The 60,000-nt window shown below is 42.7% G+C and overlaps 5 protein-coding genes across 5 annotated transcripts; 2 read left to right on the plus strand and 3 right to left on the minus strand.

The window, feature by feature from the left end:
• Positions 1–16,565: 16,565 nt before the first annotated feature.
• On the minus strand, positions 16,566–20,202 carry pafah1b3 (platelet-activating factor acetylhydrolase, isoform Ib, gamma subunit). The gene is made up of 6 exons (XM_080541345.1): positions 20,155–20,202; positions 19,737–19,832; positions 19,373–19,462; positions 19,074–19,190; positions 18,692–18,814; positions 16,566–17,817 (listed from the first exon to the last, which is right to left on the minus strand). Exons 2-6 carry the CDS (start codon positions 19,815–19,817, stop codon positions 17,566–17,568), a joined length of 663 nt encoding a protein of 220 aa, XP_080397471.1. The 5' UTR covers positions 19,818–19,832; positions 20,155–20,202; the 3' UTR covers positions 16,566–17,565.
• Positions 20,203–23,685: 3,483 nt separating this feature from the next.
• Positions 23,686–30,399, minus strand: tlr21 (toll-like receptor 21; the record flags this gene model as incomplete). Its single annotated transcript, XM_080540518.1, has 3 exons — positions 23,686–23,690; positions 24,719–25,184; positions 27,559–30,399. 3 exons carry the CDS (start codon positions 30,397–30,399, stop codon positions 23,686–23,688), a joined length of 3,312 nt encoding a protein of 1,103 aa, XP_080396644.1.
• A 2,486-nt stretch (positions 30,400–32,885) lies between these two features.
• Positions 32,886–35,182, minus strand: LOC308167049 (cornifelin homolog; the record flags this gene model as incomplete). Its single annotated transcript, XM_080541400.1, has 3 exons — positions 32,886–32,993; positions 34,534–34,670; positions 35,050–35,182. 3 exons carry the CDS (start codon positions 35,180–35,182, stop codon positions 32,904–32,906), a joined length of 360 nt encoding a protein of 119 aa, XP_080397526.1. The 3' UTR covers positions 32,886–32,903.
• A 5,235-nt stretch (positions 35,183–40,417) lies between these two features.
• On the plus strand, positions 40,418–47,429 carry cxcr3.2 (chemokine (C-X-C motif) receptor 3, tandem duplicate 2; the record flags this gene model as incomplete). Its single annotated transcript, XM_080540523.1, has 2 exons — positions 40,418–40,486; positions 46,326–47,429. The coding sequence occupies 2 exons, from the start codon at positions 40,418–40,420 to the stop codon at positions 47,427–47,429; spliced, it is 1,173 nt and encodes a 390-aa protein (XP_080396649.1).
• A 5,786-nt stretch (positions 47,430–53,215) lies between these two features.
• LOC308166256 (C-X-C chemokine receptor type 3-like) lies at positions 53,216–56,018 on the plus strand (the record flags this gene model as incomplete). Its single annotated transcript, XM_080540524.1, has 2 exons — positions 53,216–53,563; positions 55,209–56,018. The coding sequence occupies 2 exons, from the start codon at positions 53,216–53,218 to the stop codon at positions 56,016–56,018; spliced, it is 1,158 nt and encodes a 385-aa protein (XP_080396650.1).
• Positions 56,019–60,000: the final 3,982 nt, after the last annotated feature.

The following is a 60,000-nucleotide window of genomic DNA, read 5'->3' on the forward strand; positions in this document are numbered from 1 at the left end:
GAAGCAAGGGTTGACGACCAAATACTAAACGTGAGTGCTTGATTTGGACATGAATGAATCTGTCCCATTACTTTTGGGAACCCTGAAATATAACCCTAACCCTAACCCTAACCATAACCCATAGGGTCCCTAACCCTAACCCTAAACCTAACCCATAGGGTTCCTAACCCTAACCCTAACCCAGGGCACTGTATTTCCATTAGTGTTACCTGTTGTCTAATTGCTCTGATCACAAAACCTTTCCTGAAACCTGTCACACCAATTCTGTTTCCTGACAGAATAATCATGCCACCCTTAAAAGCATTATTTACAAACTGACCATGTGGTCATTATTTACAACAAAACATAAATTCCCTCTGTCACAGTAATGTGAGAAGAGGCAGACAGGTTCTCTGGTCAGCGAGTTTGAATAACAGTGGAAACAGACAGACAGGCGTGTCTCTATTAGATCCTGTCAATATCGCAGTAGATGAAGCAGCCCAGAGCAAGTAGACACATAATATTATTCTTACAAGACAGAAATCCATGCACTAGGAATAAAGTGGTGCTAGTTGTAGATGACATTGACTTCATTCAGAGTTTTTAAATAGTGCATGGTATTGTACTGCATTTATGTGTGGTTCTAGACATCCCATCAGTGTGATGTGTGTCTCGTGAGCTTACACTGACCACCCTTGACTCTAAAACACCCTACAGGAATACCTGGTACATAAGTTTCAATGGGGCCGGAGTAGCTACGTTATCCTTTAGCCTGACTCGCCATTCACCATCAAGGCTTCTCTATGGGGCCCCTATGGGAAAACATGAACATGAACCTATGAAATAGGTTTACAGGAAAACATAACCACCCCTGAAACACACCCTCATGTGTCAACCACAAACACAGGTAGGAATAGGAAAGGGACCTGGCCGAAACAGGGTGTGGAAAGAGGTGTGTGAGTGTGCATGGTGGCAGCAGGGTGGGTGGGTACATTTGCATCATCATCCTAGCCAAAGCACGCATGATCCTGAATAAATATTTGCAGATCAAAAGGAGACTATGACTATTCAGTATCGACATATCTGGATTTGCAACAGGACGTCCATTTGGTGTCCCGCTCATTCCTCCTAGTGGGTCCTGATCTGTGGCAGCACCATGGAGTATCCTATGGTGTATGTTTTTGTTCTGGTCCTGCTGAACTTCACAACAGGTAATGTCGTGACGTTAGAATTATAAGGTTCTATCTCCATTTTTGTCCAAATTTAGTTTTTGACATAATCTGATCCATTAGGTGTTTATTAATGCCTGTGTGGTGTTATTTTTTAAATGTTGACATTTTTGAGTTAGTAATTCATAAAATACAAAGGTTCCATCTCACAGAACATAATGGAATGTAAAAACGTTGACGCTCAATATCTCTGAACTACCCTAAACGGCGATAGAACCTTATCATTCTAAGCTCACCATGTGGCAATATAAGGCAAATTGATGTTTTTTCTATGAAGTGTGAAAATGCATGTATCAAAATAACTTAACTGATATTCCATCCTAAAAAGTGTAGGCTGTTGACTTTAAATGTCTTGAGAAAATAGTCACCTTACAAATTCTGATTTAATCACAAAAAATGTAAACACAAAACCTTTTAAAACAAAAGCTGGAATAACTTAAGCTTTGATTTACCTCGCTAAAATGCCTTTTTTAGAATATGTAGTTCAGGATCTCCATCATTTCAAAATATTGGAAATCAAAAGAACAACCCTCCCCCCCCCCCCCAAAAAAAAATCATTAAAAAAATCTAAATTGATATTCTTCTTTTCCTAGATGTCCATGCAGAAGTGCTGGTTGCCTCTTTGAACCCCTTAGCTGTGGGCAGTAACGTCACACTAGAGCTGTCCTCTCCGACCGAGATCGAGGTGGGGACCTGGTCACACAAAGGGACAATCATCGTATTGATGTATCCAGGAGGCCAAACTATTAGTTCAACTTGGGAAGACAGGATCACGTTCAACCGCACCTCCTCAGAGCTGTCTTTACGTTCGGTCACAGTGGAAGACTCTGGACTGTATATTCTGCAGGGATTGTTATCGCCAGTTCTATACGCTGCGATGAATTTATCTGTCGAGGGTAAGCTCTCTACTCTACTGAACACAGCCTCTTTGTTTCTACCTTGTACACTCACTCACTCACTCACTCACTCACTCACACACTCACTCACTCACTCACTCACTCACTCACTCCCTCACTCACTCACTCACACACTCACTCACTCACTCACTCACTCACTCACTCACTCACTCACACACTCACTCACTCACTCACTCACACACTCACTCACTCACTCACTCACTCACACACACACTCACTCACTTGCTCACTCACTAGATCATAGTTTTCACAGTCATTATAATACAAGGAAATAAAAATAAACGTCTGAGCAAACATCAACTTCCTTTCAATTTCCTCCAAGAGATTAATCATTGTTGGTGTGCAAACAACACTAACCAGGAACGTATTTCATCACACCCACACATCTGTACTCAACACAAACATCTTGACAAGTGCTTTTCTTTTTCTCTCTCGCCTACAGAGCCCATTTCAAATGTTAGTCTAAAGGCCAACGCCACAGATCTGATAGAGCTGAACAATACCGCAACTCTCACCTGCTCAGTCTCCTCTGGCACCTCCCTCTCCTACCTCTGGCTGAACGGCAGCTCTGAGGTCACAGCCAGTGAGGGAGTTCAGCTTAGTAATGGAAACAGCACTCTCACCCTAACCGGAGTGACCCGGTACGATGAGGGACCGTTCAAGTGTGAGGTCATCAACGGCATTAGTAACGGAACCAGCGAGCCTGTTCTCCTCAATATCAGATGTGAGTGTATCAGAAGAACACACAAAGAACCCATACATACACATAAATGGATGTCACCTTGTTAGCAGGAGCAGACATGCCACACTTTGCAAACGAACTCTGACAATGGTTTTTATCCCCCCATAGATGGTCCAAGTAACCTCACCATGATGACGGTCCCTGAGAAGGCAGCCTACAAGACAGGAAGCGACATCACCTTGTCATGCTTTGCTGAGTCCAAACCCCCTGCGTCTATCATGTGGAGCTTGGACGGGATGTACCTCGACCAGAGTGGTCCCCAGCTTAGCCTAGAGAACACCAAGGAGAACCAGACAGGAAGTTACACGTGCTTGGCCTACAACAACGTCACGCTTAGGTTCGCCAGTGTGACGACAATTATCAAGATTGTGGGTAAGGTAACATCCAGAGTTATGACATTTCATATATATATATATATAATATTTATTAATTATATTTGATTATAGAGAGTGATATATTTTATATTCTATATTATATGTGACACGGTCTGGTGAAAAGGTCTGCATGTCGGCAATTCTCAAGTCGCGCAAATAACCAAACCTAACTCGATATAACAAACAACAGATTTAGGATCCCTAAATACTTTAGAATTTGTGAATTAGATTCACTGTATCGTCTGCCGTAGGCTACTGGCTAAGTGATACATGGCTTGTAAACAAACGTACGTTTTAGGACGTGTTCAAAAGCAAGGACTGCTTTAACTCTAATTATGTGTAGTTATGTGTTTTGAGCATGTTGATGTTCTATCAGCATGTTGTGATGTGCTAAACATGCAGTTATATGTTCATAGCGATGTACCTTCTTAGCTGATAGCTACTAGCAGCTGTTTCGCGTGTTTTGATTCAGAGCGAGATTTTCCGGTATTTGGTTTCAGGTGTACCAACATTCAACATTTCAACCTTCAGTTTTCAATATATGACACATCAATTGAAAGCTTACAATTTGCACTTTCATAATCTGGAAAAAAAACAAAAAATGACCTTGCCCTACTTGAGGACTTTTTCACCAGACCATGTCATACATATTCTAAAACAAATGGAGCTCAGTTCATGTCATTAAAATACTACTCCCATTACCTACCCTAGAGCCGATATCAGCAGTTGGGCTAAACCGTGTCGGTAAACTACCGATACTAAATGAGTCCTTCACTCTGAGCTGTGAGGTGACAGGACCTGTGGACGACATCAATTGGTACAGGAACGAACTGCTCCTGTCTCCTTACAACGGGACAACCTTCTCTGTGGACAACACAACCATGACTCTCAGCCCTGTGCAGCATTACGACAATGGCGACTATCACTGCGAGGCCTTCAACGCAGTGAGCAACCTGACCAGCCTAACATACACACTCGTAGTGAACTGTAAGTATTCAAAGTGGTGGTAATCGGAGTTGCTGTAACTCTGAAAAAGGGTTTTATTGGAAAGATTGACCCCCAAAACTTACACCAAATATAGGTATACTTGTATAATATAGGTATACATAGGCCCTCCAATATTAACACCATTTTACCCAGATGGCGTCACTCTAAACCATTGTTTAACCTCTTTTGACCTTGAGGAAGTATAAAGTATGATCCAATAAATTAATTAAGTAAGACTCAATATACAGTATGATGCAGGAGGGTATTAGGAACAATAAAAACTATGAAACATTACTATTGCAATTTCTCCTGGGTTGGGCCTTTTTTTGAGTTAGATTGACTGGACTAAACAGTGTAAAATCTTCTTATTTACCATCCTATATTGTGTTTAACAGATGGACCAGATGAACTTGTTATCATGGGTAAAACGATGGTGATGACAGGATACAACGTGGTTTTCAACTGCTCGGCCTCCTCTCAGCCTCCCAGTCACTTCATCTGGTACTTCAATGACACTCAGGTGGCCACTGGCTCAGTGTATGAGACTGGCCCACTGACCTTAAACAGCAGTGGAGAGTACACCTGTATGGCCTTCAACAACGTCACTGACAGAAACAGCACTGCCACCAAGATGCTGACCGTTGTTGGTGAGAAGAAGAGAAAACCTTGTTGTTGAATTGGATATCTAATGTCAGGGATAAGAAAATCACATCAGCGATGGAGGATCTTTCATTTTGTACTACTACTACCATCATTAGATTCAATTAAATTCAACGTTATTGTCATTGCAGAGTACAAGTACCAGACAACGGAATGCAGTTTAGCATATAACCAGAAGTGCAAATGGTGATAAAGTGAAATAAACTATATTGTAGACAAAAATAGGATATGTACAGTTATGAAGTGATAAGTACAGTATGATCATGTGTAGACAATGTGTACATAAACATTTCTGCATGAATTGAAATGGTGAATAAACCTATTATAAACATATATAAACAACAACAAACAGTATACACATATTGATATGGAGGGTAGAGGACAGAGTTTGTCATCAGGTGAGAAAAAAACGAAAGCCCAAGTGCCTAATGAGCAGAAATTGACGAAGGTTTAAATGCTGATTCCCTCTCCACAGCTCCAGTGACCATGGCCAAAGTCATGGAAGCCATGGGCGGCCAGCCAATAGCAGACCAGAACTTCACTCTGACCTGTGAGACCTCTGGAAGCATCTACTCCATCTACTGGAAGAGGGACGGCTGGCCTCTGTCTGCTGACAACAGAACAGTCTTCTCTACGGATAACACCACTCTCACCTTCAGCCCTGTCCTGGACTCTGACAGCGGAGACATTCAGTGTGCTGCTTCCAACCCTTTCAGCAATATGACCAGCATAGACTACAGACTGGTGGTGAACTGTGAGTACTTAGTAATACTACTACTACTACTACTACTACTACTACTACTACTACTACTACTACTACTACTACTACTACTACTACTACTACTACTACTACTACTACTACTACTACTACTACTAATAATAATAATAATAATAATAATAATCATAATAATCATAATAATCATAATAATAATACATTCATTTTATAAGGCGCCTTTCAAGGCACTCAAGGTCGCCGTACAACAAATTTTAAAAACTGTTGCAAAATTCAAATACAGAGAAATATACAGTATAAACATAGCTAGCAGCAGAGCAACACGGGAACAGTAAATCAACGGGCATACGCCTGGGTGAACAAGTGAGTTTGGAGGTGAGTTTTGAATGTGGAGATTGAATCAATGTTCCTGATGTCGGGGGGGAGGGAGTTCCAGAGGCGAGGGGCGGAGCGGCTGAAGGCTCTAAATCCCCTCTAGTAAACTAATAACGACGGCTGCAAGTTTCACCTTTGACCCCATAATCGACAATGGAGGAAACATGTACATTTAGAGAAAATTACCTTCTTCGATATTGTAGTAAAGTCAGTGAGAAGGTTTGAATCCCACTGCTGACACCATTAACTGTTGATTAATCATTATTTGACCGTGTGACAGTCAAGAGATTCTATATACTATGGGGATACTATGCTCAGAATGTAAAGCTTGTCAGATGTTTTCTCGCAGCATAAGTGGTCTAATGGAGAGATAAAACTACATCCTTGTTGCATATCCAGCTATTTGCAAAAAAAAAAAAACGAAAATCAATGGAGAAGATGTGCCATTGAGTTTGGGTTTAATCATAGCCTAATGCTGATTCAACACATAGGACGTTGATTTCTCTCCCTCACATTTGATCTATTTTGAGATCTAATACATGTTAAGCGACTTTGATTTCAGAGTGGACTATCCCTTTAAGGTGTCAAACTAATAGTTGTCTTTTTTTTATTTTTTAGATGGACCAGGGAAGCCTATGATTTACGGACCATCCATGGCCAAGGCAGGATACAACGTGACATTCAACTGCTCGGCCTCCTCTCAGCCTCCCAGTCACTTCACCTGGTACTTCAATGGCTCCCAGGTGGCCACTGGCTCAGTGTATGAGACTGGCCCACTGACCTTAAACAGTAGTGGAGAGTACACCTGTATGGCCTTCAACAACGTCACTGACAGAAACAGCACTGCCACCAAGATGCTCACCGTTGTTGGTAAGTGTGAACCTGGGCTGGCCTATATTTCTTATCTACTGTACATTTCTCAGGAAGGGACAAGGTGCTACTACTATTTGTGTAGATAGAGAGAGATCAATGATGGTGACAGTGGCTAGACACACAGAACCAATGCATGGATTGTTGTCTGTCATACTTTCAAGGAAATGAAGCAAATATGTGACTTCGTCATTTGGGTGAACTCTCCCTTTAATTATTACCCACAATTCATAAATCTTGTAGTTCAGATTACAGCAGTTATCATGACACTTGATTCTAGTGGATGATACCTGTTCTCTCCTTGTTCACAGTCCCTGTAACGGAGGCACGCATACAAACACCTTTAAAATCCGCCATCGCCGGTCAATCATTTACTCTGAGCTGTGACGCGACTGGACCTGCAGACTCCTTTTACTGGATGAGGACAGGGATGCTCCTGTATCCTGACAACACAACAACCTTCTCTCTCGACAACAGAACCATGACTCTCGACCCGGTCCAGCATTCTGATCAGGGAGACTATAGCTGTGAGGCTGGCAATGCTGTGAGCCTCGTGAAAAGCCCTGCATACAGACTCTATGTGAACTGTGAGTATTACAATAGATAACAGTGCAGTTCTCTCTTTGAGAACAAACAAGTTGCCCAGTAACGTTGAATTATTTGTACAATTGTGTAGTAACACTATTAATACTCTAAAGGACACTATTACATTTAACTTTCACATGAATAAATACACATACGTGTCTGCTTCATGGCTAAAATGTAAATACTATGAATGTCTAGCTAGATAGTATATACCGCAGGCTGTAGCCTATTAACATCTCTGTGTCACAGATGGACCAGGGAAGCCTATGATTTACGGACCATCCATGGCCAAGACAGGATACAACGTGACGTTCAACTGCTCGGCCTCCTCTCAGCCTCCCAGTCACTTCATCTGGTACTTCAATGGCACCCAGGTGGCCACTGGCTCAGTGTATGAGACTGGCCCACTGACCTTAAACAGTAGTGGAGAGTACACCTGTATGGCCTTCAACAACGTCACTGACAGAAACAGCACTGCCACCAAGATGCTGACCGTTGAAGGTGAGCCCATGCCTTGCCTCACGTTTGTGGTGTAAAAAACATCAGACAAACTTGAATTGTAGGGTGAACTATCCCTTTAACAAAGTGAATTCATCTGCTTTCTTGACAGCAGAAATATTTGCTTTGCAGCTGATAAATCTACTACTCGCTACATCAACTCACTACTAACACATTTTCACGTTTCATGTCTCCACGCAGATCCAATCACCTCAGTCTCCATAAGCACCAGTGGAAAACCGGCCATTTTGAATGACTCCCTGACGATGACCTGTAGTGTCGTTGGTGAGCCAGACTCCATACACTGGTGGAGGAACTGGATGCCCCTGTATCCTGGCAACAGAACAGTCTTCTCTATGGACAACAGAATCCTGACTCTCGACCCAGTCCAGCGTTCTGATCAGGGAGACTATCGCTGTGAGGCCAGAAATGACGTGAGCAACGTGACTAGCCCTGCATTCACACTGGTGGTGAACTGTGAGTATTTCAATCCTATACTTCTCAAAGGTAATGCATGTGTTTAGTATTCACCATGAAGGTAGAAGATGGCAGATCGTGAGTTTAGAATTATAAGGTTCTATCTCCTTTTAGGGTAGTTCAGAGATATTGAGCGTCAACGTTTTTTTTACATTCCATTATGTTTTGTGAGATGGAACCTTTGTAATTTATTAATTACTAACTCGAAAATGTCAACATTTAAAAAATAACACCACACATGCATTAATAAACACCTAATGGATCAGATTATGTAAAAAACTAAATTTTGACAAAAATGTAGATAGAACCTTATAATTCTAACGTCACGAGATTGTATCAATTTGTGTGTTTGTTTCTTCCACAGATGGACCAGATCAACCTATGATCACAGGCCCGGCTGTTGCAGAGATAGCAGAGAACGTGATGTTCTTTCTCTATCTTTACTGCTCGGCCTCCTCTCAGCCTCCAAGTCACTTCAGCTGGTACTTCAATGGCACCCAAGTGGCCACTGGCGCGATATATCAGGCTGGCGCAGTGACCTTTGACAGTACTGGAGAGTACACCTGTATGGCCTTCAACAACGTCACTGGCAGAAACAGCACTGCCACCAAGATGTTCACAGTCATTGGTAAGTCTTATAACTTTTAACCAAGTTTCAGACTACTATACAGCCATCATTCTTTCAGTGATTGTAATAGCCTACCGGTGTGTCATATACGGTATCATTCTTGTAACATGATATAAAGAGAGACCAGATGCACTTACTTTCAGCCATTCACTGTACCTCCTCCTCTCTCTCCACAGAGGCTATAACGTCAGTGATGGTGAAACCTAACACACCAACACCAATAGCTGCTGACAATTTCACCCTGACATGTGACGTCACCGGGCCCTACGACACAATCTATTGGACGAGGAACGGCATGGCCCTAGACCTCAACAACACAGGGAACTCAAACGGGACTATGTCCACCAATGCTAGCTCTCTGTACTTCAGTCCAGTGAAAAGGTCTGATGATGGAAACTATCAGTGTGTGGCTAAGAACCTCGTTCGTACACGCTACAGTTCCATATACCAGCTACAGGTGAACTGTAAGTACTGGGTTTTGTCATGGATATAATTGATTCTTAATAGATTTAGTAGAACTTACAAAGCACAAAGAGCTTAGATCAATTGTCTCCAAAGAGGCCTTTTATTAAGCCAAGTTACATGAGCGCAGAGAGAAACGAGCAGACCAATAAGCAAGAAGCAATAGCCCAAAAGCCAGAAGCAAGCCCCCAATGATGGGTGGGACTCATATTTATAGACCTGTCCTTGGTCATGAGGTCACTATTCTTGGGAACCAATCATATTATACAAATCTGTGATTACACAAGTTATGGGCCCTGTCCATAGTCAGAATTATTCACTGCGCCACAGATCTTGGCCCATCCCTTACAGGAAGGAAATGGGCCTTCCTTGAGTGCTAGATTTCGCCCCCACTGTAGAGAGACTTACATTTCTCAGTATAACATGATATAAAACCACTACAGTTTTTAGTCCATTGATGATTTCAGACACCTCATTGGAAAAGTATTGCAATTGTATTGCAATTAGGCTTTTATAACATAGTAACAAAATTCATATTTTCAACATAATAGACTGGCACCTCATCTCATTTGTCTCTATTGCATTTGTAAAAGAGCAGAAATACTTGCAGAAATACTATAGCTCGGGTGCCAGTCTGTTTCTGCTTTTGTCAATATGTTAAATGAAGTGCCAAATGCATGCACGTGTACATGTGTACATGCCTAGCGTTGTTGAATGCATAAACAGTCAGTGTGACCCCTCTGTCTCTCTGCAGATGGCCCTCTGAGTGTTGCTATAACTGGCCCAGGAACAGTGGTGATCGGCTCAGTCATCACCGTCTCACTCAGGTGCTCTGCTGACTCGCGGCCAATCAGCGAATACCAATGGGTCTACAACAACGAAACTGTTGCGCTGGGGACTGGCCCTATAATCACAGTATTAGCTTCCTTTGAGGATGCAGGGGATTACACCTGCATAGCTACAAACCCAGTGACCAAGATCACGCTGTCCAAGACCGAAAGTCTGACTGTGACTGGTGAGTGGGGAAAACTAATTACACTAATTACATACAATTACACATGTCTTAATGTACTTTATAATATGTATCTGATTCAAATCAGTTGGCCTTGTTTGTGCAGGGCTCATATCTTGGCATCAAGCAAGCACAATGAAAACAGTAATATAACCATCTAATCATGTTATTGTACAGTATGTAAGCTTATAACCATAAAAACACACATTTCTCCCTCCCCTGTTCCTTTCCTCCCCCCTTCTTTTCTTGTCACTCCTGTCCTTCACGTCTCAGACACCTCTCCTGCTCCTCCACTCCAGTCCAGAGGTGCTTTGATGTTCCTGGTCCTGTTTGTTCTCTCTCTCCCCGTCGTCAACAACTGGCTGCTCTACTGAGCCCGCTGCAGGAAGCACGGCCTGCTGGGATTGATGTGGTACCAGTACAATCCTACCACCGTCACTACCACTCCCTTCCCTCTCTACCCTTATTGACTCCACTCAATGATCCAGATACTGTTTAACCAATATTGTAACTGTTCCACATTACTTTACCAGAGGGGGTTGGGTTATAGTTCCTGCCATATTTATATATTTTGTAGGAATAGTGAATAGAATAAGGCAGATGAATGGCAGGCTGAATGTGTTTGGAATGTCAATAGAATGTATTTTTTTCAGATTTTTATGTCAATCGCCTCTATATATAAACGTATACAAATAAAACAAAACTATTTTAGAAACTGTTATCACTATGGACATTGAAGGGGCAATATCCTCTCCTCAACTGCACTTTTAATGTGTCAATAAGTATCTGTACTATGAAATGCTGGTACGCGTTAATAATGTTAATAATACTAATCATTTAAGCATTAACTTGAGTAGTCTAATAGAATAGAGAAGTATAAGTATTGCTTATGAACTGTAGAGAAGTAGAAGTATGCGGCAGATGTATACGTGTCACAAGACCCGACTGTTTGAGATTACACAACTGCTTCACGGTTGAAAGGCAGATAAGAATGTGTGAGGACCCGCCATGGGGGGCTTTGAAAGTATAATGTATGTTTGTAATCTTTTGTTTCAGGCTCTCTGTTTGTTAGAAACAGACTGCCACGCTTGCAATCATTAAAAGAAGTAAGTAGAACATATGTTGTGTACGTGACTATTTGTGCAGACTCTCAGCAAATACTAAGTGGCAACCCTAGATGTCCATGACGCACTGCCTACTAGTTCTGTTTATATTCAAATATTCTGTACATATTTATGTCCAGTGTGAGTGTAGCCCTGGAGTCCATGAATTGAGTCACTTTCACTTCCAGCGTCTTTGAGCCTCGGAAAAGCGCTATATAAATCTAATGAATTATTATTATTATTACTTTGTGTTGTTTTTCATTATTTTATGGAGAAAAAAAAACAAAAAACATTCAGTAGGAAAAAGATTTATTTGACTCTCAGAATACTGCTAGATTAGTTCAGATGATATTTAGAGGTTTACATTCAAACACTTAGATATGATTCACGTTTAGAAAATATATCATATAATTAACGTCTTCATAGGCTCAACAGTGGCTTGTACTGTTGTCTATGTTTTTATTTCTTCCTCATGGATTATTTTCTTAAATAAAGTGTGGTGTCAATTAATTCAGCTTTGTTGTTTCTTTTCAGCCCTAGTTTACTGCTGGTTGATTTCTTTAAGAACATAATGATTCAGTATATGGCATATAGAAAGGGACAAATAGGCATATATGATTGAGAAAATAATAGTTGAATGTTGTTATTACAAAACTATTACAAAATACTTCCTAGCATAATGAAAAAACAAGGCATGACTTACGCAAGGAATATATTGTAAGAGATATGGCTACTTTCTTGCTTTTTTTTTTTTTTTACAGTCAACCCTTTATATCGGAATACTGGTTTTGCCTCGGGCGACTTTTGCCTTTCTCAGGTTTTCCAGGATCTTCTGACACCTCAGATTCTTGAACCCTTTCCTTCTGCACTTCTCAACAACTTCAGGATTATAATCCGGAGAGGCGAAGGAAGGCAGGAAGGAGGAGAGAGAGAGACACAGATTGGTTGGCTTTCAGCATGACAGCTTCATTACTAAACTCACCTCTGTAACATCTAGTACAGGGTTGGATGTAACATCTAGTACAGGGTTGGATGTAACATCTAGTACAGGGTTGGATGTAACGTCTAGTACAGGGTTGGATGTAACGTCTAGTACAGGGTTGGATGTAACGTCTAGTACAGGGTTGGATGTGTAACATCTAGTACAGGGTTGGATGTAACGTCTAGTACAGGGTTGGATGTAACGTCTAGTACAGGGTTGGATGTAACGTCTAGTACAGGGTTGGATGTGTAACATCTAGTACAGGGTTGGATGTAACATCTAGTACAGGGTTGGATGTAACATCTAGTACAGGGTTGGATGTAACATCTAGTACAGGGTTGGGTGTGTCAGTGAGTAGGTACTGTAGTAGTGAGTGCCCCCTGCTGCTGCCTGTATAAGAGTAACAGTTTGTATGTGTATATGTTACGGTACATGTGGGAGGGTTAGGGTTAGGGGTAGGGTTAGGGTTAGGGTTAGGGGTAGGGTTAGGGTTAGGGGTAGGGTTAGGGTTAGGGTTAGGGTTAGGATTAGGGTTAGGGTTAGACATGCCAGCATGTACCAAGTCGACGTAGCACCTAACCCTAACCCTAGTTTTCCCACATGTACCGTATTCCCACATGTACCGTAACATATGCAAGTACAGTACAGTACAGTGAAATGTAACATTGACCGTTTATCATTTCAGATTTGCTCAGGGTTACTCACAGGACTTTTTGCCGTAGGGTTTGACAGACTCCTGGCAGAGGCAGCCTCTCCCTCTCCCTGTCACACAGAGACAGAAGGATACAACAGGGAGGACAGCTACAGTACAATGTGCTGCAGTGTGGTACATTCTAACCAAGCAGCGGTTTTCCTCAATTTTAACAAAGCTTGTTTTTTTTCTTTACACATCGTGAGCTTAGAATGATAAGGTTCTATCTCCGTTTAGGGTAGTTCAGAGATATTGAGCGTCAAAGTTTTTACATCCCATTATGTTTTGTGAGATGGAACCTTTGTATTTTATGAATTACTAACTAAAAAATGTCAACATTTTTAAAATAACACCACACAGGCATTAATAAACACCTAATGGATCAGATTATGTAAAAATTTTTTTTTTTACAAAAATGGAGATAGAACCTTATAATTCTAACGTCGCGACATTCTAATTATCATTCTAATTGAATGACTGTTACATGTGCTGGATATGGTATCAATGGCTTCTTTCTCCTTACTCACCATGACAGTCACACAGCCTGCCATGCTGCCTGCCATGCTGTCTGCCATGCTGCCTGCCATGCTGTCTGCCATGCTGTCTGATGGGGTTGCTTTGGTTCAGAGGTCTCATTGACTCTCCCACTGGGAGCAACACAAACAAAACAAACGTCTCAATTTGATGGCTCACACTTTTATGGCTTTTGCTCTATGCATAATTGCATTATTATCTGTCTAGATGCCCGAATGTGTTTCATTGTCTTTGTACTTGTACAATTCTGCCAATGACAATTCAATTGAATCTCAATCTCAATGCACCATGCTGACTGAGAAGGTCCAACAACACTACATGGAGAGAATGCATGTGTGTATAGTGTGTACACCTCAGAGGTTGTATATCCACTTTACCTGTTATGTGAATCATAACAAAGTGAACATGTGTAGCAGAATAGTATGTATTTACTTACCTTTGCTTGCTCTGACAGTAGCTGCATTAACACCCGAAAGCTGTGCTTCAGTTTCAGGAATCCCTGAATGTAGGGGGGAGTGGTGAGAGAGATGCCCGTGCTGTATGTATAATATCAGACAGGAACAATTACATAAACACATGGATTTGTCTGTATGAGTTTCTCTAGTTGAATTAAATACTGGGTGCCAGAAATCCAAATCACCCACAGTAGTATCTACACAGTAACAGAGTAACCAGATCGTGACGTTAGAATTATAAGGTTCTATCTCCATTTTTGTCAAAATTGTGTTATTTTTATAATGTTGACATTTTTGAGTTAGTAAAATAAATTACAAAGGTTCCATCTCACAAAACATAATGGAATGTAAATACTTTGACGCTCAATATCTCGGAACTCCCCTAAACGGAGATAGAACCTTATCATTCTAAACGGAGATAGAACCTTATCATTCTAAACGGAGATAGAACCTTATCATTCTAAGCTCACGACACATGCAACCACATGCAAACAAATTCACCTTTCTGAGTAAACCAAACATACATTACTATACCTTGACCATTGTCAACGAATGCCACCAGTACACAGAAGGACAGCACAAGTATCCTGAATGCCATTCTTATGCCAGTGTCAATAACCTAGTGAACAACAACTCCTGAATCTACTAATGAACTATACTGGGGTTAACTCAGCCCTTTATAAAGGTTTGAGTTTAATGGCTCAAAACATGAATGAAAGATGAAATGGACCATTTACAGTATAAGTGCCAAGTTCTATGACGCATGCCCCTCTAGACCCACACCTGCCCTGTGACTTGATGTGTATGAGACTCAAAGGGAGAAAGACGTTTTGCCAAAACAACACCACCATACTGTCACTGATGAGTGATGTCAGGAGAGAGCTTGGGTGCGGGCCCCACATGATACTGACCTATACTAGCTGGACCGTGAGTGTCTTTGGCAAGTACTCCTCTGGTCTCTGTTGCTTCAGTTAACCTGAAGACATGAAAAGGAAAAGTGAGTCATATGAATATGTTGTATGTGTTTAAATATTATTGGTTACGGTTTTATGAAACACATTGTCTAATATTATTGTGCAACACTATACAATCTTTCTCTAGCTGTCCAAATATTTGCTGAAGCAAGATAGCAGATAGGGGAACTCCATTTGCTCGAAGTTAACTCTTACATTGAGTATCACAAAACATGAACATGAATCATAATACTGTTTTTTACTATTATTTTTAAATGACTGGACTTTTTAAATAGGCACTACATTTTATAAACACTGCTATGTCTGTCTGTTCTTATTGTATGTATTAATGTATGTGACCTATGTGTGTTTTTAATGTGGAAACTGTATTCATGAACTGCACTTCTGCCTGTCAAATGAGAATTTCTGACAATAAAGCAATCTTGAATCTTGACAATAAAGCAATCTTGAATCTTGAACATTTATCAGAAAGTACGATCCTCCGGTCCCGTACCAGCAGGCTACAGAACAGCTTCTTTCACAGGGCTGTCACTCTGATGAACAGCACACACTCTGTTGATCAACCCCCCCCCCCCCCCCCCTCAAACCAGTGGTCAATCCAATTTAGCCTGTTTTATATCACCATTTGCAATTAGATGCTAAACCGCATTTCGTTGTCCGCTACTTGTACTTTGCAATGACAATAAAGTTGAATCTAATCTAATTCAGCATAACGGTTAACAGGATTCCTGTAATCAGTCATGGTTGTTGGTAGCCTCTCTGACAAGCGCTGTCCACACCTGCATGCAAGATCAGCTAGATCACTCATCCCCATGTAGATAATATCTCTGAAGACCTATTACCAATACTATTGTAATATTTGCAGTACAAACTGTCCAGGCAGGCAGAACTTAGAAAAGGGACTTTTCACAGGGATATTTACACCTGGACATGGACAAATACTACTTGGAGACATACCCTGCCAACTAACTATACTGTGGTAATAGTACCAACCAAACTAACAGGGCAGAGGGTTGGGTCACAATTCTTTATGTGTGGTTCTTAGTTCAGGCATAACTCAACACAAATATGTTGGATGTGCTCAGTGTGTATAAAACAGTTAGGTCACCCAAACCCAATAAATCTCTATTGTGTAGGTGTGTGAACTGTTGCTGTACCCCACTACTTTGAGGGTTGGGGGTGCGTCAGGCTTGCTGAAGCATGAGTGAAGCAATGTCCATGCATACGTTTCCTTGGTTTTAATGCATTTGACATCACAGATTCATCTTATTCCACAAACATCATTCAAGTTCAGCAACATAACTCTCATCAAGCATAGGAGGCCCAGTATGCACTACATTAGGGGTTTAAATACTAACAGTGAAAGCAGTCTTTTAAAGGCTCTTGAAGTGACAGTTTGTATACAGTATAAAGAGTATATGCGCAAGCTAGCTTTTCACAAATCCATGTACACCATCTTACCCAACTAAGAACATAACCTGTAGGTAGGTACTCTGTACTACACAGTCAACATAGTCTCATAACATTCTCTCAAAAAACATCATAACCCTTTCACTTCTATTGACCAAAGACAAATTCAGGGTAGGTGTGTGTGCAATAAAAAATAGCCACAGGTAACAAAAAAGTAATAGGGGAGGTTTTATAAGGAATCGGATGAAATAGAGTAAGTAATTTTGTTTTTTTACAAGTAATAGTGCCAGGTGGCCCACTCAATTGTGCATGTGATCTTTATGAGAAGAAAAAATATATATATATATGTGCTGTAGCAAACAACAAATACAATTAAGGGGATTTAAACAACAACAACAAAAATCTGTCCATTTAGTATGATAGTGTTTGAGATGTCCTTTGTGTGAGGCAGCCTTCAATCTGTAGCTAGAGGAGAGAGAGATCCTGGCATAGTGTGCAGCAGTCGCCATACAGCATTACAACTAAAGAGAGAGAGAGACAATCTCTCAAATCAGCTCAATTAAATCGTGTTAAGATCCTGACCGATCCTATTAGTGCTTTGTAATCCTCTACTCAAGACAATTTTGGTCGTAAATCATGGTCCCATAAACACTAGCGCAGTGGTCACTAACCCTGGTCCAGGAGAGCTACGTACATACATTGTGTGCCAGTTACTATTTCACATCTGGTTCAACTGATCAACGTCTTGGATGAATCGGTAATTAAGTCGAACGTGGTGTTAATAGAGCTGTGCTGGAACCAAAACCTGCACAACACAATATAGCTCTCCAGAACCAGGGTTGGTGGTCACTCCAGTAGTGAGTGTGTAAGTGACACGGTCGTTGACCTTCATTTCTCAGCTAGCAAGGACTTGAGGTGGGCGTGTAGGGGTTGGCACACGGCCTGGTAGGCCTGAGCAGTGAGGTGGAGGTAGTCATACAGGTCCTGGTGGGAGATGTTTCCGTCAGAGTGCACAAAGCCAGGGTCTACGTTAAGGAGTGACGCGTGGGGGATGGCGGACACGGCCTCCTGGACCAGCCGGTTGACCTGGGCATTCTTCTCTCGCAGTGGGTTGGGCAGCTTACCCCTGGGCAGCACCCCCTGTGCATGACAGACACACAAAAGCAGGGTATATACAGGAATCTTGAGGTTAATTTGAAAGTGACAGTTGGATCTAAGTGACAGTTGACACTAGAACAGCCGTGTCTATGTTACCTACTCAGGGTATATACAGGAATCTTGAGGTTAATTTCAATACCTTTCTAACCATTGACATCAGTGACACCTTTAACTTAACAGTTTTAGTTTGCAACAGACTAGACCACTATCATACAACAGATTTTCCGGTTCATCTTTGTTTTTTGTTTTTAATAAAAATAATAAATTCACGAACTTTTACTCAAAGTTTTTAGGACTCAAACTCTTTGGACAGAGCCTAATTCAGAAAGGATACCTACAAAATTCAAGACCTCATAAAATTGTGATAAGAAGACTTTTTAATACTTATTAAGGGTCTTGATTTTCCCAAAATGTATTTATCAACTTTTAATACTTTTCAAGACGCCGCGGATACCCTGCAAAGGCAGTGGTGGATGCCAAGAACACACTTTTATGCATAGGACAGTTTGACACACAAGATCAAAACAACTGAAACCCTGCAAGCACAAGAGCCAGGCTAAGCACAGGAGAAACAATGTCATTTCATGCATCATCATAATAATAATAATAATAATAATAATAATAACTTTAATTTATATAGCGCCTTTCAAAAACCCAAGGACGCTGTACAAGGGGATGAAAACGGACAGACAAAACAGAAAACAAACAAAGCAAAAACTAAAACAATGACTAGGGGCCAAATGCCTTGGAGAACATCATAATATTAACACTCCGGAAACCTATTTTTCTCACTGCAACTGACTACACTGGTGCCGCCATAGACACAGACCTCAAGGACAGGGATAGAGAGACCTACCAGTACGAGGGTATGGGCGTGTGGCAGCTTGTCGTTGATGAGTTGGACTATGGCCAGGATGCCTCCACACACCTGTTCCGCTGTGTCACCGTGATTATTGGTACCCACCCACAGCACCACTACCTGCGGGAGGAGGCAAGGATGTAAACAAACAAAAACTTGTAGAGGTTTCATAATAACCCCCAGATTGAGCCTGGTGGACTGAAATGTATGTTCAATGAAGACGTTAATCCACTGAAATTGTGTGTATTAAGTTGGGGGTCAAGTTAGGGAGGTCTTTATCAGACCAATGAAAATGTGTTGGTGAACTGGTGCTGAACCACCACGCTATCACTATGTCAATAAGAGCCGTTCGATAAGAACGTGTTGTCCTTGAGCGTACCTTTGGGCTGATGTGGTCCAGCTCTCCGTTGCTCAGCCTCCACAAGACGTGCTGCGTGGCATCACCACCCACCCCAAAGTTTAGGGCATGAAGTGGGGAGAAGAGCTCTCGCCACACCTGGGGCAAAAACAATAAAAAATACCACATAACAGACACGCAACACAAGGGTTATAATATAACCTATAATCCAAGACTTAGTTAGTTGCAGTTCCTGCATCAATTAACTATGAATGCACTAAGATCCATCCATAAATGGCTGCACTAAGAGATCCAGGCTGTGGATATAGGCTAGCAGTTACCTCAAACTGGTGCAAGAGCTGGACAAGGGAGTCTCCGACAAACAGGACATCGGGTTCCTTGTCCTTGCTGTCGGACACAAAGCGGTTGTGCTGTGGGTAGTAGGAGAGAAAACGACAAAGCAAGTTAAAATCCCTTCAAAGACCACAACTTCTTATTTCTTCTCAAGTCCATATAGATAGAAGACTCCTGATAAATACAATATCTTGGGGACTGCTTTGAATGCATGCATGCATGATGCCCAATATTCAGATATTGACTGTAGTTTTACATAAGGACTTTGCACTTATATGACACTCCCACAGCCACAGAAAATAGACATATTAAAGACAGATAATGGACAGATAATGCAGGCCTAGCACACACCAAAGACATCCACCGTCCATCCCCTTGGGTGTCCACGCAGGGAGTGGGTGTGGCAGCGGGGTTGGAGTCTCCTGCGCTCATCCCTTCTTTGGTTGTCTGTGGAAATTTGCAATGCAATGAATGTGAATGCAAAATCAAGCAGGGATGCATGCATACGTAGGGAATCAAATGAAACAGGAACCATCCATGCACATTAAACACATATCATGATGTTGTCATGAGAGCTAGCTAGCTGTGATAATGCTCTGCTCTCCTTAACCACGAGGATGGGACAGTCAAAGCCAAGCGAGGCGCATTTATTAGCCTTAAAATCTTAAATGTGTGTAGCCTACATCAACATAAAGACGTGAGAGACAGATTGTTAGACTCATTCAGATTAATAACCTCTATAGATTTGGAAAACTGTTCGCTACAATACCGTAATACAGTAAATCCGCCTGATTCAGTTCCTGAAAGTAATTTTTCTGTCACTATCAGACTATACCAATGTCAATGGCCAATGGGTGAGATATTTCGCCTGGCATTGCAATGTTTTCGCACGTATGACCCTTGATAATGAAAAACGTTTTCCAGAATTCCTAAGCCACACAGAAATTAAGTTCATATAATTAGTATGACATGACAAGACACAAAAGGAAAAGGAAATAGTCCTAAAACACAAAATAAATTCTACCCCCCATCATTTGCCTGCGTTGGACTCGTCCATGTGACTGCGCTTCACGAGGTTCGGCGCTGCGCAGATTCACTGATAGAAATCTAACATGTCGCTAAATGAATGGTGTGAAAAAACGCTTATCTTGCGATTCAATTGTGTTGAAACATGTGACTCTGGTGAAGGATTTTAATAATAAATAAAATAATAAATAAAAAATAAATTAATAATAAATAAATAAACGATTGTCATCAGGAAAGAGCTCGAGGTACAGGGAGGATGCTGACGTCACCGGGGGTATCACACCTGTCTCGAGGCGTGGGCTCAATCACAATCATGTGCAAAGACAATAAGACGGTAATGTGTTCAAGTCCACTCCGGAGACCTTTCACAGAAGGTGTTTCTTTGCACCTTGTTAAATCTTGTAAATCTGCATTTCTGTGGTAAGGACATTTTGGGGCGAGAATGGCTGTGTGACTCCCTGGCACATTGCTGGGCAACCACACGTTCAAACGTAAAGAAAGCTAGTGTTGTTGTTTGTAAAGAGACTGGCTAAGCTAACTTAACTTGGCTAGTTGACAACATTGTTTTTCGCTGATATTACATGCTTGCTTATTGCCAGATAGCTGTCTAGATGTCCTCCACATCACAGACAAATGCAGTATCATGGCGGTGTTTATCATTTAACTTTAATTTGCTGCACCTGTGCCTTATTCTGTGTGCATATTCTGTCTTTAGGTAAGTGTTTGGGCGGATTAATGTGATTACTAGGCTACTTTAAGCTTGATATAGTTTTATAAAGCAACTTAACATTCTAATGCATTTTTTCAAAGGTAGCTATCCTCGCTATCGAAACATAGCCTATTGCACCAAATTATCATCAAATTATCATCAAATTATCTTACTGGTGCCACTTCTGCAGAATTAGTCTGATAGCCTAACGATTTATAACCTTGTTTCTTTATTTTACAAAAATCCCTAAAGGGTATGCTACATTTTCCCATTTCTCTTACTAACCTTTTTATCTTCCATGTTGCCCCCAGAAATCTGACCCACGATGAGTGATCCACATAGCACAGCCCTGACGGACAAGCAGAATGTCATGCATACCTTCAGCAGGCACTTTAAGTCTACAGAAAAAACAAACAGATCCACCTCAAACTGCCCCTGCTCTTCAGGCAATACTAAACACATTGACACACAACACAGCCAGAGGCACAAGATCAAACGGCTGAAATCACGCAAGGAGAGAGCAGAGGGAGGATGGAAGAGCAGATCCCACCACCACCACCGTCATCAACAAAGCGGTAAAGAGACGGACAATTGCCATGGTTTCTGTCAAAGCTACTCCCGCTGTCATCCACGGAGAGATGGAGCGTTCGCCAGAGTCTTCCCTGCAGCCCAGGAGCCCAGCATCATCACAGACAACCGCCTCATAGGGCATCATGGCCTGTTCAACCACGAAGTGAAGTCCATCGACATCGAGCGCTTGCTGAGTGAACAGAGGAAGTTGGAAAACCTTGGGCAGCATGGGGGACAAAAGAAGAACAGCATTGCTCCTCCCCTTCTGACCTCTACCCTTCTGACCTCTACCCTTCTGCCCTCCTCTCCCTGGCAAGATTCTGGGGAATTTGATGTCCCTAATAATAATGATGAGGAAGCCCCATATAAAGGGAAGCCAGAAAGTGCTACTAGTACTACAAAGGCCCAGAAGCTTGATAAGTGTAGGACTGATTTAAAAAGCAGAGCATGTAAGTGTTCTTGTGGGGATTCACAGGAGGATGTAGGGAGGACGAATGCATCCATGCAGGTTTGTCAGGAGGAGGAGAATTTAGCCAGTCATTCTAACAGCCAAGAATCAGCTATCACACCTGGACAGAGACAGACACACCAACGCAGTCTGACATTGTCAGAGAGCAATGTTGTCATGCTGTCGTCAACAGATAGTCCCTCACATGTGGTGGCAACCACGAGCAAGGAATCAAGGCCTGTGGTACCTGAAACAGACAGACAGTCACAACATTCTCTCAGTGAAGCGAATGGTAACGAGAGGGCAAAAGGCCAGTTTAATGTCCTCTCTCTGGAGCAGACCCCCCAAATCCACGGACCTCCTCTACTACACCCCCACTCACAGCCTGGCAGACCCAGCCCAGACCAAACAGAGTCCTCCCCATCGGCCAGTGCTCTAGGCAGCGAAACTCGGGGCAACCAGCAGACAGCACCTGTCAGTGCTTTGGCAGCACGTCTGTGCAAGTCTCTAGAGCTCCCGCTGCTCCGCAGGCGACACCTGGTGGCGGAAAGCAGGGAGGTGCTGCTGCAGGCCCTACGGGAGAGGCATGGTCTCCAGCTCCAGGAGAACCTCCTTATGGTGCAGCGCCACCTCAGTGTCGGCACAGGCCCGTCCAGGGCAGGCCAGGGGACGAGCAGGGTGCCGGCCAGTGTAGACGCAGTAGCGGTCGGTCCTGCAGGTAAGGCTCTATGAGTTGCTATAATTATGTGTATGTCTACAGCATTAGGATATAGTCAGATACTCTTGATCATAAGATCATATTTTACTTATATTAATGATATTGTTGTTAATATGAATTAAAATATTCATGATATAAATACATGCCACCATTATTGGCCGCAAACGATTTCATTACAGACTTTTCAATGATTTAAAATGATTTTTTTTACAGCTCCGTTTGATAGTGGTTTTGGAGTGGGTGGTGTGGAGCAGCTGTGCCTCGACTCCCAGAGGACAGCGACCCACAAGAGAAGGAGGAAGCAGCGGTGCCCCCTCAGGGTGACCCCACCTCAGCCGGTTAGTGAACCACAACAAGGCCACGAAAGGGTTCGAGCAGAGGACTCTTGGCTATTGTATCACTAGTGAATCGACCCACTACAGTATTGGTTATGGTCATGATAGTTTGACAGGTTATTTACTTCACTCAAATGCCTAGTCATTTGGAATAATAAGATCTGGGATGGGATAACAAATCGAAAGATTGGTGATACATTTTCCTCTAAGGCCTCTAATGAACAGCATTGTTTTTTTTTTGTGTGACACTGGTCAGCCATCACTATTTCTTTACAAAACTTGTTTAAGATAACAAACTAAAATGCTCCCTAATTTTCTCCTTTCTAGGCTGTTCCATGGAGTACCAGCCCCAGTGTGGAGCAGGTTGGGGAGCTGTTGATGCCCCCTTCCTCTTCACAATTTCTCATGGACTTTCAGCCCTCTGATGCCTTGTCTTCCCACCATATTTTCACCCCCCCTCCCGCGTCACATTGGGGAGCGCAAGCTGGTCCACTTCAGCCTTGGGACCGAGGATTCAACAGGGGAACAATGAAACACACATCTGGGGTGGATCTGTTTGAAAACTGGAGGCATGACCCAGACCTGAGCTTTCTGAACCAGACGGAAGAGGCAGTGAGAGAGAGAGGAAACAGAGGACCTTTCTCTGATGAGAGGAGCAGGCAGCCATTACTGCAGTACTCTTCAGGACCATCAGATGGACACAACAGTGACTTCAGTCACTTGACACAGCAGCAGCAAGATCCATTTGAACTTCAAAGGAGCCATTTTGACGCTTCCTTGTTTGCCCCGGCCTACCATCCACAAGATAGCCGTCGGCTCCAGCCTTTCTATCGTTTCAACCACCCCCCAACCAGCCCCATCCCCATCCCCAGGCCCCACCATCCTCCTGACATGACCTACTATCCCCCCTCCCACATGCTAGAGCGAGGCCATTCCCCTCGTCTGCCCCCCCAGCCTGCCTTGCTCAGCCCTGAACAGTGGTCTTTCCCCCCAATGAGACTATACTGATTGCACACTGCACACACTACTTTGGCTATATCTTCCTAAGATATGCAGACACATAGGACAGTAGTTAGGAAATGTTTTTCTTGACATGTCTACAAATATGAGTTGCAGAGTCAGAGAAAATTGCTACATTTTAAGATATATCTTCATGTATGACATGGGTAAACAACTCATTCCGGGCAGTGAAGGCACAATTATGCATCATTTGCAACATTTGAGAATAGTTTTTATTGTATGGATTCTTGACACATGCATGGACATACAGAGACAGTGAAACAGCAAATGCATTACAGAGCTACAGTGGATTAGTCAACTATTGAAGCTTCAATGACATACAGCTCCATATACATACTGTGTGTGTTTGACAGAAGTGAGGAGGTGGAGGTGGAGGGGGTGCAGGGATGGGAGGAAGGGATGCCGTTTGGAGAGACCCACTGTTTGGAGGGTGGTGAGATGGGTTAGGGAGAGGTGGCATGGGAGCAGGCATGGTTGGTATGACTACAGTATGACTACGTCGCCTACGATGCTGCTTCTCCTCCGCCGGCAGACTGTCAACATTGCCGCGACTGCCGCCAGTCGTCTCGGTGTCCGTCTCCGGCCCCCCCAGTTCGTCCGCCGACAGGCTGAGGTCGGGGGTTTTGGCGGCGCCGCTGTCCAGCTCGGAGGAGGCCAGTCCATCCTCTCTGGACCCTCCTGTCGACCCTCCGCCACCGCCACCTTTCACCTTGGACGGGTTCTGGTGGTTCTTGCGCTTCCGGATGGAGAAGACGGACGATTTGGACTCGTTCGAGGACGACTTGTTGTTTTTCTTCTTGCCTCCCCCCGCTGCCCCCTTTGCCGTGCTTGCCGCCGTGGTGGTTGTGGTGATGATGTGGTGATTGTGTGTTCCTAGGAGGCTAATACCGCTAGTTCTGCTCCTGATGGGCAGTCGGGAGGGGAGCTGTCGTCTTTCCGGTAATGACGACGGAGGCGGTGAGAGAGGCAGCAGCTGCGATGGGGATGCTGGTGCAGAGGAGACAACGTACGCTGCTGCTGCTGCTACTGCCGGTGCCTGCTCTCTCTCTCTGCCTCCTCTCTCTCTCTCTCCCGAGCGTCGTCCTTCCTGGGCATGCTCAGTGGAGCGCTCCGACTGGCTGCTTCTGCGCGCGCCTGCTAGCCGTGGCTGACGACCAGCACGCTGCTCCTGGTGGGGCTTTAGGGAGGGGAGGAGGAGGGGAGGAGGAGGCTGGTGGGGCTTTAGGGAGGGGAGGAGGGGGGGAGGAGGCTGGATAGGGGTGTGGTTGAGGTTGTTCGGAGCCACTGGCTTCTCTTTTAAGGGGGTTCTCACTATTCTCTCAGTTCGTTTTTTGAATATTAAAAAACTAAATATCTAAACTAAATAATATGGACCCACAGAATGTATACTTTTTATTATTTCAGAAAAGCAGGTACGCTTTAGCACAGATGATAAGCATATTAGTGTGTGCAGGGGAGTCTACTCCTCCATGATAAATGACATAATACTGAATAAAACCTGTAAATGAAATGCATTGCAGTTGTCTTATTCTCAACCTAATTTGTATTTATACATTTTTGTTTTACTGTTGTGAACTAAACTTGAATTTACCAAGAGTTAAGGCAGGGATATTTACCAACATGTTTGACTATACATTGACTTTAAAAACTGACCAACAACACCGCACTTTTCTGTCAAATTATTTTTCCACATTTCTGCTAACCCTTTTCATTTACATCAGCCCTATACAGTACTTGTGTTGTAACACACTAATACATAATATTGTAACTTATTCCATTTCCTGTCAAGTATACTTCTCTGTAACTCCACAAAATGCTCTCTAAAATCAGATGTCAAAATCAAGCACTGGCCTTAAATAGCATTTGTATATGTTGGTTGTTTATAAGTATATTTAGAAGCTATATCTAGAGACGTGAAATATACAGTATGCTCAACGGTAGTAATTTATAATTTTACACTGGTTGCATCAACTTTTATGATTCAGCTTCATTGTACATCATCATAACCTCAGTCCCCATTACTACTGCAAATACAGGCAGGTATACCCCTGCCAGGTCATACCTTGTGTGTTAGATTCAAATTGTCTTTGAGAAAGACTAGGGTGTTGAAAAGAGAATTCTACCTGAGCCTTCTTGACTTTCCATTTAGTTAATGTGAATGTTAGTTTCTCTCAACTTTAGCACAATAACCCTGCAAAAATTGTCCTACAAACAATGTTTGTTTGAGGCATATCTGTTATGTAACTTGGATTGCAGAGATGGGTGTTCGGCCTACGAGAACTCAGTCACAGTAAACTGTTTTCTAAGTAATTCTGCAGGTGTTGAGGTCAGGGCTGTCGCTACTTACACATGCGTCATTGTTAGACCACCGTTAGTGCTAGCGGTATCTATTTAACACCATTAGTGCTAGCGCTATCCCCCCCTAAGGTTAGCCGCAAAAAACAAATGTGTCACCTTTTTGGGCCATCACCAGTTTGCACCCCTGAATACATAATATTGTAACTTATTCCATTTCCTGTCAAGTATACTTCTCTGTAACTCTATCCACATCTTTTTAAAGGTTCATATGTAGGATTTGATCATTAAAGAAGCGCTAAATGGCCATGATAAATCGTTACCGATCAGGGTAATGGGATCATTATGATAAAAAAAACATTCAGTGAAGAATACTGTTTCGGCCCACAAAATGCTTTCTAAAATCAGATGTCAAAATCAAGCACTGGCCTTAAATACCATTTTTATATTTTGGTTGTTTATAAGTATATTAACTATCTGCTGCTATTAAAATATCTTCTGGGTGGCCACAGAGGGCAGCAACACGCAAAACTGCTGTACCATTAAATATGATATTATAACAATTCATTCTTGAGTATTTCACAACTGAATTGAGCTTATTATGTAGCCTATACTATCATTGAAGAAAATAAATCACACTGTTGATCGAAATTCTACCTTCAGCTTATTATAGCAGTCATAACACAATATCAGGATCAAGTCAACCAGAGAAAAAGACATCCCTTTGACCCCCTCTTCAAGGCATTAAGTAACAGTTTTCGGCATTTAGCTGATTGATCAAATACTCCCTATAGTCAGCCTCCTGTTAGCCTCATTTCTCTCCTCCTTTTAATTTTAATTTTGCCATTTAGCAGACGCTTTTAATCCAAAGCGATTTACAATTACGAATTACAGGGACATTCCCCCTGGAGTAACTGAGGGCTAAGGGCCTTACTCAAGGGCACACTAGTAGTGGTGTGGTTTCAGGCGGGATTTGAACTCACAACCTTCCGATCACAAGTCCAACTCACTATCCACTAGACCACCACTACCCCGCTATCCTTTTCTTCCACCTGTTCAACCCTGCCGCTCCCACTCCTAAGTGCTTGCCTCAGCTTGTTCCAGAACAGGTCTTGGGCCTGTGTCGGGTCGGTGCAATCCGACCCAGGCCATTGCAGGTAGGTCTTCTTCAGCATTATCTTCCTCATGCGGTGGTAGGCCGAAAGCTGCCTCTCTGGGATGGGCTCCAGGAAGACGAGTAGGAGGACGTCCCGGAGCTCGTGGAAGAGCATGTAGGTAGCCAGCTGGATCTCCAGGGAGCACCACTCACTGCGCAGAAAATGCCTGCTCACCACACAGATGGTCCTGCGACTGCCATACACAGCGGAGACGATGTTGTCCACAATGTCGCGGCCCAGCTCAAAGTCGCGGTGGTGCAGGCAGAGCTTGAAAGAGGATCCGTTTTCCTCGAGGTTGGGCAGCAGCTGGTTCAGTACCCAGTGTTCATCTGCCGAGTTGTAGGAGATGAATGCGTCATATTTGCACTCTTCCTCTTCTTCCCTCAATCTGCGCCAGCGTTCTCCAAACCAGGAGCGGAACACATAGCAGCTGTACCTCATTTTCCAATACAGCTTGGTGTAGAGTAGAGGAATTATAGTCACCAGGAGAACAACAATGCTTGTGCTGATGAAAAGGTACTCCCCCACGTCTAGGTAGCAAACCTTGGTGTCAAAATTGTAGAAGTTGTATTTTGGGAGGTCTGGGCATTGCAGATTGTAGAGGTAGACCAACTGGACTCTCTGGTTGATCAAAGTCCAGTTCTGCAGGTCACTGTTGGGGCAGGTACAGCTGAGAGGAATGTTACGCATGTCGACATAGCGCAGCTTGGGGAGAGCCTCGAGCACGTCCACATCTAAGGTCTGCATCACATTGTGGTTCAGATGTAGGGTCTGCAGCTTTGTCAGATTCCCAAAAACCTCTTTTGAGAATAACCGGACGCCCATATTCTCAGCTATCAGCTTGGTCAAATTCCTCAGGTTTTTGAAGACACCCGGATGAAGCTGCACCACCCCAGCACACGCGTTGTCCAGTGTGAGGAACGTCAAGCTGGTCAGATCATCAAAAGCATCTGATGCCAAACTGGTGATGTGGTTGTCGGTGAGGTAAAGGGATTGGAGGGAATTGAGGCCACGGAAAAAAGCCCTAGGCAATAAAGTGATGCCATAAGGCATCTGCCCATCCAATTTCAGGTCACGGAGCTTGGTTAAATTGGCAAACGGAGAGTACGTTTCTTCAGACAGGTAGCGGATTTGATTCCTCTGTAGATCAAGCACTTCGAGTGTTCCTTGGAACGTTCCGAACTGAGCACTGTCAATCTGTTTGAGGTTGTTGCCATCCAGGTAAAGTTTTGATAGTTTCTTTAGTCCTACAAGGGCCAACCTACTGAATCTAGTGATTTTGTTCCCACCGAGGTCCAAGATAATCAGATTCTTTTGAGAATGAAAGGTCTTGTTGAAAATGACAGAGATGCGGTTGTTACGTAGGTTAAGGGTTTCCAGGCTAGCCAGATCTGCAAAGCTATCGCTAAACAGATCTGTCAAGAGGTTATTGTCCAAACGGAGCGTGACGAGATGACTCAGACCTTTGAGAGCCTTGCGGTCAAGATAGGCAATGATGTTTATGTTGAGTTTTAGGGTCGTAATATTTGGTGTGTGATGGAAGGCAAAAGAGTTGACTTTGAGTATGCGATTGTAGCGGTAGCTCAGCTCTGTCAGACTAGGGAAAGTCTTCTGTCTCTTGCAGGATACCAGGGAGGTGATGTGGTTATGCTCCACGCTGAAGTTCTTTATCTGGTCCTGACCTTTGAGAAACTGGAGACAGCTTAAGTTCTTCAGCTGGTTTAGGGAAAGTTCCAAGGAGCCTGTGATTGGTGGACAGTAGGACAATGTGTTGGTCCCCAAATACTGGATCCCATTGCTTCCCAAATTCAATCGCTTAACAAAGGGGACCTTTTTATTCCTCAACAGTTGGCAGAACTCCTTTATTAGATGACTCTTTAAGCCCATACCAGAGTAATCTATCTGATTCGCTTTGACATTGCTGAAATTTAAAAGCTCTCGTACTGTGACATTGGTTGAACGCAAACGCAGATAGTTTATGCTCCTCAAATCCACACCTTCGAAAGCCCTTGAAGTGAGTTGTTCATTATAAGAGAGATCCAGCAGGTTGATTTGGCTAAGGAACTCGTACTCAGAACTTAATGTGTGGAGTTTGTTTCTACAGAGATACAGGGTGGTAAGAGACTTAGGTAGAGTTATACCTTTAGAGTGCCCGAGAGATATTAGATTATTACAGCACAAGTCTAGTATTGTTAGGTTCTGTAGGGGAGTTAAAGATTCCGCCACTGCAGAGAAGTTGTTCAGATGGTTCTGCCGTAGGATCAGGGTGCCCAGTTTGGGAACATGAGAGAAAATATGTGGAGGGAGACTCTGAAGTGAGTTATCAGTCAGGTAGAGGTAGGTGAGATTATGAAGATCATCAAACACGGAGGTATTGAGTTGTGATATCCCGTTACAGGACAGGTTTAAACTTTTTAGTCGGCTCAGACTATAGAAAGCCTGGTTGTCTATGGTTGTCAAGTTGTTGCGGTCCATCACTAGAGTCGTGAGGTTGGGAAGATGAGCAAAGGCTTTGCTGGGTATGTTGGTCAGCAGGTTTAAGGCAATTATAACTTTGGTGGCAGAGCGTGGTAGGTCATCTACAAAGTCAGAAATCTTCAGTGCCGGGCGATGAATACAAGTGAATATTCTGTGGGAGGAGTTTGCTTCCTCAATGCAATTCCTGAAGCTGTAGCTCTCTATGCATTGGACAACAATTGCCACTACCACTAATGTGTGGCACATCCACCCTACCATATTGCCTGGCTTGTGTTAGCTAATGATACTTGGGTCTTTAACACTATTTACAGTGTTATATTGTCCTTGAAAAACCAAATCATACTTTTGGAGTCCAGAAATGTTGTACCCTTTGCAAGAAAAAAATGATGCACTTAATATGTTGTTTTCTTCAAATCAGTTGTAACAATGTGACTTCTTGAGTGAGGCTGTTTGGTTGTCCGTCAGGTGAGCATGGTGGTGAGAGTGCTAAAAAGAGGGAAGGGAAACAGTTAACAAATTGTTGTCAAATTGAACGCTGTGTGCCAACTCAGGAATGGAGACATCTCATAGTGAAACATATTGTATTTCCGAATTGTTTTTTTATTTTCTTTAAAGCCTGATTTTCAAGCTATAACAATAAGGAACATTTTGTAATGTACAGTCAGTTTGACTAAATTGTTTTATGACCCCTGTCACCTATGTCTATCTACTATACACTGCACTGCAGTATGAATATGCAGTTACACAATCAACAACACATTGGAGTAATAATGTATATGTTAGGGTACATGTGGGAATACGGTACATGTGGGAATACGGTACATGTGGGAAAACTAGGGTTAGGGTTAGGTGCTAGGGTGCTAGGGTTAAGGTTAGGGTTAGGGTTAGGGTTAGGGGTAGGGTTAGGATTAGGGTTAAGGTTTGGGTTAGGGTTAGACATGCCAGCATGTACCAAGTCACCCTAGCACCTAACCCTAACCCTAGTTTTCCCACATGTACCGTAACATATACATGAGCACATAACACACATTTTGTAGAGAGAAATTCAACTCTGCAGTTAGCCACAGCTCTCAGTTCTCCTGCCTGCTGTAGTGGCTTTCACATCCATCTGAATAGAAACTTAAGAAAAAATAAGTATTGAAATACCCGGATAAATGAATTTCCTGAATGGAAACGGAATAGATCCCAACCCTGATCGAAATAGTAATATAGAGTAGCTATCATATAACAGTATATAATCATAACAGACCTCTGTGGAACTCATGTTTAAGACATTTTAGTTGTGTGCTACTGTATATCATGCTCCCCATTATTGCACTTGTTTTTCTCTTTCAATTCCTTATTGTAACATATTATGTTTACATTTATATTCAAATAAGCAAACAAATAAATAAAACAAGTTACAGTTATACATTACTGTAGATACAGCTCTGAAACGTACACAGGTCATCTAACTACATGGAAATAAAGAAATAGGCGTCAAGATCAATCATAATGGTTGCTCTTAGGGTTAGGGTTAGGGTTGCCTCATGGTTGACCTTAAATTGAAAGAGTCCATTTGTCCTTGCAGCCTTACCTTTTCAAGGGGCTTTGTCATGATTTGTTCCTGCTATGATCTGAATGCATGTCTCTCTCCTTGTCTGAAGGCAGACACGCTTTCCATGGAACAGAAAGAGGAAGATCGTCAACTGATCCACACCCATGAGCCATTCAAAAAAAATGCATGGAGAGAGGGGGTGGGAACCAAACAAATACAAACCACATTCAAGTATGCCAGAAGAGGTTTTATTAATATTGCTTGCTTTCAAAATCCCATAGATCATGCTCATTTACAGACTAGCACTGATTACATTGAGATTGAGTACAAAACTACTATCCTGGAAGTCGCCTACCTCATTCTCTGCCTGGTTGAAGGATGTGATGTTGTTTTTGCACTTAGAAAAATAAGTTTACACTAGAGGGTCTAGCGAGCGCTTACTAAAAAAGTGGCATCAACATTTGTAAAAATGGTGAATGTGAACTTGGTGAATGTAAACTTTATTATTTGGTTATGGTTCTCACCAATGGAAAAATGTTTAAATGTAAAGAAAAAAAAGAAAAAAGAAAAAAGAGATAGTACAAAACAAGAGTTAAGTATTAATTCTATATTAATGATATACTGTTCTTTTGTATATTGTAATAGTCTAGAAATAACAAACAGACATTCATAATAAATAGGGGGTGGGCTTCTTGCATTGAAAAACAGGCAAATAGAAGAGGTCAAAGTTCACAATCGAGACATCACTCACCTACAATTGTTTTTCAAGTATACAGTAAAGCATGATTCCTTTTCAATTTGAATTCATGCTGCATGCACACATATTATTTTAGTCAATGAATGCAAATGTGTTGAAGTGATTCACAGGTCTGTCATTACATAACATTAAACCATTTTCAAACAAAATATCTGAATATGCAATTTGCATAGGTCTCAAATGGTGACATCAGAGGACACACTATATAATAATAATAATAATAATAATAATAATAATAATAATAATATATGCCATTTGGCTGATGCTTTTATCCAAAGTGACTTACACGGCAGTGAGTGCATGCATGTTTCAGTATATATGGTCCTAGCAGGAATTGAACCCACAACCTAAGCATTGCTAGCGCCATGCTCGACCATCTGAGCCACAGAGGACGAGATTGTGTTCTTTCCCCCCTGAGTGGATGCTAGATGAAATATAGCCCCTCCCTCTCCTCCCTCCTTCGACCAATCAGCCTCTCATCTTTTGCTCCCGAGCCATCTGACAGAGTCCACAGAGAGGCAGGCAGTTCATGATCAACCAATCATCACACACGGAGCCCTGAGGAGGAACAGATACAGTTTGTTTTATCATGTATCATTATGAAATCATCACATTCAAAAAAAGAGCAATAGAATTAAACAACATTCGACTAAAATGACATTCTTCTTTTGCAATACACTCTAACAGTGTTCCAAACCATGGACATAAAGGGATCGGACTGATGGGGCTGAGAACACTTCGTGACGTTAGAATTATAAGGTTCTATCTCCATTTTTGTCAAAATTGAGGTTTTTTACAAACTCTGATCCATTAGGTGTTTATTAATGCCTGTGTGGTGTTATTTTTAACCCTCTATGGCACCTTGTTGCCTCTAGGCAACATACCCATTATTGACCTTTTACATTCACACAATGCATCCCCAGTTATGATGCAATACTTATAAATAAAAAGAGGCAGGGCCATAAGGAACCAAAGGCAGTGTTTGAATGTGTCACATGTCTCTCTGGAGGCCATGCAGCATCCCTTTCTTCCAGACCTTCCTACACGAATTAGCTTAGACATTTCTCTCCACAAACATCGTCTGAAAACATATTTTCCTGGCCTTTTTCAATCTGGAAAAAAAATATATTCATAATAATAGCTGAGTAAAGCTTACCTTCTAATAGTTTAATTTACTTTATTTGCTAATTAAGTAATGGAAACTTGTTAAAATGCAAATGTTGCCTTGAGGCAACACCGTACCATTATGGTAAGTTGCAAATGTTGCCTTGAGGCAACACCGTACCATTATGGATTCACCATGACACCATGACACTGGTCAGGCGCACCTGTCAGGGGGCAGGCGTGCCTCTCTTGGGGCACCTCTCGGGGGCCTCTCGGGGGCACTCTCCATGCCATTACTTACCATTACTTACATGTATGTACTTTAGCCACTTTACTCTATTATACTGAGCCAATTACCACTATTGCACTATTGTCTATTGTATTCCACCCCTGTACATTGTACCGCACATTTAAAATCTTTTATCTAGTATTTTTTGTATAGATAGTTATGTCTAATCTTGTCGTATTATATTGTTATTTATTGTTTTTGTTTACTATGCACCGTGCATGAGAGGGAAACGCAATTTCAGCCCTCTGTATGTCTGTACATATATTAGATTAACAATAAAGCTGATTTTGACTTTGACTTTGACTGACCATTATGGCACAGTGTTGCCTCAAGGCAACGCACCCCAAAAAGTACCCCCCAAAAAATATTTATTGAAAATGTCTTTAGATTATGTTTATTTGGTCTATTCTAAGACAAAAAAACACTCAAAACATTTTTTTCCCAACTGGATTCATAATGCGTGCCATAGAGGGTTAAAATGTTGAATTTTTTTTAGTTAGTAATTCATAAAATACAAAGGTTCCATCTCACAAAACATAATGGAATGTAAAAACTTTGACACTCAATATCTCTGAACTGCCCTAAACGGAGATAGAACCTTATCATTCTAAACGGAGATAGAACCTTATCATTCTAAACGGAGATAGAACCTTATCATTCTAAACGGAGATAGAACCTTATCATTCTAAGCTCACAGAGACTTACAGAGATGCGGTATTTGCTGCGGATGCTGGTCCTGAGGGCGATTAAGGCTCCAGGGAGGCAGACGAGGCAGCAGCTCTCCCCGTGGTCCTGGGACACCTTACAGCCCAGGATACAGGGCACGAAGAACCCACACAGACCTGGGACCAAGGGATAGAAGCCATGAATGAATGAATGAACGAATGAATGAATGAATCGTTTAATGACCACATGACCTAGGTCGGTGGAATTTGTTTTCGGTACAGGTGGAAAAAGCTCAATACAGCAGTGTCATACATGCTGTTCAGCGCTTGTGCTTTTGATTTCACCCTTTCATGTAGTAATAAATGATTTAGACACACGCGCACACACACACACACACGCGCACACACACACACACACACACACACACTCACACACACACACACATAAACACACACACACACACACACACACACGACACACACACACACACGCACACACGACACACACACACGCACACACACACACACACACACACACACACATAAACACACTCACAGATGCCACAGTCGTCACAGCAGTCGCACACATTGGTGTTCCAGTCTTCGGTCGCGGCTGAGGACACAGTGTAGTTGGTGACAGACACGACCTGCTGCGGCTGGGAGTTGATCACGTCCATCTGATAGGCCATTACTGAGAAGCAGACAGGGCGAGAGGGAGGGTAGTGAAGTGAAGTTAAACTTTATTTATATAGCGCCTTTCGTACACGGATGCAACTCAAAGCGCTTTACAATGATTGAAAACAAGATTACAGAGATGGGGGGGGGGGGGGGGGGACACACGAGGAAGAACAGGAAGGGAGGGGTTACTTTGCAAGCTTACACACTAATAATAACTAAACAAGCATACATGTCAATAACTAATAATAACTTGTATAACTTGTATAACATCTACTTTGCAAGCTTACACTGTGGGGAGGGGGGGGGCGGCGGCGAAGACGGGTAGAGAGGGAAGAGGAAGGAGAGAGAGGGTAGAGGAAGGAGAGAGGGCAGAGGACGGAGAGAGAGGGTAGAAGAAGGAGAGAGAGGGTAGAAGAAGGAGAGAGAGGGTAGAAGAAGGAGAGAGAGGGTAGAAGAAGGAGAGAGAGGGTAGAAGAAGGAGAGAGAGGGTAGAGGAAGGAGAGAGGATAGAAGAAGGAGAGAGAGGGTAGAGGAAGGAGAGAGAGGGTAGAGGAAGGAGAGAGAGGGCAGAAGAAGGAGAGAGAGGGTAGAGGAAGGAGAGAGAGGGTAGAAGAAGGAGAGAGAGGGTAGAGGAAGGAGAGAGAGGGTAGAGGAAGGAGAGAGAGGGTAGAGGAAGGAGAGAGAGGGTAGAGGAAGGAGAGAGAGGGTAGAAGAAGGAGAGAGAGGATAGAAGAAGGAGAGAGAGGGTAGAGGAAGGAGAGAGAGGGTAGAAGAAGGAGAGAGAGGATAGAAGAAGGAGAGAGAGGGTAGAGGAAGGAGAGAGAGGGTAGAAGAAGGAGAGAGAGGGTAGAGGAAGGAGAGAGAGGGTAGAAGAAGGAGAGAGAGGGTAGAAGAAGGAGAGAGAGGATAGAAGAAGGAGAGAGAGGGTAGAAGAAGGAGAGAGAGGATAGAAGAAGGAGAGAGAGGGTAGAGGAAGGAGAGAGAGGGTAGAAGAAGGAGAGAGAGGGTAGAAGAAGGAGAGAGAGGGCAGAGGAAGGAGAGAGAGGGTAGAGGTAAGAGAGAGTCAGGATAGAAAAGTACATAGGAAAGAGAGAGATAGTAGAGAAGGGAATCGTAGGGGAGAGAAAGGGGAGTGAGTTTCGGTGAGAAGAAAGAGAGTGAAGGTCAAGGTGAGAAAGAGGAAGAAGAGAGGGAGGAAAGAAAGTATACGATAGAAGTGAGGGAAAGTGACAGTTTGGACAATTTCATCCATTTCATTTCAATGGTTAGACACAGAGTGCTGCACACCATCAGGAACATTGATTCAATCTCCACATTCAAAAGCCACCTCAAAACTCACTTGTTTACGCAGGCGTATGCCCGTTGACTTACTGTTCCCGTGTTGCTCTGCTGCTAGCTATGTGTATACTGTATATTTCTCTGTATTAGAATTTTGTAACTGTTTTTTTTTTATTTGTTGTACGGCGACCTTGAGTGCCTTGAAAGGCGCCATATAAAAATGTATTATTATTATTATTATTATTATTATTACCACAGACAATACAATTGTCCTATTGGATTAGGTTTACACCAGACATTGATACTTTATGTTATTAAATTATTCTGGCATTAAAAAATGTTCTAGTAACAACATTCACCTCCTGCGTCTTACCTGTTGGGGTCAATCCTTGTCAGCCTCGCTCGAATGAGTGTAGTGTTAGATATATATATATATCTGGGCGCTCTCCCGTTCACCAAATGGGAAAGACGCCGTTGCCCTCCTCTCTTATACTCTTCATGACATCATGATTTCATGGACATACCGTCTCCATGGCGATACGGACTGACAAATAGCTCCAACGGGGCAGTTAATGGAAGTGTCCGTCTAGGAACTATAGGAACACCTTGGGAAAACTCTTCGAATGTTTGGTTTTGGGGCGTAGAGGTTTCAGGTCATTCACATGTCTACCCTCCTGATATGACGTATACCATTATCAGTATATCAGTTCCCACAAACAGTGCAGGGTAGCTTGTGTTTAAGCCACTCTTGAATAGGCCTCTCCCTAATGTTAGGTGTGTGTGTGTGTGTGTGTGTGTGTGTGTGTGTGTGTGTGTGTGTGTGTGTGTGTGTGTGTGTGTGTGTGTGTGTGTGTGCATTGTGATTCCATTAGACACTCAGTCCATACACTTTGAAATGTGGGAGGGTCCTGGAACTCTTTAGTTTCATATGGAAATAAATTTGAATACGCTTGTGTGATATTTGGCATCCCTGCTTTGGTGTGTGTGTGTGTGTGTGTGTGTGTGTGTGTGTGTGTGTGTTTGTCCGTGAGTGTGTGTCTGTGTGTGTGTGTGTGTGTTTGTCCGTGAGTGTGTGTCTGTGTGTGTGTGTGTCATTTGTATTTAATCATTTATACAGTAAAGCGCCATAGATCAACACCAGCCATTCAATACGACCAATGCAGGAGTTTGGTGGTGTTTGTTTATGGTGTTTACCCTGGGCATTTGCTTTTCTAGGTGTGCCCATGGTAATGAACCCCTTGAAAGGGTTAATAAATGGCACTAATGTTATATAATAATAACACAGCTGTAACCTTTGTCAGACACTCTCTGTTAGATTAGAGCTGTGTAAGTACAAAGGGAGGAACATGGTTATGCAAAAAAAGGAACAATATAAAGCATAATAAAGTCAAATATTAAGTATAAAGGACAGTACAATAATGTTGTAGTGTTCAGTAGTGTTCTATTGACTCTATTCACACACAGGCACTGAGTCACCATACTGTAGAGAGCAGAAGGAAATATAGTTGAAGTTGCACAACATGGGGAAATATCTTAGGGGAAATAATTCCCCTAAGACCACCACTCCAGACAGTGACACAACCACAATGATTCTTTTGAGATTTCGCCAAAAAAAAGGAGAACCGTGTAACAACATCATGGGTAATCCACCTCTGTACTGTTTATTTAAAAATACTAGGTAGTTTGTCAGTGTTATGTATTCAGTTTCTGATAAGGCTTAAACATACCTTGAGAATAAATTGAGATGTCAAGATTTTCAAATTCCTGTGCATTCTTATCACAGATAATGGATGGCCTGATATGGTCCCACAATAATGACACTGTGGTCAGACAGGCCCCTACTTCCTAAGACGGCTGAAGAAATGTTATATATGCCATTTAGCTGACACTTTTATCCGAAGCAGTGAGTGCAGACATTTCTGTTTTCAGTATAAATGGGCCCAGCGGAAATTGAATCTACAAATGAAGTGTGGTTAGTGCCATGCTCTACCAACTGAGCCACACATTTAGCATGAGCACACAAATCCTAACCAACGTTTACAGAGACCATATGGTATATATATATATATATACATTGTATGGCTCTGAGTACTACTGCAAGGCCATACGGTGCTTGTGAAGATGGCACAGGCCTATCGGCTTCACTTTTGGACGGTGGATCGCTATTGGCTCATCGCAACTTCCTAAATGCACCCACTGGCTGTCAAGGATAGTGATATTTATACCCACCCACACTCTCTCTTGTTCATTTCTGTTACGAACTCCCAGATCTTCTGGCTCTACGTCTAGGGGGGTGTAGGGGGGAGCCGTAACATAAAGGGTGTAAGTAAGTTGCCACTTGTAGTGGGGGAGGGAAAAACTGATAAAAGGCCACAAGACGAACGAACTACAGTGCAATGATTTAATTAACAAATGGTTGTGAGGTACAAAAACACAAGCCATCGGACAACAGGCAGACTGTGAGCGGTGTCAACCCAAAGAAACAAAAGAATAAAGTGTGACCCTACCAGTGTACAATTCTACATAACGACAGCCGCTCCTTTGCCTACTGTATTTAACATAGATGAGCCTACGTGATGTAATGTATACCCAAGGGTATCTCACCTACGCCTGTTTCCTATGGCTAGTGTGTGACAATACAAAATAGAAAATGAACTACTCAATACTAAATCAAATAAACATGGGGACGTAACAATTTCCCACAATTCATCTGTAATATAATTCCGATGTAGGACAGGAGGAGGAATCATTAGAGTAGTTGATAAAACAAGTACAAGAAGACATCTGAGCAAGCATGGCGCTCTCTGTATGCTAGCTGCAAAAAGAAAAACCAAGGTGTGATGTCTTCATGTTCTGTGTAATCGAGATAGTCGCTCTAATGGTTAGATTCACAGTTGCTGGGACATCAGATTTTTTATCTTAGTGTATTTGCATATATTCTGTTACTGTGGTGACCCACTGGACATAGACATTCCCTAGACACTATAGCCCAATGCACACGGCATGCGATTTTGTCGCACGACAACATTCGATTCTCAATTCACACCACCGAATAGGCCTTATGTGTACACTGTGATCCTGCTGCTGTTCTATTGTTCTAAGTTGGGAAGTAAAACCTCCGACTCGACAAACTGTCTAGCGTCTCCTCATTTCTACTCACTCCCACATTACCACATTATATTCCATTGTTTCCCATACAAAGATATGTTTTTAATTGAACAGATTGTTATAGATGTTAGGCTGTGTCACTCTGTCATCTTCATTCTGTCATTGACAACAGTTTTAGCAAAGTTTCCATAGAGAGGAATATGTTTGACAGAAATGTAAAGTGCTTTTCACGATCCTGTCACCCTGGGGTATCATTGTATGTTTCACGTTCAGAGGTTTTGAAGTAGGTCGAAATCTGTGGGATTTATAGAGACACAAGAGCAGCGTTGACTGTAGACTTCCACAAACAAAGTAAAGCAAAGTACGTTCTGGCTCTGACCACTTCAGCTTTGGTCTAAACATGAGGAATAAAACTCAGCACTAAAACGCAACACAGCACTTTCACTTCCCCCAAGATGGAGAAAAACGTTTTCAAAATCTATTGGCACTACATAGTATGTACAGCAATATACACAGGGACTTGTATCCTACCTTTCCTCTGTATGCACATACTTTACCAGGAATTAGGACTAATTGGAAAGCATGATGCTTGATGCATTATATATATATTTTTAATCTTTTCTCCATATTTTTGCTTAACCATCCTGTTATGTTGCAGGTGAAATTCACCCATTTTAGTTTGACATCACAGAAATGCCGTTTAACTTTATTTTATCAATTATTTTCAACTTGAGCCTCACACACACACACACACACACACACACACACACACACACACACACACACACACGCTCACACAGATCGACTCCTTGAGGAAGAGGAGTCTGAGGTCGAGTACAATGTAGAAGCCTCTGACCGTTATGACTCATTCTCTGATGAAGAGGAAACTTCATCACCCTCCCTGGATCGAGCCCCCCTGGGGTCACATGGTAGAAAAGAAATATTTGATGTGTGAATCCGTTCCCTCAGTTTAGTAATCCGTTCCCTCGGTTTAGTAATTTGTTAGGTTAGGGTTATGGTTAGGGTTAGGGTTAGGGTTAGGCCCTACGAGCCAGAACGATCGCAAGGATTCTAACCCTAACCCTAATCCTTGCGATGGTTCTGGCTCGTAGGGCCTAACCATAACCCTAACACTAACCCGGTCCCTAACAAATTACTAAACAGAGGGAACGAATTACAAAACCGAGGGAACGGATTCACACATCAAATATTTTTTTCCGACCATGTGACCCCAGGGGGGCTCTGTATGTTTTTATGTCAAATAATAGAACATTTAAATGGTCTCGACTCCCCAACCCCCCCACGAAAGTCAGGGAAGAGTGTCTGCTGGGAAATATAAACATGTCCCAGTTCCCACATCACACATGTGAAAGATGTTAAATCCATTATAGAATAACATGGTTGCAAACTGTGTGTTTTATGATGAAAACAATTGGATTAAATATAAGCCAAATCCGGTCTGTATATGGAAGTATCATATCATAATATCAAGTTATTGTTTATAATCAAAATACATTCTGAGGTAATTTAAGTGCATTAAGGTGACTTATATAAAGCAGGGTTAATACACAGTACAATGGATGACACTGACTATGTCTAGCTGTAATAGTGTATACAGAAATAGGAGTTGGTGATAGAGCTGTTTTTGTTTTGTCATAAATGCCCCACTTAGAGTCACAGTCTAGCTGTCTCAGTGTTGTGCTACACAAGTACTCCCCCCTCCTTCTGTGGTATCTGTGGTATGGTTTTAGATAGAACTACCTCTTAGTCTGCCCCCCCCCCCCCCCTCCTCAGATGTACTGCACCCGGCCCTGTCATAATTTTGACAGTCACCAGTTCCTACAGATGCAGATGAATATGTGTCTGTTTTGCCCTGAAATTAGCGGATTCACTTCCTGAATTCCTACTTCTCCTTTCTGATTACCCTTGCCTAAGTGTGACCAAACAAGGGAGGTGAGAGAAGCCAGGGAGAGAGAAGAAGAGTGTTTTATCCTGATTCTTTGAAGATATTCTGCTGTCTCCTTGGTTACAGGTGACAGGTACGATCCAGCCATGACTACCACAGCAGATTATTGGGTGAGTGATGTCTGTTTATCCCCCCATGCAGACAGGTGTGTTTCTGTGTGACCACAAGAGCAATAGTGGCTGCAGAGAGGGATTGAGAGGAGACATAATTGTATGTATAGGTAGCCAGGTATATAAAGGAGAAGAAAGTATGTGTTGCATTGTAGACCTGGTTGGTTAGGAGGTGTGCAAATGGAAAGCAGCTAATATCTAGAAACTCTTAAGAGTCTCAGGTGAACTTGGGTTAACACATGAGTCAGAATTTGGCACAGCATCCCTTTGAGATAAATTACGAGATAAAAAAAACAACAACTCTATATATAACTTCAACATGCACTTGAAAGTTCACTTGAAAGACATTCTAGTGTAGTGTGACCAATCTGTTTTTCACCAAGGATTGTTTTCATCAAAAGGAAAAAAGAAAAAAGAATTCCCATCAAGAGAGACAATGACATAACTGTAAAGTAAAGTATAGTATTTTTCAAATGTAATATTGAAAACAACATGAAAACAAAAGGTCAAATATGAATGCATGACTTTCCAATAGATACTCTTCCCATTTGGTTCCAAAATATTGATAGGTGAGAGATATACTGATTATAAACTTCTGCAAACACATCAAATGTTGATGGTTGATGTAGGAAATGCACTGCAGTGAATTGGTCTTTACCTTTTGAGTGAGATTAGACTGGTTTAAAGAAGTGGAAGTGTTCGCATTACGATATTTTGGCTTGCACACTTTCTACACTGAACAAAAATATAAACACTTTTTTTGCTCAAATTTTTTCATGAGTTGAAATCAAAGATCTAAGACTTTTTCTATGTACACAAAAGGCCTATTTCTCTAAAATTATTTTGTTCACAAATGTGTTTAAATCTGTGTTAGTGAGCACTTTCAAGGTTCAAGTTTATTTGTGACGTCGGATTACAGAGTAACAGAGTAAAATTCTTTGGATCCTGACATTGCATTGCAGCACAAGACATAATAAATCAAGCATAATTCAAGATAAACGTGTCACTTCTCCTCTGCTGAGCTAATCCCTCCAACCGACAGGTGTGGCAAGATGCTGATTAGACAGTGTGATTATTGCACAGGTGTGCCTTAGGCTGGTCACAATAAAAGGCCACTCTAAAATGTGCAGTTTTGTCACACAGCACAATGCCACAGATGTTGCAAGTTTTGAGGGAGCGTGCAATTGGGCATGCTGACTGCAGGAATGTCCACCAGAGCTGTTGCCCGTGAATTGAATGTTCATTCCTCTACCATAAGCCGTCTCCAAAGTTGTTTCAGAGGATTTGTCAGAGTACATCCAAACGGCCTCACAACCGTAGACCACGTGAAACCACGCCAGACCAGGACCTCCACATCCGGCATCTTCACCTGCAAGATCGTCTGAGACCAGCCAGCCCGGAACAGCTGATGCAACAATCGGTTTGCATAACCAAAGACTTTCTGCACAAACTGCCAGAAACCGTCTCAGGGAAGCTCATCTGCATGCTCGTCGTCCTCACCGGGGTCTTGACCTTTGACCTGACTGCAGTTCGTAGAGTTGGCAAATGCTCACCTTCACCTTCGATTTGCGTCTGGCACTTTGGAGAAGTGTTCTTTGGAGAAGCAGTATGCTGATGTTGTCAATGTTGTGAAAAGAGTGGTCCAGTGTTTCTCAACCATCTCCTCGGGGCGCCCCAGCCGCACCACATATTTGACCTGTTCCACCACCACCAGCACACCTGATTCAACTAATCAAGTAACAAAGCAATTATGGTTTGTACTTGATTAGTTGAATCAGGTGTGCTGGTGGAGAGGGTTGAGAAACACTGGAGTCAGTGGTCCATGGTGGCGGTGGGGTTATGGTATGGGCAGGCATATGCTACGGGCAACGAACATAGGTGCATTTTATTGATGATATACCTTTACACCTTATAATTTATTGATGATATATGATGAGATACCGTGACGAGGCCCAGTGTTGTGCCGTTCATCCGCCACCATCACCTCGTTAGCAGTATGATAACGCACGGCCCCATGTTGCAAGGATCCGTACGCAATTCCTGGAAGCTGAACTCATCTCAGTTCTTGCATGGCCCGCATACTCACTGGACATGTCACCTGTTGAGCATGTTTGAGTTGCTCTGGATCGGCGTATACAACAACAGCGTGTTCCAGTTCCTGCCAATATCCAGCAACTTCGCACAGCCATTGGAGAGGAGTGGACCAACATTCCAACATTCCAACAGGCCACAATCAACAACCTGATCAACTCTATGCGAAGGAGATGTGTGGCACTGCGTGAGGGAAATGTTGGTCACACCCAGTGGTGTAGTCTATAGTTTTTTCTAGTGGGTATACTCATACTGTGATTTTTCCCTCCCAGCCTCATATCGTTCATTTCGGAACACCATAAAAATACATCTGCGCTCCCTGTCTAACGTTATATATCTAACATTACATGTAATAAGGCTGATCTGTGCATGATAGTGCTGCATTTTGACATATTTCATGTCGCATCTCCCCCTTTGATGGTGCTTCGTAACTAGTGCTGTCCCAAACGACTATTTTTCTAACGATTAATCTAGCGATTATTTTATCGATTATTCGATTAGTCTAACGAGTAATTTATCGATAAGTCTAACGATAATTTTTGTACTGTAAAAAAAATATTTTTTTTTTATTTTATTTTTTTACTTATTTGTCTCCACCTCACTGCTATGTTTAGCCAACTTGAATGCCAACATGGCCATTTAGAAGTCTGTCCATCACCACAACACATAGCTAGCTAACGTTACTCTCGCTGCTATGTTATGATTAGTTAAATTGATGCTAACGTAGCATGCGAGCTACGAGCTAGATAACGTACAGTAGGTGCTCGCACCACAATGACAATAGGCTACCGTAGCTAGCCAGCTACATAGCTAACGTTACTAACACCAGAAGACAAGACATACGAACTGTGGTGAGCTACATTGCTTGTGTAACATTAGCTAGTAGCTATCCATTTTTCACTCATACACTTAATTGTCTCGCCTGGTAAAATAAAGCTAAAAAAAAAAAAAAAAACGGCATTTTTTTTTGCGACTAACCGACGCATATTACGCTAACCGACGTATTGACGTAGTCGATGACGTCGACGACGTCGAATAATCGTAACAGCCCTATTCGTAACACAGACGGGGTGAGTTTTATGAATGAAAGTGTGAAAGTTCTGTCACAAAACGCTGTTACGTATCCTCACACATTTTAAAGTGGGTCTATGGAAATCCTTGGCCTTTCCTAGTGGGTATACGGCGTAGTCCTGCGTATCACGTCGTAGACTACACCACTGGTCACACCAGATACTGTCTTTGCTGTTTCATCAACATCTTGATATGCCACACCTGTCAGGTGGATGGATTATCTCGGCTAAGGAGGAAGTAGAAATAGGAGAAATAGGCCTTTTGTGTACATAGAAAAAGTCTTAGATCTTTGACGAGTGACGAGTCGAAATGTTTATATTTTTGTTCAGTGTATATGAGAGCTTGTGACATTGTGACTCACACCAGCATTATAGTTAGGGAAGCACACAAGTACACAAAAAACAAATGTCACAAATAACAATGGACATAACATAGTTCAGGTTGTTTATCAATGTCTTCTGTGATGAATAGCCTGGTCCTACAGAGTTACAAGTTACTTGTTTGCTCAAGCCAACACTGACATAAGACATAATTCAGCTACTGCAGATGTATTCGAATTGCACTGGAACAAACAGCGCATACTGTACAGAGTTGAGGTCCATTATATTTTTGATTCACTCAATAATACACAAAGAAAGAAATCCTCATGCAATAAACAGGCCATTTTCAATTAACTTCTTCTATTGAAGGAAATCAAATTAAAATGGACCCAAACCTCGCACAGGCTTATACAGGTTCTATCTAGACAGTGCAGCGATTCAACACCTATCTAATATACAGGTGCAACTCAAAAAAATGGAATATCGTGCAAAAGTTCATTCATTTCAGTAATTCAACTTAAAGGGTTAAACTTAGATATTATATAGACTCATTACATGCAAAGTGAGATATTTGTTAAGCCTTTATTTGTTATAAATTTGATGATTATGGCTTACAGCTCATGAAAACCCCAAATTAAATATCTCAGAAAAATGTTTAATATGACATGAAATCAATAAGAAAAGGATTTTAAATACAGAAATGTCAGCCCTCTGAAAAGTATAATCATGCATATGTACAATGCAATGAGTCTATATAATATTTAAGTTTAACCCTTTAAGTTGACTTACTGAAATGAATGGACTTTTGCACGATATTCGAATTTTTGGACTTTTGGTCTTCTGGGTGCTGGGTTGGAAAAAAAAGCTGACTCTGTTGCAGCCCTGCAGAGTTGGACACCACTGTTATATGGGGCGGCTGTGGCGCAGGAGGTAGAGTCGCCGTCTAATGATCACAAGGTTGGCAGATCAGCGGTTCGAGCCCCGGCTGGCCACATGTCATAGTGTCCTTGGGCAAGACACTGAACCCCAAAATTGCTCCCAGTGAGCGGGCCGGCAGCTTGCATGGCAGCTTGCCGCCATTGGTGTGTGAATGTGTGTGTGAATCGGTGAATGAGAGGCCGTTGTAAAGCGCTTTGGAGCAGCAAAAAAGGTGCTATATATCCATTTACCATTTTGTTATTGTCATTTATATATTTCTCTATATTTCTAGGATATTGGTGAATACACGGATGACCTGAGCACACTCACGCCTGACACGGAGAGGAGCCAGTCCCACGCCACGCCCTGCGAACAGGACGACATCTGGACGTTCGCACGGAGCTACTCCCCCGTGGTCTACAGTATAGTCTTCGTCCTGGCGCTGGTGGGCAACGTGCTGGTCGTGTGCGTGGTGCGACGCTACCGCCACTCCCACACCGCAGGGTCCTGCTCCTTCTCCCTCACCGACACCTTCCTCCTCCACCTGGCCGTCTCCGACCTCCTCCTGGCCCTCACGCTGCCCCTCTTCACCGTCCAGTGGGCGCACGAGTGGGTGTTCGGAGAGGCCGCCTGCAAGATCTCCGGCGCGCTCTTCTCCCTCAACCGTTACAGCGGGATCCTGTTCCTGGCGTGCATCAGCTTCGACCGCTACCTGGCCATCGTCCACGCCGTCAAGAGCGGGTGGAAACGCAACCCCTGCCACGCCCAGATCGCCTGCGCCCTCATCTGGACCGTGTGCCTGGGCCTGAGCGGGGTGGACATCATCTTCAGGCAGGTGGTGACGGTGGGGGACTCGGGGAGGGTGTGCCAGACCTGGTTCGTCCAGAGCTCCAAGCAGTGGCAGGTGGGCCTGCAGCTGCTCAACCTGGTGCTGGGCTTCGGGCTCCCCCTGCTGGTGATGCTGTACTGCTACGTCCGCATCTTCAAGTCCCTGTGCAACGCCTCGCGCCGCCAGAAGCGCAAGTCCCTCCGCCTCATCGTCTCCCTGGTGTCCGTGTTCGTGCTCTGCTGGGCGCCCTACAACTTCTTCCAGTTGGCCGACAGCCTGCAGAAGCTGGGCGTGGTCGGCGGGGGCTGCGCGTTCGGGCGCACGGTGGACTTCGGGACCCTGGTGACGGAGAGCCTGGGACTGTCGCACTGCGCCCTCAACCCCCTGCTGTACGGGTTCGTAGGGGTGAAGTTCAGGATGGAGCTGGTCAAGATGTGTAAGGGCTTGCTGGGACAGATGAGGTGTCTAGGGACCGACGGTTTTGGACAGAGGAGGTTACGGAGGCCGACTGGCTCCTTCAGCTCAGTTGAGAGCGAGAACACCTCCTACTTCTCTGTCATGGTGTGAACCTGGTGAAAGAGAGAGAGGGGGGGGGGGGGTGTTGTATGTTGCTGAATCAGAACAAAATCCAGTCAAAAAGGACAATGTTGTTCTTGTAATTCACTCATCTGTAGCCATACTCAAAATGTAGCACAACGTTTTTCCAGAAGGGGCATTTCATAGAAACATTTCTGTCTTGTTTCCATCTTCATTCATGTTACTGTAAGGGCATTAAGTTCTTATTTAGCAGATACTGTAGATGTTGTCGTTTAATGTCATCCTTTGCCTATTCAACCAGGTACTGTAGCTGTGTTGTTTCATCTGTCTCTCCAGCGAGTCGTTTCACTCTCTCTCTCTCTCTCTACTGAGAAATTGGTGACTTTCATTTCTACAAATAGTCTCACTCTTGCGAAAGGTCTCAAATAAGATCAGCACTATGAGGTACTCACGTGACCACCTCTTATGGTTTTGATGGCTGCTATGGTAACATATATTTCAAATGTTTCAGCCAGTGGCTGTTGGAGGTTGTGAAAAAAGTGATGCAAGTTACTGCACGTCAACATATATCCACCCTTTCCTTAGGCTAGCAGCTTTCACTTCCTGACTCTCAAGTGTCAAGTGTATTGTTACATCCCATTATGCAAGTATAAGAGTAAAATTCTTAGTAGGCTTCAGTTCCTCAAAATTGTAGCGACAAGATAAATAAAGTGGCAATAGTTATAGTTGTAAAAGACTAATAAGACAAGAGACAGATTGAGCAATACAACAGTGGTAGTAATACTAATAATATAAATAGCATGAGTGTTGCACTTGGTGGCAGTGGATGGTAGAGGCAGTATTTGAATAAAGTGACAAAGTATTTGAATAAAGTATGAAGTATTTCATACATTATAAAGTATTTGAATAAAGTGTGCTTAAGGGTAAGTAGGGTAGGACTCTCAGTCAGGATTTGCACTCACCATTTTCCAATGTTTTTTTTTTCATGAGGAGGAAGAGGATTTTTATGAATTATGAATGAGTCAGCAAACAATTGAAATTAGAGATTTTAAAATGCTTTAACATTAATAATATAATGAACCCTCCAACATAACCCTGCCCTTCCACCCAGCTCACAGCCCTACAAGACTAACATACTTGTTACCCTATTTCCATATTTCCTTGGCAACTGCAGTGGCATCCAAAAGCCACAGGAAGCAGGTTGGAACTAATTAGTGACAGAACCATTTAGGTAGCTACTGGACATAGATATACAGTTTGTGACGTTAGAATTATACGGTTCTATCTCCGTTTTTGTCAAAATTGAGTTTTTTTACATAATCTGATCCATTAGGTGTTTATTAATGCCTGTGTGGTGTTATTTTTTTTAAATGTTGACATTTTTGAGTTAGTAATTCATAAAATACAAAGGTTCCATCTCACAAAACATAATGGAATGTAAAAACTTTGACGCTCAATATCTCTGAACTGCCCTAAACGGAGATAGAACCTTATCATTCTAAGCTCACGAGTTGAAGTCGGGAGTTCACATGCACTTAGGTTGAAGTCATTAAAACTCTTTTTTTTAACCACTCCACAGATGTCATGTTAACAAACTATAGTTTTGGCAAGTCAGTTAGGAGATCTACTTTCTGCATGGCGCAAGTACATTTTACAATTACAATTCCAGTGGGTCAGAAGTTTACATACCCTAAATTGACTGTGCCTTTAAACTATGCCTTGGAAAACTGATATCATGGCTTTAGAAGCTTCTAGCCTCTATTTCATAATTTTGGAGGTGTACCGATTGGAGGTGTACCTGTGGATGTATTTTAAGGCCTAGCTTCAAACTCAGTGCCTCTTTGCTTGACATCATGGGGAAATCAAAAGATGGACCCCCACAAGTCTGGTTCATTCTAGGGAGCAATTTCTAAATGCCTGATTACTGTACAAACAATAGTACGTGAGTATATGAATGTGTGGGTGGTGATGAGGCAGTACTGGTGGCTTAATGTGGTGGGGGTGGCGCCCCTAAAATTTTGGGGAAGGGGGGGGGGCATCAAATCATACTCTCGCCTAGGGCACCTAAATGCCTAGGACCGGCCCTGCCTGACTGACCTGTACGAGGCAGCCAGGTGCAACAGGGCAAATAAAGTGCAGAAGAACGAAAAGAAGAAAACGCGTCAGTCAGCTCGCTTCTTGATTGGCTACATTCCATTCCACGTCACAACCGGACTCAGGAGTTGTCAATTTCGTCCACACACAAGAGGACTTTTGATCGTAAATATTGAACACGTTTAATATTTACGATCGTCGGCCCCGACCATTTTCCGAGCAGATTGTCAGGATAAATTGACTCCTAACACACGTCACACCACAGGATGATCTTGTAGGATAATCTTTAGAGCCATCCGATTATCGGGCGTTTGCTGTCCTTGGTCGGAAGGGTGTACCAGGCTTAAGACAGGGGAAATTCACTAGGATTAAATCAATGTCAGGAATTGTGAAAAACGTAGTTTAAATGTATTTGGCTAAGGTGTATGTAAACTTCTGACTTCAGCTGTAATAATAATATTACTTTGAAAATGACGAGGTGTATTATTGGTGCAATTCAACCTATGTCTTGAAATGCTTTAGGAAATGCTGTAAATGTCAATTCTATGTAGCAGAAATTAGAGGCATTCCACTTGGAATCCCTTTCCTCACTAAATGTTCTCTCATACACTCTTCTTAAAGCCCTAGACTAGAGTCAAGTGGATTAACTTCAATCTGGTACAGTACATACTGTCTGTCTACATATAGGGGCACTGGAACTTCGCATAATTGAATAATTTAGTTGTGTGTCAGTCATATCATTGCATTGATGTTTTTTTGTAAGAAAATCCGGCAAGCTACTTTGCTCTTGAGGAATTAAGAGGACTTTTAAAATGTGTCAATAAAAAAATACATATCATAATTCCCTGTGTCTCTCGAGTAGTTTTGTCCCTTATTGTGTATACTTAATACTGTAGTAATAATAATAATAATAATAATAATAATAATAATAATAATAACTTTTATTTGTATAGCACTTTTCCTCCAAACGTTGCAGCTCAAAGTGCTCCAATCATTATATAATCATCATTTAATGATTTAGTAATTTAAAGGCAATATTAAAAAGATGGATTTTTAGTCTTGACTTGAACATATGTGCTGAGGTTGCATAATGCATAATAATAATAATAATAATACATTTTATTTATAAAAGCACTTTACATATAAAATCTCAGAGTGCTACAATTAAAAACAGGAAGATAAAACAATAAACATTTTCAATTAAAAGGCAAAAAAAAAGGCTCTATTAAAAAGGTGGGTTTTAAGGCCTCGTTTAAAAGCATCCACAGACTGTGGTGCCCTTGGGTGGTCAGGGAGAGCATCCACAGCCTGGGAGCAGCCCAGCAGAAGGCCCGATCTCCCATGGTGCGGAGCTTAATTAAGTATGCATTGCATACTTATGGCATACTTAATTAAAATAATGTAGTCTCACAAAAACAATGTCCCAGCTGTATTGACTATGTCAAGCAAACTGAACTCACGCCATCTAGTGAACAATAATGTGCCTACATCACAGGTTTTGACATGTCAAAGCATGATGGTAGATGTATTGTGCGCCGTCCTCTTGTCTTACTCTACACATGTAAAAGAAACAGCTGTCTAAACGGTGTGTAGGCCTATATATATGTTATATATATATATATATATATATATATATATATATATATATATATGTTCATTTTATTGTTTGTGTTGTGAATTTAAGAGCACATACAAGTAGGTTAGTGATCTATGACTAGACTGGTCTGTAGGCTGTATAATGGCATTGTTACATACAAGAGAAAGCTCAAATGGGATGTATGGCACAGGCCAAGACCTGGTAGCCTACGTGTCAATTTGAACTTGATCACATTCTACAACAGTTCTGGACCTTGGAGTTCAAATGCATTGTGGCGCCTGTGAAATACATAAGTGGGTAAAACCTCTTGCCTTCGCGGAAACCCCACAGCAGCTCATAATCATCTCATCTCATGAACCGACAGAATAAGACAAGTCCTCTCTCGCCTCCTCGGCCCTTGTTGCGAGTAGCCTATATCCAGCTGCCATAATCTCACCCTGCGCAGCATTTCGTGACGTTAGAATTATAAGGTAATTCTCAAAATTGAGTTTTTTACATAATCTGATCCATTAGGTGTTTATTAATGCCTGTGTGGTGTTATTTTAAAAATGTTTAAATGTTTTAGTTAGTAATTAATAAAATACAAATGTTCCATCTCACAAAACATAATGGAATTTAAAAACTTTGACGCTCAATATCTCTGAACTGCCCTAAACGGAGATAGCACCTTATCATTCTAAACGGAGATAGAACCTTATCATTCTAAACGGAGATAGAACCTTCTCATTCTAAACGGAGATAGAACCTTATCATTCTAAACGGAGATAGAACCTTATCATTCTAAACGGAGATAGAACCTTATCATTCTAAACGGAGATAGAACCTTATCATTCTAAACGGAGATAGAACCTTATCATTCTAAACTCACGTCATGTTGCGACGAGTATTATCCAGCTGCCATAATCTCACCCTGTCCCAGCGCAGCATTTGGTGTTGGTGTAAAATGCAAACCCCGCCAAGTGGGTGTTACTGATGGACACAGACAGCTGCTCTGGGCGGTTCCCTTTAAGCACAAGTCTCCAAAACATGCTGCGTCGGCTGAGTAATGCAACATATTTAATTGTGAGAGAGGGACTGCGCTTTACTGCGCTTTACTGCGCTTCCCTTTACCACAACCCCCCTCTTCTCTTCTGTCAGAACAGTTTCACTCTCTCATTTTCACTTTTCACAGTGTGCGCCGGTCCCGTCTAGACTCAGCATGCTCAGACAGTCAACTTAGTAAACAAACTTTCTTTGTTTGGTTTATTTATAGTGTAAGCTGCACACAGAGCAGCGTTTGTCTCCCGTCTCTCCGATGATACAAGCCCAAGGACTACAAAACAAGAAACTAAGAACATGGCTAATGTGGTAAGTGCACCTTCCTCATTCAATAACCCATTCTCTGCTCTTGAGGTTTCTCTTTTCTTTGTTGCTGGTGTCATGACTCATGTCCAATAATCCCTTTTCTGCACTGATCTTTTCCTGTATGTTATACTACACCGACCTTGTACTGTAATAACTAATAATTACATGTTATTACCAGCTGTGTGTGTGTGTGTGTGTGTGTGTGTGTGTGTGTGTGTGTGTGTGTGTGCGTGTGTGCGTGTGTGTGTGTGTGTGTGTGTGTGTGTGTGTGTTTGACATTATATTCACTATCATCTCCAAGGAAATGTTTTATCGCTCGCCATGTCTGCCACTACCAGTCTTTCAGGTTAGACAGAAAAGGATACATGTATACAACTGTAGATGATTACTGACAGTTACAGAATGAAAGCGAACAGTGGTTAGAGCTCAGTTACAGCATCTCTTATTCAGAGAATGGTTATGATTATGTTTAGCTCCTCTCACATTGTTTTTTTTTGGGTCTTCCCCTGTAGCAGGAACTGTACTTTCCTGTGTTGCTGTGCTCTTTTGAAATGTTGCCTAATCACGTGACCTCTCTATCAGTTTGAGCTTTGTGACTGTAATTGATCTGGCCCATTGTGAGAGGAGATACTCAAGGGGATAGTTCACTTTCGCACACTTTCTTGTTAGAATTGACGACACCAAAGACCGGTCGTTTGGGCCTGTATTTTCAAGCTTCTTGACAACTTCTAGAGCACACATTTTTTATTATTATTGCTGACTTCTTCTTCTACAGACAAACATGAATGTGGATCTGGGAGGGATATTTCTACACAACGACACCTTTGACTACACAGACTATGTGTACGAAGGGGATGGCTGCCCGTCTGAGAACGGTAGGCGTTTTGACGCAGTGTTCCTCCCACTGCTGTACTCCCTGGCTCTGGTTGTGGGCTTGCTGGGGAACGCGCTCGTCCTATTGGTCCTGGCCCAGAAGAGACAGAACTGGAGTGTAACAGACACCTTCATCCTCCACCTGGGTGTAGCTGACACCCTGCTGCTTCTCACGCTGCCCCTCTGGGCTGCAGAGGCAGTTCAGGGATGGAGCTTCGGAACCCCCCTCTGTAAGATCACTGGAGCCATGTTTACAGTAAGTGGCTTAAGCTGAAAGTTATCATATATCATGAGATATTTAGAAAATGTATTAGGTTATACAATCAAATAATAATCACATAATACTATAAATACTATTAACCGAACTTAAAACTCACTGCCCCCTCTCTCTCTCTCCCTCCCTCCCTCCCACTCATCTCTTTCTCTTTCCCTTTCCTTTCCTTGCTAGTAATGTATGGGGCAGGATGGGGGGAGGGAGGGAGGGAGGAAGTTGGGGTATACTGTACGTACGTTTAGGACCAGCTGAAGAGATGAGGGTACTAGTGTGAGGCAGAAGGGGGTTATTCTTGCTTAGCTAGACCCTGAGATTCAAATATATGTATGCCATTTAGCTGACACTTTTATCCAAAGCGACTTGCATTGCAGTGAGTGCATACATTTTTCATTATGTATGTATGGTCTCAGCAGGAATCGAACCCACAACCTAAGTGTTGTTAGCGCCATGCTCTACCAACTGGTCCCACAGAGGACCACAACACATATGATAGGATATATCATGGACCTTGCCTGTAGAAGGACTAGCATCATAGTATCCATTTAAGCAATATCACACGAGAGGGAGTGTGTTATACTGAATATCAGCACGGCTGTGATTCGGTCGTAGGTACGCGGCCACAGGCCGTAATAAGTGACAACAGAGTATGATTTGTTTGTTTATTTAATCATTTATTTTGGCTCCGTCAACAAAAAATAGTTCTGCAACTGGACTGTTGCCTAGTAACCTGAACACAAACATCTGCAGGCTAGATACTGTATATCAGCACTCATGGAATGCCTCTTGTCCAATCAAATTACTTGGTCGGAACTAACTGTTGTATAAAGAGTATTATAGTGACAGGAGACATGATGTGCTTGTGTGTATGGGAACCAAACTTTTGACCATTATCTTACTATTTTCATGTGGCTGCTGGTACAATGATCATGCTGTTTGATCTTCTATTGTGTCATCAATGCCCCTCTCTCAGTCTGGAGCACTCATTTACAGTTGCACGCCTGGTGGACGGCCTAAGAATGTCATGCTACACATTGTAATATGTACGGTTCTCCAGACGGCTTCTCCCAACGTTGCTGATCTCTGATGTGTTATTGTAATTCTGGGATGGTATATAAGGATGCAACTGAAATACATTTGTAGAGTTTCTGGTTTAGACCTGCGCCCCAACTTATGGATGTCCCCTAGGACACGTATAGCCTTAAACTTATGGTGAAACCTTACTACAGTCTTATCATTTCCTTGTATGTATCTTTGAATACGCTATTCTTATTCTTCCTGTTTTAAACATGACATTTGTTATGTACACGACGTGTTTTCACATGGGACACAGAGACATATTAGAGACATAGGACCAGGTTTTCACATATAGAGTTCACTAAGGTTCTTTGAGTGTGGAAGCAGACTCGATACATAAGGATACATGTGCTTTTCACTGTGATTGTGCAAAAATAGATTCCCCTGTGGACACAGATAAACTCTTATGCCAAAGCAACATTCCTGGGGAAAGGGGGAGGGGTGAAACACTGTTTGTCATTAAAATACTAACTCTGTCTCTCTCTCTCTCTCTCTCTCTCTCTCTCTCTCTCTCTCTCTCTCTCTCTCTCTCTCTCTCTCTCTCTCCCTCCAGATCAACTTCTACTGTGGGATCTTCCTGCTGGTGTGTATCAGTCTGGACCGCTACCTGTCCATCGTCTACGCCGTGCAGATGTACTCCCGCAGGAGGCCCCGGGTGGTGCAGGCCAGCTGCCTGTCCGTGTGGCTCCTCTCCCTCCTCCTCTCCATCCCCGACTGGCTCTTCCTGGAGGCGGTGAACGACGTCACGAGAAACAAAGCGGAGTGTATCCACAACTACCGGTCTCTCTCCGACCCCCCCTCCTCCTCCGACTGGCGCCTGGCCTCCCGCCTGCTCTACCACACGATGGGCTTCCTCCTCCCCTCGGCCGTCCTGGTCTTCTGCTACTCCTGCATCCTGCTGCGGCTGCAGCGTGGCTCCCAGGGTCTGCAGAAGCAGCAGAGGGCCATCAGGGTCATCCTAGCCCTGGTGCTGGGCTTCCTCGTCTGCTGGACGCCCTACAACATCACCCTGATGGTGGACACCTTCAGGGGGGGGAGAGGACCAGCAGGGGAGCCTGGTGCTGGCGCAGGGTCTTGTGACAGCAGCAGGACAGCTCTGGAGAACAGTTTGATTGTCACGACCTCTCTATGCTTCCTTCACGCTTGCCTGGACCCGCTACTCTACTTCTGCTTGTGTGGACAATTCCGGCGACACGTACAAGATATGTTGAAGGGTGTGACTGGGGTCCAAGCCAACGTTGAGCTGTCACTGTGGGACTCGTGTGTGACGGAGGAGCCGTCCACTCAGCAGACAGCGAAGGAGAAGGGACCGTTAAACATGGAAATGGACCAGGTACAGGCCACTCAGAGCAGTCGCTGCTGAAAACCCCAGTGACTAATACTAGTACGAAATGTGTGTCAGTCTTCCAGATAGGGAAGTTGATGCAAGGGTCATGAGTGATGGGGAGGGGATGACCGTAAGCCTGTGTAATGATGAGAGAAGGACATGGGAAAGATGAACATGGAGGGTTTCTCTTCTCTTATTGCACTTTGAATGTAAAACATGTAGAAGCAGCTCTATGTTTATCGGCTGAAGTTATTTTATATGTTCATCCAGGCGGCTTGTCAATGTCCACCGGCTTTGTTGAATCTATCATTACGAATCACGCATTATTTATTCAGATGCAAAGCTATTTCATGGATATGTTACGGTACATGTGGGAATACGGTACATGTGGGAAAACTAGGGTTAGGGTTAGGTGCTAGGATGCTAGGGTTAAGGTTAGGGTTAGGGTTAGGGTTAGGGTTAGGATTAGGGTTAGGGTTAGGGTTAGACATGCCAGCATGTACCAAGTCGACGTAGCACCTAACCCTAACCCTAGTTTTCCCACATGTACCGTATTCCCACATGTACCGTAACAGATACACACAACAATTCAATTCAGAAGAAAGCAAATATAAGCTTTTTAAAATCTTAACATAAAGGTGTTATTTCAGGTATCTGTTGCTATTGTCAGTAGTACTGTAATGTTGCATTACACAATTGTATACATGTATGATTCCATAATGTATGTAATGAATGACTGAGAAAATGTGATTTCCTTGTGACTAACCAGTTTCACTTTCCATTTCCTGAAGTTGGTGTTTCTGTATCCGGTACATTATGCAACACTGAGGAAAGTCCCATGTTTTTTTGTTGTTATTTTTACTGAGTGGGGCAGTCCCACTCATAATTTTTGTTCCTTTTATTGTGATAGAGACAGTAGAGATTGGACAGGAAGGATGGGTGAGAGAGAGAGAAGGGATGACATGCAGGACATATCCGCGGCCGGAATCGATCCGCTACGCCACCTAAGCGCCCCCCCATGGTTGTTTTTAGACATTGTCTGCCAGTGAGTCTGTTTGTGGTATTCCCACTTGTCTCATTCCGTTGTTTCCCCATGCTGTTTTGGCCCATGGCAGACCCAATGACACATACACACACACAGTCTGTGACATCATCGGTCAAGTGACTGAGGGATGAGTGTCCTCAGTTAGTCGTCTTGCCTTTTCACAGCCCTGCGCCCCCCCCCATGGGGCCCACGCACATTTGAATACTCCACTGTTTGCTTAGCTGAGGGAGAACTGTAGCTAGCTTTGTCCACCAGGTCCCCAACGTGGGAGACAGCAAGATAATAGAGACGGGAAGAGGTGGAGAGAGAAGAAGAAAAAAAGAAAAGATGACTTGAGGACTGTACATTGTGTGACGCAAAACCTTTGTTTCCAGTGCTGTGTTGACGTACTGTACAAGTGATCGCATGTCTGTTGAACACAATGTATGTGTGTCATCTAAATGTGTGTTACAAAAGGAAGCAATCAAGTTATTGGAAATAAAACTAGCCCAGAAAGAACTTCTATAAATGTCCCTCACGTGTTCACATTTAAGTCACATTAGAAACCAATCAAAGTGTTCCCTATGAAAGTACATGTTTCTGTGAAATAGAGGTTGAAAAAAACACTTATTTTAACATGTGACACCAGAAACACTCTGAACTACAGATACAACCTATTTCCTGTTGCTCTTCAAGATCCTAAATTATAGATAGAAATGAAATTGTTATTTCCTGTTTCAGATAAAGCATATGACAGTTTTCAGCTAAAAGATAACAGAGACACGCTAACTTGGTACTAATGTAGTTCAAATGTAGTCTTTGAAAGTCATCAATCGATATGTTGAAAGGAAAAGCTAATTCTTATATTTGAACAACTTACTGAAGAAAGTGATTTGCTGATGCAATACTCCTTCCTAAAATGCTCATCAACACCAGACAACAGATGATGGGGCTTTGCAGACTCTGGGCTCAGTTGGTAGAGCATGGCGCTAACAACGCTTAGGTTGTGGACGCGATTCCCACTGGGACCATACAGTATATACTGACAAAAGTATGCACTCACACACTTGGTTTCCTGACACAGAAAATAGAGCCCAGTTGCAACCACAGATGACACATGTAGCCTTTGTAGGCCTGTGTTTCTCAGTATGGTGTTAATCTGTGTTGGCCAGATCTCATCTGATGTTCTAAAATCTGTAAGTAGAAACTGCACAATGTAGGCTATTACATTTTGACTTTGAAAATTGAGAAAAGGGAATGAGCTACAGTACCCTGAGATTTGGTTCAGTTTTTACTTTAGCTTAACCGTCCCAGATCTCTCTGGGCTTTTAGCCAACTGTTATTACTGCTGTTGTCAGGCCAAACAATGACAGTAATAGGATTTGGCTAATAGCACAAACAGATATGGGACGAAGTAAAAACTGTGTATCATATGACATATTTTGGGCTACTTTAGCCTATTTCTTAATACAAATTGTGCTTTAAAAACGGTAATTAATTGTGTCCTATCACCAGATTTTCATAGTGCAGTCATTATTGAGGTAGAGTCTAATAGCCAACCAACAAAGAATAGGGACTCCATTTAAGGTGGATTTGTGAGCCAGAAGTTGAAATGTCTATGAATTATAGTAAGTAAGTAAGTAAGTAACGTTTATTTATATAGCACAACATTTACAACGACAAGAGCCGCCCAAAGTGCTTAACAGATCAAATATAAAGAGAAAAACAAGATAAAAGAGATAACATACAGATTAAAGAAAATCGATAACATACAGATTAAACTGATCAAATAGAAAAATACACTAAAAGCAATGTGCAGTACAAATAAAAGTGCAAAGAGTACAGTGTCGGGAAGGCAGGCTCACCTCAGGTCAAATGCCAAGGAGAAGAGATGTGTTTTGACTAGTTTTTTAAAAGCCTCAATGCTCTCGGCGGCTCTGATGTGGAGGGGGCCTATTCCAGAGCCTCGGGGCAGCCTTAGAGAAGGCTCTGTCCCCTCTAGTTTTTAATTTTAATCTCCAAAAGCAGTTGCTCAGCTGACCTAAGGGCTCTGGATGGAGTGTGGTGGCGCAATAGGTCAGCCAAGTACGGGGGTGCCAGCCCGTTCAGTGCTTTAAAAACAATTAAAAGTAACTTAAAATCGCCCCGCGGTGGCGTAGCGGTCTAAGCACTAGCCACTAGTGCAAGCTGCCCACCGGGGACTGGGATCGAATCCCGGTCTCGCCAGATCCGGATATGGCCGAGGCACACAGGGAGCGGCATATTGAGCGGCCGCTCCAAAGGGCGGTATAGGACTATTTCCGGACAAGGATCCATCGCGCAACAGCGCCCCCGGGGTGCTGGAATAACGGTGCTGGGCTCGAGGAGCCAGTCAGCTAGTCTGCCTGGCGATCTCCTCTGGGGCTGCCGGCCACGGGGTCGTGCGGCGGATCCTACGCAATAGGCAGGGGATAATTGGATGCTAGGTTGGGTTCAATTGGATACCAAATTGGGTGAAAAAGGGATAAAATCAGAAAAACAAATTTTTAAAAATGTTAAAAAAAAAAAAAAAAGTTACTTAAAATCAATGCGGGAGCGGACGGGGAGCCAGTGAAGAGAATCCAGGATTGGTGTAATATGGTCACGCTTCTTTGTACCGCATTCTTTGCATTCTGAACTAGCTGCAGCCGACGGAGCAGGGACTGGTCGATGCCAACATACAAAGAGTTGCAGTAATCCAGCCGGGTTGTAATGAAGGCATGGATCACCTTCTCTAGGTCCTTCTGCGGAAGATAGGCCCTTGTTTTGGCGAGGAGTCTGAGGTGAAAAAAGCTATTTTTCACCACAGAGCAGACCTGCTTGGTGAATTTGAAGTTACTGTCAAATATCACTCCAAGATTTCTGACTGATGAGCAGATGTTTGAGCCAAGGGGACCTAGAGCATCGACAGAAGGGCCTAGAGAAGTGTTGGCAAAGAGAATTACCTCAGTCTTGCTCTCATTTAGATTGAGGAAG

The sequence above is a fragment of the Nansenia antarctica genome (assembly GCF_963989245.1).
Source record: "Nansenia antarctica genome assembly, chromosome: 10".
Taxonomy (NCBI): Eukaryota; Metazoa; Chordata; class Actinopteri; order Argentiniformes; family Microstomatidae; genus Nansenia; species Nansenia antarctica.

Excerpts from the sequence above, each read along its gene's own strand:
- pafah1b3 (XM_080541345.1), bottom strand. The coding sequence starts at position 19,817 with ATGAGCGCAGGAGACTCCAACCCCGCTGCCACACCCACTCCCTGCGTG. Across the intron at positions 19,463-19,736 it reads ATGGACGGTGGATGTCTTTG|CACAACCGCTTTGTGTCCGA; the intron begins GTGTGTGCTAGG and ends TACTACCCACAG. Across the intron at positions 19,191-19,372 it reads AGCTCTTGCACCAGTTTGAG|GTGTGGCGAGAGCTCTTCTC; the intron begins GTAACTGCTAGC and ends TTTTTGCCCCAG.